General features: G+C 38.5%; 1 protein-coding gene across 2 annotated transcripts; it reads right to left on the minus strand.

Moving 5' to 3' along the window:
• Positions 1-11,212: 11,212 nt before the first annotated feature.
• TFPI (tissue factor pathway inhibitor) lies at positions 11,213-53,910 on the minus strand. Of its 2 annotated transcripts, XM_086615501.1 has the most exons (9): positions 40,780-40,894; positions 33,229-33,429; positions 25,768-25,827; positions 24,729-24,767; positions 21,035-21,238; positions 19,594-19,662; positions 19,016-19,108; positions 12,019-12,201; positions 11,213-11,458 (listed from the first exon to the last, which is right to left on the minus strand). In XM_086615501.1, the coding sequence occupies exons 1-9, from the start codon at positions 40,892-40,894 to the stop codon at positions 11,346-11,348; spliced, it is 1,077 nt and encodes a 358-aa protein (XP_086471627.1). In that variant the 3' UTR covers positions 11,213-11,345. The 2 variants fall into 2 exon arrangements, with proteins under 2 accessions (XP_086471627.1, XP_086471626.1); XM_086615500.1 differs by lacking the exons at positions 19,594-19,662; positions 25,768-25,827 and adding an exon at positions 53,716-53,910 and having other exon boundaries at positions 21,062-21,238; positions 40,780-40,899.
• Between the last annotated feature and the right edge of the window lie 18,179 nt (positions 53,911-72,089).

Here is a 72,089-nt window from a genome sequence, read left to right on the forward strand (position 1 = left end):
GCTCGCGGCGCGGCGCTGCCACCTGGCGCGCGGCGGCCGGGCTGCTGCTCCCGCGCTGCCCGTCTGGCTCCCGCCGCCGTTTGCACCTCGTCGTACCCCGCCCCGCCGGGGAACCGGGAATACGGGGAATGTTTTACCCGTACGTCGCGTGCCCCGCGGGGCAGGGTGCCCGACTCACGCACGGTCAGTGGCAAAACAGTCTTCTGAAAAGAAATCCTTGACAAGTGTCTTGCAGTGCGGTGTTGCTACAGGTGCAAAAGAGAGTACGGGATAAACAAAACCAAGGAGACGCCACACATGCATTGCCTACGAATAAAATATTAAGAGTTCATGTTTAAACACGTAGTGACCATAAACGTATATTCCACTTTACAGGAACCTGGTTCTTTCTCAGGAGAAGATACCGCTGAAAGCAGCCAGTCATGAAACATCATCCTTATGTCCACTTTAACATGTTAAAAAGGTAAAATCTAGAAAGGTGAAGACCTCACCAAAATGTAAATAAATCTATCAGCTTTGAAATAGTAGATGGCTTGGAGATGCAGGGAGAAAGAGTGGCTCAAATGCACTAAAACGAAAAGAGAAGCAGGCGATAGAAAGTGAAAAGGAGAAAAAGGAGGCCATATTGGTAAAATGTGAGGAAAAGAGAATTACTATAAAGACTTAAAATTATTTCTCAAAGACATTTTGCTTCATCATCTGTACGGACTAAGGGCACATACCAAGTTATTGTGGGTCAGATGATACATTGAAACTCATCAAACCCCTGTAAAATTGCTTTGGCTTATTGACTTCCATTAGAAAAAGTGGAAGAAATTTCACAACACCCTGCGTATTTCCTCCAACGCACCAGGGCAGATTCTGAAATGAAATGACTGGACTCTAGTTAATTTGAAACATACAGTTGCTGTAACACCTTAGCATAGCTTCATTTTCTGACCTCTTCACCATTCTGACATCTGATTCCCTATCTTTTCCCTGTATTGTGGCTCAGTAATCCCCTCTTCTACATTCACCCTTTAATTATCTTTGAGAATTGCATAGATCTTTTTTCTTATTCTTGCATTTGGTTGTTCTGCAGAAACTGAAGACACAGGAATGAAAAGAAGTAAATGAAGGAGAAGGGCACAAAAGGAAGTTCTTGTGGAGTTGATCAGATCACACTGCAGTTTAGACTTCGTATGGAAAAACTCATTCAATGCACTGTAGAGCTATACAAAAAAAAAGATAGGAAGACAGATGGATAACTGGTACGGTGGCCAAACCTAGTACACACACCAAGAAGAGTGTGCACTCTCAGATCGAGCCTCTGATTATGATCAGATCAATTTTTATACATTCTACAACATTCCAGTCTTCATGCTCATTGCACTAAGTCAGCAGCCTAAAAGACAAATCACTTAGTTCTGTCTCCTCAGTCAACTGAAATCCAGGTACTGTTGCAATGCTACTGTTGCGCATCTCTAAAGATTTTTTTCTGTCTCGACAATGACATAAGAGATCCATCAATGGATCACTTGTTTAATCACTGTTACTACAGAATGAATGCACAAGAAGTTCCTTTAGAGGAACTAAGGGAACTGAGTAAGAGGTGGGAGAGTACAGGGGGGTACCTGTTAGTCCTGTCATAGCTACAGCAGTTCTGGAAGCAGAGGAGACTGCACAGTCCTGGGGAGCAACTGAGCACACTCAGTGCGGAGACCCTGTTAGTTTGCAGGAGAGCTCAGCAAGCAGGAGACTTAGAAGAATGGGGAGCAGCCTCACAGCCAGGTTTCTGCAGGGACAGAAAGGACGATTTTTCCTAGACTTCCAGGGTGGGTTGCTGTAGGTACTGAATCCAGGCAGTCAGGGAGAAGTCGCTGGACCAAGAGGGAGCCTGAAGGAGAGATTGTCCTGGTTTTAGCTGGGACAGAGTTAGCTCTTTCTTTTTAGCAGCTAGAAGAGCTCCGTGTTTTGGTTTTACTCAGAGGCTCGCTCTGAGAAGAACGTTGATAGCAAGCTGATGTTTGTAGTTGGCCAAGGACTTTTCAGTGTGTCATGTCCTGGCCCGAGTGCAGAAGCACGGTGGGATAAGAGGGGAGCATAGCCGGGACAAGGGGGCCACGATTCCCCTTGTGATTTGTGGTGAAACTTAAGATTGAGGGCCAAACTGGCCAATTAGTATTCCATATCATGCAGCGTCATGCCCAGTATAAAAGTGAGGGTCAGCCGGAAAGAAGGGCTTTTGCGCTTTGGCTCTTTCGCCACTTCTGCTCTTTTGCGCTTGCTGCGCTTTTGCTCTATTGCCTTTTTTTTTTCTCTCTCTTCCAGTACTCCCACTCTCGGAGCACTATCTCTCTCTCTCTCCCCCCCCCCCCCCCTATTTTGGGCCCTTGCGTTCGTCTGGGATTGCAGCTTCGGGACAAGACGGGCTTCGCATAAGAGGGGGTGGTGAGCATCTACACTGTGTATTAAATCATCTGTATTAAATCATTCCTATCTCAACCCACGGGTTTCCCGTTTCTCCTTTAATTCTCTCCCTCATCCCTGAGGCTGGGGAAGGGTGAGTGAATGATTGGGGGGGGGTTGGTTGCCAGAGCGGCCTAACCCACGACAGTCTTAATTGGCGCTCAACGTGGGGCCCGAAAGGGTTGAGATAAGAAAGTAAATTGCTGTGATTTTCCATTGTGTTTTTTTTCCCGTGGATGTTGTTGGCCGTAATGTTGTTTGTTATGCTTTCATACATGTTACCAGACATGTATAATTTATTGCCTTATATACCTTATATGATATTAGGTGGAATGTTTATGCGGTTTTCTGGCTCTGGGTGTTGGAATGGTATGAAAAGTATGTTATTGTTAATTAAGGGTTTTGCTATACTGTACGGTGTAACTCTGATAAGATCATCGGTGCTGGGACCGGCTCAGTCTCTGTATTCGGCGGTGCAGAGAGGGATGGTGATGTGAAGCTCATTTATTAATTTTGAGCGTCACCTGGCAGATATCATTGCCAATTATACTGGTGACTTTTCATTTACAAAAGCTTATGTCGATTTTGATAAGGCTGAACGTCATTGGAATAATTTAACAGGTTTGATTTTGTTGCAAGGTCTCCTGAATATATGTTTAATTATATATATATTCAAAGTCAATCGACCATTTAGGGGTGCATACCAATTTATTTCTCGGGTTATTGTGCTTGCCATCTCGACTCCCATGACAAGCACTATAGCTACTCATACTACAATGGTATCAGTTGCCCCTGCAAGGAAAAGAAAATGTATACAAAAGTTAGAACATGAAGGAGAGCCAGGGCCATCACAACAACCAAATGAAGAAGAGCAATCAGGCCCATCAGAACAACCAGACAAAGAAGAACAACCAGAGCCATCACAACGATTGATGGAGGAAGAGCAACCGAGGAAATGTGTACGAAAGTCAGAACACAGAGGAGAGGATGATGATGATGAAGAGCAACCAGGACCATCACGAGAGATGAAGCGGGAATGTTCTGTTTCGCCCCAGAGAAAATCTCAGTGAAGGAGAAGTGACATCATAGATGAGACGATAACCACCCGATCTCTAAAAATGAGCGAGCTGCGAGATATTCGAAAAGATTATGGCTGTCTTAGAGGTGAGCCCATTGTCAGATCATTGGTTGCTCAGATGCTGGGACATGGGAGCCAATAGTCTGGAGTTAGATGGTAACGAAGCCAGGCAGCTAGGAGCCTTTGCTATGGATGGAGGCATTGATAAAGCAATTGGAAGACAGACACAAGTTTGCAGCCTCTGGAGACGGCTCCTGGCAGCTATAAAGGAAAGGTATCCCTACAAGGACAAGATGCCATGTAATGTAAGCAAGTGGACCAACGAGAGCTATTCAGTATCTGAGAGAACTGGCTGTGCAAGAGTTGATTTATTTTGACTCAAGAAGCGGACCAAGATGTGAAGATCCAGATGACGTCCGGTGCACACGACCAATGTGGCAAAAGATTCTGTGGAGTGCGCCAGCATATTCCACCTCATTGGCAATAATGGACTTTGGAGCCGATGATACACCACTGTCCATAGGTAATCTGGTCACTTACCTCCAACGATATGATGATAATACTTCTATACAAGCTTGTGTTACGTCTGTGGAAAAGCTGTCTGAGTAGGTCCAAGAATTAAGAGAAAAAGTAGACTTCCCACCACCTGAACATTATAGAATTTCAGCTATTAGAACCAGGTGTTACCCTCCTCGAGAGAGACAAGAGAGATGGTACAGATCACCGGGTGAGCTGTGGTTCTACCTGTGTGATCACGGAGAAGACATGAGGTGGTGGGATGGAAAACCCACCTCAGCCTTAGAGGCAAGGGTACGCCAGCTGGAAGGAAGAACCAACAGGAATAGAAATATTTCCAATTCCTCCAGGACAGCTGTTGCCCCGGTCTACAGTGAGCAGTCCACTTGTCAAAATGGGAGGGCTGATCCTCATAGCAACCCTGACTCTAATCCTGCTGATTCCTCTGATGAATATGATAACAGGCTTTAGAGGGGCCCTGCCTCCAGCCAGGTGGAGGAAAGGGACAATTGAGTTTACTGGACTGTGTGGATTCAGTGGCCTGGCACATCATACCCCAAAAAGTATAAAGCTCTAGTGGACACTGGTGCCCAATGCACCTTGATACCATCGAACTTTAGAGGGGCAGAATCCATCTGTATTTCTGGAGTGACAGGGGGTTCTCAACAACTGACTGTGATAGAGGCTGAAGTGAGCCTAACTGGAGAGCAGTGGCAAAAACACCCTATTGTAACTGGCCCAGAAGCGCCGTGCATCCTTGGCATAGATTATCTTAAGAGAGGGTATTACAAGGACCCAAAAGGGTGTCAGTGGGCTTTTGGCATAGGTGCAATAGAGACAGAAGAAGGCAAACAGCTATCTACTTTGCCTGGTCTCTCAATGGACCCTTCTGCTGTGGGGTTACTGAGAGTCGAAGAACAACAGGTGCCAATTGCTACTACAGCAGTGCACCGACAGCAATATCGTACCAACCGAGACTCTCTAATTCCTATCCATAAGTTGATTTGTCAACTGGAGAGTCAAGGAGTCATCACGAAGACCCGCTCACCTTTTAACAGCCCTATATGACCCGTACATAAGTCCAATGGCGAGTGGAGGCTGACAGTAGACTATCGTGGCTTGAATGAAGTTACACCACCATTGAGTGCTGCCGTGCCAGATATGCTGGAACTTCAGTATGAACTGGGGTCAAAGGCAGCCAGGTGGTACACTACGATTGATATCGCTAATGCATTTTTCTCAATTCCTTTGGCACCGGTATGCAGGCCACAGTTTACTTTCACTTGGTGACCAAATTACCTACGGACAGTGGTGTATCATCATCTCCGAAGTCCATTATTGCCAATGAGGTGGAATATGCTGGTGGCGCACGCCGTAGAATCTTTTGCCACATTGGTCGTGTGCACCGGACGTCATCTGGATCTTCACATCTTCGTCTGCTTCTTGAGTCAAAATAAATCAACTCTCGCACAGCCAGTTCTCTCAGATACTGAACAGCTTTTTCTATGTTGGTCCACTTGCTTACATTACATGACACCTCATCCTTGTAGGGATACCTTTCCTTTATAGCTGCCAGGAGCCGTCTCCAGAGGCTGCAAACTTATGTCTGTCTTCCAATTGCTTTATCAATGCCTCCATCCATGGCAAGGGCTCCTAGCTGCCTGGCTTCGTTACCATCTAACTCCAGACTATTGGCTCCCATGTCCCAGCATCTGAGCAACCAAGTGACAATGGGCTCACCTCTAAAACGACCATAATCTTTTCGAATATCTCGCAGCTCGCTCATTTTTAGAGATCGGGTGGTTATTGTCTCATCTATGATGTCACTTCTCCTCCATTGAGATTTTCTCTGGGGTGAAACAGAACGTTCCCGCTTCATCTCTCGTGATGGCCCTGGTTGCTCTTCATCATCATCATCCTCTCCTCTGTGTTCTGACTTTCGTACACATTTCCTCGGTTGCTCTTCCTCCATCAATCGTTGTGATGGCTCTGGTTGTTCTTCTTTGTCTGGTTGTTCTGATGGGCCTGATTGCTCTTCTTCATTTGGTTGTTGTGATGGCCCTGGCTCTCCTTCATGTTCTAACTTTTGTATACATTTTCTTTTCCTTGCAGGGGCAACTGATACCATTGTAGTATGAGTAGCTATAGTGCTTGTCATGGGAGTCGAGACGGCATCACAATAATGCAAGAAATAAACTGATATACACCCCTAAACCTTGTGATTTGTGGTGAAACTTAAGATTGAGGGCCAAACTGGCCAATTAGTATTCCATATCATGCAGCGTCATGCCCAGTATAAAAGTGAGAGACAGCTGGAAAGAAGGGCTTTTTGCACTTTGGCTCTTTCACCACTTCTGCTCTTTTGCGCTTGCTGCGCTTTTGCTCTATTGCCTTTTTTTTTTCTCTCTTCCAGTACTCCCACTCTCGGAGTACTATCTCTCTCTCTCCCCCTGTCGTGGTTTTTTTTTGGACTGAGGGTCGAGACAAGAACCGAGCGGGAGCACCCACCAACATGGTCTCGGGCAAAACATGACTCGGGCTTTCTTCTTAAAAACAAAACAATTTATTAACAGTTACTAAACAAAAGACAAAAGGGAACGAAACTGGTTACTTGAGAGGAGAAAGAGAAAACAAGGCCCGATCTTAAAACAACACCTCCCCACCCCCTATTTTCCTTTCGTTCCTGGCTCTGCCTTCCCCCCAGCGGCGCAGGGAGACAGGGAATGGGGGAGTACAGGTCAGTTCATCCATGTTGTTCACTGCCGCTCCTTTCTTAAAGGAGGAGGAGTCTTTACACCATTTTTCCCTTGCTTCGGTGGATCCCCTACTCACAAAGAAAAAGTCCCCAAACTTTTCCAAAGTAAGTCCTGCCCGCAGGATTGCAATCCTCCCCATGGATCGCACCAGTTCGGGCTTTACCAGTCTCGGCCTCTTAGGGAGCTGCTGCCACTCGCGTCGGCGTGGGTCGTCCCACGGTCTCCAGATGCCTCCACGACCTCGTCGTGCATTCCATGCCCCATTATCAACAGTACCTGGTCGCGCATCCCCTGCTCCACGACCTCTCCTGGGCTCAGGCATCTCCTTCCCGACGTGGGTTTCTCCACGGGCCACGAGTGGGTCGCTGCTCCGCCGAGTGCACCCTGGCTGCAGGGGGGCCGCCTGCCATCTCACACCGATTTGCAAGGGAAGCCTCAGCTCCAGCACACCTCCTCCTGCTCCATCTTTGCTGACCCGGTCGTTGTGGTTGTCTTCTCTTAGATATTAATCCTCTCTGGGGGAGCTCGGCCCGGCGGGCACCCCGGGAGCGGGGTGCTTACCGAGTCCCCCATGCGGCTCCCCGGCGCCATCTTGAGCACATGGCGCCGGCCCGGGCCCGGGCCCGAGCGGCCGCTCGGCCGGGAGCCGGGAGCGAGGGCCGCGCCCTCCTGCTCTCTCCTCGCTCCTGAGCAAAAAGCCCCTTTCCCGCCCCTTTGTCCCAACTTAAATAGGGCAATTCGCAGAGGCGCCGATTTGGCTCAACCTCCCCTGGGGGGGATGGGACTCAGATCTGGTGGCACAGGGAGCAAATCCCCTCCCCTGCCACCAGAACACCCCCCCCACATCAAACTATCACCCCCCCCCCCCCCCCCCCATTTCGGGGCCTCGCATTCGTCTGGGATTGCAGCTTCGGGACAAGACGGGCTTTGCATAAAGGGGGTGGTGAGCACCTACACTGTGTATTAAATCATCTGTATTAAATTGTTCTTATCTCAACTCACAGGTTTCCCATTTATCCTTTAATTTTCTCCCTCATCCCTGGTGCTGGGGGAGGGTGAGTGAATGACTGGGGGGGGGTTTGGTTGCTGGAGTGGCCTAACCCACGACAGAGATACTACCATGAAATGACACAGGAATCACAAGGCGATCTGTGTACAAACAAATGCATCTATTCTTTCCTATCTGTCTTTCAAATTTTTGCCCCATTCAGAATATTCTGCTTTAGGAAGTTCATCATTCAAGTTTATGATCTAATAAAACTTAAAACAGTTTACAAATCTTTGTTTGTGTTCTTGGTGGGACTGCTTTAAGAAACACCATTGGCAAACCCCCTCCCCTTCCTCCCAACCCCTGCAAGGGGTCAGAGTCCCATCACAACTGAAAACACTACCAGGTTTAGAGCTGCAGCCACAGCTGGGCGGAGAACACTGCCTCAGAAACAGCTCTGTCACCATCACCTGCATTTGGGCTTGATGCTGAGGGAAAACTCTCCTTAAAGAAACACTGCCACCAGTAACACAGATTCATATAAACACTAGAGTTACCTGAATGTTGCACTTCTGCTGCTAAAGAATGACTTTTGTAGTCTTTTATATGAAACTCTAGAAGATGTTTTAGTTTAATGGTCATGGTCATGGTCAATATCTCAGAATCATGCTAGGGAATGTGGCAGTTGAATGCACGGACTCTGTAGATGTGATACCAGAGACACCTTTATTATTATTTTACAAGCAGCTTTTATAGATCATCACTCCAGCCACGATGTGTCCACACACCCCTTACCCAGCTGTGATTGGTTACAAACAATAGTGCACGCGCCTATTTTAGCTTTACTATTGGCTATGCTTAAAAAAGCACTACTAAACTAAATATCAGTTTCTCACACACCTTATATCATCTTCCCATACTCCCTATGTCAGCTTCTCACACTCCCTGCGCTAGCTTCTCACACTCCCCAGGCCAGCTGCTCACACTCTCTTTTCTTTTCTATCTTCTTTATCGGTGGTTCCCAACTTCAGAAAGAACACAGGCTTAAATCATCAAGGTCAAACCCCAACTGTAACTGTGTGTATGAGTCCACAAGGGAATACCATGTTTCTTTGGAAAAGGATTTTAACACGGTGAATAGGATAGTACTGCCCATCTGTCAGACATCAGTGACAGAAGGCAGCTGTTGCAAATGTGTTACTTACCCAGCACTTGACACTTTCTTTTTTGCTTTAATCTGAAACCGTAGACTCAGAGTGTGCTTACTGACTCACTGAGCTGCCGGAGGAGCCAACTTGCACATACCTCAGCTCTGTCTCCACTCCAAGGTACATCACACCATCTAGCAATTATGTAAGTTTTAATACTGGCAGCCCATGGAAAATTATTATGACTTAAGAATGGAAGATAAGATAGATACTTTTTCCACCTTAATCATAAAATTTATAAAAGAAAAGACGCAGACATTTGTGCACTCACCTGCATTCCTAGCCAGGCTGACACAAGCCAGCGTCAGTGTAGAAGCAGGGTAACTGGGGCATTAGCGGGTCTTCAGCCCACTGGTTAGTCCTGCCTTTCCCATACCTCGTGCACCCAAAGCAACTTGTGCTTTAGGAGACTGTGTACACTGCTGTGCTAAGGCAGTTGCTATGCTACAAGTGAAGAGGCCTGTGAGCAGTTTAGATCATGAGCTCTCCGCTTGCCTGCAACGACGGCTGGTCCAAGCATTTAACCTACTGCTCTGCTCCTGTTCAGTGCAACTCACATCTACAGACTTGACTCCTAGTGTGTGGAGTACAGACAATACCTGGAGAACGAGGCCAACAAAAATGATGAACTAGAACAAGAAGATACCAAACTGGAATTCAAACTGGCAGGTAACAATGGGCCAAATAGTGCACCAGACACCTGACGGTACTAGTTTTCAGCAGTCTAAGGAGTTTACAGGTTTTCTGTCAGAATTGCACTTGTCCGATTTATACAGCTACTGCACTGTAAGTGCTCATACGTTTTATAAGATTCTACATAAATATTTTCTGGTGTACATTTCAGTTTCATGAGCATTTTTCAAACCATTAGTAGATCCTAGATTAAAAGAATCATGAAAGACTTAGGCACCAGAAAGGTCTATTTGGATAGAATTTCTGTATAAAAATCTGTGACTTTTACTTACCCCCTCACTCAGATATTTAGAATGCATAAATGCTTTCATTTTCAGCAGTAAAGTTTAGCCTCTTTGTGCAGTTAGTCCAAAGTTCATCAGGCATATAAAACGTAGGTTTTCTGAAATCATACATGCGAGTCATAGCACGAAGGCAGCTTAGTCCAACAGATCTTTTATTATTCTCACAATCATTTATTATTCTCACTGCTGTCCTTGCTCCTTGTTAGTGTCTGAGCCCCTCACATCTATTTCAGCTACTTATTTCCACACAATGTCTCACAGATGGCAGTGTAACCATCCTCAGTAGTTTTAAACATAAAAACAGGTGATACATTAAAAAAAATATTTACAACATCAAAGAAGATAGGAGAGAGCTTCAAAAATATCCTAGTATCTTTTGTTTCATAGGAAGCAAAGTGCTTCTAAAAACCTTAATAGGAATCCAACTAGCTTTTTCTTTCTTTCTTTCCTTCCTTTAAAAAAACTCATTATAAAAGATTTACTCAAAATCAGAGAGGTGCCTTGGAGAAGGGCAGGAACTGTACCACTGTTTCATGCCAGTCTTAAAAAACTTCACAAAAATGCAACAAAAAAAACCCTCAAAGTCAACTGGAGAGTAAAGCATAGTGTTATCTCTAAAGCAACTGTATTTATTTCTTTGAAAGGAATTTCTTCTGTTTTGTGTAAAAGCTTAGTATGTATTTCTAGAAATTATTAAGTTGCTGGGCATGAGACTAGTTCAGTCACAAGGATAAAAATCAATGATTCATATATCAATCAATATATTTCTAAATCTTTGCAAATCTCTGTCACACTGCTTCACACATTTACAACTTTAACACTCTCTTCATGGTTTTTGGTGGGTTAATTCTGATCTTACATTCATTTTACAATCGTGTAATTATATGCACTTTGACGGAGTTAAATCTAGTTTGCATAACCTAAAACAAATCTGATTAAAACAAACCCAGTGTCTATTTCCTCTTTATAGCGAGACCTATCTTTTAAACTATGATTGAAATAATCATTCTTGACAAGTGATTGACAAGCATTATGCTTTCTTTAGCACAAAAATAGATTTCAAAAAAGAATAATGAGGTAATAAAGTAAATTTGAATCTTGTCTACTTTTTCATCATTATGAGTTATACACCCATACAGTCTGTTCTGTCCTGTTCCAGCTCTGACAATTATATACAATCAAATTACAGTTTAAGAGCCTTTTTCAAAGTAAAAAGTAATCTTTATTAACATGAATGACGAATACACAATAAAAATATAAGCAGCTTAATAATACGTAATCAAAATAATCAGTACAGTAAATATATTTAAATGGTGTACACTAAAGGCTTTAATTCACAGGTGAATAGTAGTTTACTTCACATTTCCATAAAAATCAAAGCTGTATTCTTTCAGGGATGATTTCCTCGCCCAGAGCCTTTACTGACTGTTTCCTTCTTTTCTTCTTGATTTTTATTAATCTTCTTTCACCTTTTTTTTTATTGAATCCTAAAGGTAAAATGAAGAAAGATTAGATGCTGTATCACTAAAACATCCAAGATTACAAGAAATAAGAGACAAGAAAATAATTTCTCGTTTTCAAGAAATATTCTTGAAAAAAGAACATTGTCTTACCTAAAGTCTTCATATGCCTGACCAATGCCAAGTTGTCTTACTTCTGTTCTTGTGCACTGTATTTTACTGTCCATCTTTCTCTCTCTATCACTGTCTCTCTTCTGATTTCCATTTTCACTTTTCTAAGACTTTCAGCTATTACATTTTATCAGGCCAATACTGATAAAATCTTTACTCAAGATCAGAGGGGTGCCTTGGAGAAGGGCAGGAACTGTACCACTGTTTCATGTCAGTCTTAAAAAACTTCACAAAAACGCAACAAAAAAAACCCCCTCAAAGTCAACTGGAGAGTAAAGCATAGTGTTATCTCTAAAGCAACTGTATTTATTTCTATGAAAAAGTAATACATTTTATCAGGCCAATAATACCAAAAGTTGCAAGAATGTTTTAGCCTACCTCTTAACAATAGCCTGTGGCAGTAGCACTTCCCATACCTTTCTTGCAGATCCTCAAACATGACTTTCTGGAGGTGAAATTATTTTCATTCCCACCACAACCGCTGTAGCTAAATGGGAGACATCTTTCAGTTGAGTAGTTGTAGAAAAATCTTAACTCTTTGGCTCTACAAAGTCCTCTGTCCATAGGGGTCATGCACAAAGATGGGATAGGGGGTGGCTCTAGAAATAACAAGAAAAACCAGGTTAGAGACAACACTGCCATTTACCAGTTTTCTGTTATGTTGATATAATAATACGAATGTGAGATTTGAAGCTCACAGAACTTTGACATTTATATGAAAATTACTGGTAAATGTAATTCTGCCCTCTTGAAAATCCAGGATACTTTACATAAGCATCTGTCTTTTCATGATTACAGAAAATACCACAGGAAATGTTATTCTCTCTTTGAATACCAAAAGCCAGCAAAAGCTTACCTGAAAGCAAGTTTTGTTTCCTATATATTTATTTAGTGATAAAATTGCCATTTCCATGATAGGAGATAGTATTCAAGTACAATCAGAGAAGTTTCAAGTGAAGTGTTTGCAGAAAGTGAAGTGAAATAAATTTAACTTGGACAGCTTTAAAAATACAGTAAATATTTATGATAATTAATGAAGTGAATTTTCCTAGTTACTGTTAGACTTCTGAAATCAAGTAAAAGGTAAAAGTAACCATCATTTCCAATGTAAGATTCAATACTTTAATATTGGGTTTGTCATATGAATAAAAAAAGCTTGACCTGAATAATAGAAGTCAGTCTAATGGAAAACACTGAGCAATTACCAAGAAATAGCTTGTAACTTGCAGAATAACAAAGGATTAAATGTGAAGAGAAAGTGCACAAAGTGACTGAGGTGCTGGTGCTTTAGTGCTGCTGTTAGGTTTTTACCATTCGAAGGAGCAGACTGATGCTTTGTTTCTTCAGTGTTGCTGCAAAGTGAGAGTATGAGAACTGAAACGCTGGAAGATGAACCTGAGTTATCCGAAGTACATGGGCACTGAACAAGTTCAAGAAGCAAATCCATACCAGAATTCCCAAACCTGGAGAAACTTCATCATCTATCACCCTGGAGTGACTCATAGACAAAATCATAACTGACACAATTGCTGCACAGGATGCGTGAAACTGAATGGGAGCCATTATATCATCAGTTAAGAGGGACTTAAAGGAGTGCCATTTTCTTCCAAGAAGTAGCAGAATTGAGACAGCTGGGGTCTGAATGCATAAATGGAGATGTGAAGCTAGTCAGGTGGCTTTCTTGAAGTTACAAAGCCAGGTAGATGTGGTGCAGAGTTAAAAACAAGTGAAAATTCTAGGGAATAATTTGGGTTACAACAGAGCAGATGAGTTGCTGAAGGCAAGAATTTATGAATTAAGTTGGGCAATTCAAGAGGCTGATAAGAAAATATCCAAAAATAACATACTACATCTTACTTGTCTTGCACATATTGCACGTGCTGAGAAGGGTTCATCTGCCAAGTTTAATAGCTGAACTGGCATGGTGAAAAGTACGAAAAATTGCTAGGAAAGAAATAGAATGATGATTTATGGAAGGCTAAGACAGTAAAATGAAATTAATAATATATTTAAAGCTGTGTTAACAGCATCATACTATTCAAAAGGATCCTGAAATGCAAAAACTGAGTTATGAGTTGGTTTTTCAAGACAGACTAAGCTTATTTCAGATTATAAAATGAGCACTACTTAATTTTTTTTTATAACTGTGACATTATTGCAAAAGTAAGGTTCACTCTGGATCCAGAGTAAGAGCCCATTATGTGATGCAATTTGTATTAAATCTACTGTTTTACTTACAATGAAGATGGTAGTTAAATTAACTAGTGGAATGCTTTTGGTACTGCTCTAACTGAGAACTCTTGTGCCTAGAACTAATTTCATCTGTCTCTCGCTGGAAAGTATGTTAGCTTTCAAAGAACATGTCCAGCAACATGAAAAAAAATGCTTACCTATTTTAACCTGATAATTCTCAACCTGAAAAGAACAAAGCAGAAAGGCTTGCCAGTGATGAAAGAGCCAAACAGCATAGGTTTGTTAATTATGTAACAGATTTTAAATATATACTTTGTCATGTAAATCACTTATCTGGTATGCAGAATTTTCCAGAGGCACTCCAGAGTCCCCTCATGAAGGAGTTCTCACAACAACTGTAAGCTTTAGGGAAGTCACGGAGCCAGTGATATGGTTACTGGTGAATAAGGACTACCTATATACGTATAATGCAACTGGCAGAGCGGCATCCAAATGCTATTCTCTTGTACTCTTTCTAAAAATTATGTTTTTCTTTGTCTAGATCTTTGCTATATAAATTCCTCAGATCCAAAACACTATTCCTGTTCATCTTCAAAATACCTGCATATTCTCAACAATCCCAGAAGCAACCAGCCTATGAAGAAAACCTCTATGCTATATGTTGCCATATAGCAGCCATTTTTCGCAACAAAAAAAAAATGTTAAAATAAAAATGAAATTACTTATCATGATTTCCTGTCTGCTGAGGATTATAAAAATTCTGAATTGATTTTAATATACTGATCACTAAAAGCCCTGTTAATTTTAAGTTGCTGTAAACCTAAAATATGTACTGTGTCATGCTCAACTCAGCATCTCTATTGGCAGGACAAGCTATAAGACTGCGAGCCAGTATGTTAATATAGTCACTGAGAGCATTGGATCCAGGTAATTTGTCTCTATTCAGCCACAGCTTCTAACACAATACTTATGTATATGATGCTACAGTAAGTTTAGATATTATGCTGGTTCTTGAGTTTCTCTCTCAAATGTTTTAGTTTCACAATCTCATTTTTCTGAAAGTTGTTGAAATGTTTCATCTCCTGCTTTGTCTATGAATGGAAAACATAAAAGAAAACAGCAAACCCCAAAACCCACAAAACTACACAGAGAGGAAGGGGTACACACTGAAAAGAGTAAAAAAATTAGCAATGTATTATCAAAATTATTTTCCCCTAACCTAGTCTATACAGGTCTATGAACTACAAATGTCAACTTTATTGAGAGACTACTTGACATAGAAATGCTATTTTTAATTCTACTTTTTTTCACAATTTAGATTTCATTTTAGTAATTTTTTTCACAGGGCAAGTAGCATTACTTGTTACAATACATAACTCATTACATGCTAACATCAAATGGATAATATTAACCTAAAAATTAATGAATGTAATTAAATGCTTTCTAACTTCTTTATACATGGAACTACATGGCCCATCCTATTGCCTTTGATGCAACTTCTACAGAAATCGAAGTTATTTACATTGACAGCAACAGGCCTTGAGATTCTGACTTTACCCTTGAATACATGGTATTCTGTTTATCCAAAACACCTGGTTTAAACAGGTTTTAAATCTCCAAATAGCAAGCTCATAAACTTAAATTTGCTATGCATATTATTTGTCAAAAACGTATGACAAAAGTCAGCTCATGAGCAGGCATGGGAAAAAAGAATTTACAATTCATACAGGCAAAGGAAAAATGAAAGCTTCCAAACTGAGTTAGCCAAATATTTCCAGGTGTAAAGTCTTTTGGGAAATGCTGATATGATGAAATACGAAGTGTTCCTCAGAAGCATGCCAATTCCATCAAAAACTTTTGAAGGAAATTAGACCTTGGAACCCATCTCAAGTGGAGCCTGAGGAATGGAACTCCCACCACTAGCTCTGCAGGAGCTTCTCAGATGGGATTAAGGCTTTACAGCAGCAAAATACAGTGTAAATCTTTCTGTTATCTTTCTGTTACTTCTTTTTCTTGATGATGCAGATGTTTGGACTGATTTTTGTTTTGGTGAGAGAATAAGACCCAAAACTGCAATATTTGATATTTTGGTTATGATAAAATAGGTAAACTAATTATATGAAATAAGCAGTAGATAAAAAAGGCTATTGATCTTACCTATAAAGACTTGTATCTTACCCTTCACAGCTACCTAAACAATCTTTAAATATGTATAGTATGAGATTTAATTCTTATAATACAGCTTTTTCTTGAATCTCAGATAACTCTTTCTATGGTGTGAGCAGGTAACATGATCATACTTCAGACTCTCAGAAACATGCATTTTCAGATACAGACTCATATTTATCAAAAATAACCCCAACACTGCATTACAACAATAATAATTGTCCCTCAGGTTTAGCTGGGATTGTGTGACAATGAACAGTTAATTGACCACAGTACAAAAGAAGCGCGACATGATCTTGGTTAGCTAGATGAGAAACAATGCTTACTGCAATCTCTTTTGCTAGAGAAAGGTGTGTGACATTCATGAAGCTTCAGATTTATTGCCGGATTTTTGATATATGCAGACTTCAGTATCTCATTTCAGGTTGCAGCAAAGAGAAAATAAAGGAATCTTCAAGTAGACAAGCTATTACAAAAAGAATGAGTCATCAGCACTCGACAATACTCTGTAAGTACAAATTGGTGGTGAACCGTTATAGTGAATAGAACCGTATCAATTTATGTCGGCAAAAGATGTGGCCCTGACTGAGAAGTAATAACAGGAACTGCCTCTGTGTGCCATTCCGTATTTGCTGAGTTGAAAATTGACTTCTGATCTTGCATCCCACTTAGATCTCACAAACCAAATGTAGAGTATAGCACTCGTCATTTCCTAGCATAGATCACTTCATATAATCTAAAAATGAAAGGTTTGATTCTTGACTTCACTTCCTTTTAACTTCCCCAAGAAAAAAGTTATTTTAGATCTTGCAGCAGAGCAAGACTGCAACAATCTTCAATCTCTGCAGAAAGTCCATTACTGAAAGATAGCACTACAAGTTTCATGTTTATATGCAGAGAAAAAAAAGTAATCTGTTTTTTTTGGCCATAGATGATTTTCTGAAGATCAAGAACTTACTTGGAAATCTATTAATCTTATATTGTATACATATAATACATATAATACTGGTTATACACTCCACCAGTAATATATATTTTTTCTTGAAATCAAGATGAAATTGCAATTAAATTGTGAGGTAAAGTATTCTATATAAGACAACTCCATGCAATTTTTATTTTTTTAAATGGTGGCCATGTATTTAAAAAAGAAGATACATAGTCAGGCCAATATACACACAAAACAGATGTTACAGTGGCAGACCAGCTATCTTGCCTGTGCTTGAGAAGATGGGCATCAGCCACTCCACCCCAAACAGTCCATCCTGACCTCATACGTGCACGGACAGATTCTTGTCCCTCACTGAGGGCTATAGGGAGTCACAGTGCATGTTTGTGTGAGATGACTCTACCTTGCAACCTCAGTTTACACCTCTGTGTCTACTAACAGCAAGAGTGGAAGCTATGTTCTCCACATTTCTGTGGAGAAATTGGCTGTCAGTTTTGGCCCTACCCTTTCCTTGTCCTGTAGGGAGATTGCACAAAAGCACAGGATTTTAGGCTATCCTAGCAGCCTGAAAGGTACAGACTGATAAACAGAATGGCAGCAAGTGGCTGCATGTGGCAGGCTAGTGCAAGATGAACGAAGGTTATATAGCAGGGAAGAACCTGTGGGGTCTTCAGATTTTCCATTGGAACGCACTGGTCCTTCCAAGGTCGTATTTCTTACCTGGCCCATCCAGCTACACTGACTGTATCCACCCTTGTTCTGCAACACTTTCTTCCATCAACCTTCAAGTCTTCTTTTTCTCTTATCCTCACCTTTCTCTCCCAGGATCTGCTCTACTGGAAAATCCACTATTTCTGACACAACCAAGAACCCTTCTGTTTTCTCTGAGAAAACATAGTGAATCATGCCCCTTTGCTTGTATAGTTTAATTGTTTTGGGAGTTCATATTATGAGTGAAAACCTTCAGGGAACATGTATGCTCTTAGGTCTATAGACTTATTACCACGCCTTAAATCATAGACATATTTTTCATTAAAGTAAGCTGACAAGAGCTTTACAGTTTTATATTCAGGTATTTTAATAACAGAGTATATTGATGTTTTGTATGTGGTAAACAAACAATTCAACTATCACAGAAACTTACCTCAACCCAGCAGTATATGTGAATCACAGTGCGGGCAAAAAATCAGAATACAACACATGTTCAAGCTTTATTAGACATACCATTCTAAGCAAAGAGCACAGGAACATTACCCTACATGCCCATTATCTTACAGATCACATAAACCACAAAAACCTTAATGAGTCTGTAAGCCATCACTCAATCCCCAAAAGTACAAGTAAGTGTAAATGCAGAAAACCAACAGAAATACTTGGTAAGAACGGTCAGGCTTTTTCCAACTGTTCCTTGTTTCCTCTTGCATAACTGTGGATCATAAAAATGACATGCTTCAAATTCAGTCACCTTTTCCAGTGTGAGCAAGTACCAGCAATCTATAGTGGACTGCGTCCAGCTGCAGAAACTGTTAAAATCTAGCCCTCTACTGTAAAGGTTCAGATTAGCATCTGCATTATAATACATAGTGCAAAAATACCTTGAAGCAGAAACAAAATTAATTCATTAATTGCTTATACTCAAACCAAGAACTGAGTTTAAGATGGCTTTAGTGAAAATAAAAATTTATTATGATAAATATATTATGCCATATTCCAAAACCCAAATATGGTCCTTTTTTAACCAGTAAAAAAAGCTTTAAAGCAGCTGTCAATGAGATCCCCACAAAAGTACTAATTTTGACAAAAAGAACTCTGCATCACTGCTTTTGCTCTTGGCCTTTAACTTTTTGTATTTATCAGGCCTTCAGGAAGTGTACACTTTCAGAAAAGGACAAGTTCTGGTTAGTCTTCCACTTTCTGGTATTTATGGAAGATCTGTAAGTAGCAATATATTGCTTTGCTTTGACTTTCTCTGCTTATCAAAACATTTGACATAGATGAAAGCCCATTCTTTAGTCTCAGATACGTTGGAAAATGGGTGGAAATGGAAAAGCAATCCAGAACGCATATAAAAGACTGAGAGCTAAGAACTTCAGAAGTAAAACTCTTACCAAAAAAAATGGGAAACTGTTTGCGGTCCTGCTTTGAGGAGCTACTGTTCAGAGCATTAGATTTCTCATTCGGAGCAGTTGGCAGCAAATTTACTAAAAGGGAAAAAAAAAAAGGGATGAAACCGTAAGTGATGCGTTATATAGACAGAACAAAGTTCTGAAAACAAGCTCTGATTGGTACCCATTTGTCTTGCTCCTTGCCAGTATTAACACCACCAAAAGGCAGCATTCCTTTAAGCCCCAAATGCATAGCAAACTGATGTGCTAAGGCAACTTTGGGATGGATTCCTTTTTCTTCTTTAATTTTACTGATGTAAGATTTAAATCAAACATGGTTTGGTAAGGTTATTTTTGTATTACTAGCAGACATTCTAACCATTGCAATTTTAAGCCTTTCCACAATATGTATGACTTACAACAAAATGGCTGTGAAGCTAATTTTAATGTTACTGACTTCAATGTGCTTATGTATTTCAACTAACATACGTATCTTCGAATAAACATGAAAATGAGTGGACAAGCCAAGGAGTGTCTGCATTAAAAAAGGATAACTATAAATAGCAAAAGCGAATTCTTACCAAAAATCCCCAGAAACTGGTTGGGTTCTTCTGCTGAGGAACTACTGCTCACAGTGTTAGGATGCTGATCTATTTAAACCATGGTAATGGACCCTAATCCTCTCTTTCTTCTTGACTATTCGTACAAATTTACATGGAGGGGTTATTTGGAACTTTTAGTCTAGATGGTAAAAATGGAATCAGAGCTCAGGAAGGAATGCTTCAGCAAAGGAAAGGGAAAAACACATGGCTCTATAGGCATATCCTTTAAAAAAATCTTTATGAAAGTATCTGTATGGGTCTTTCTAAATGTGAATAAACTCAAGTTCCCCTTGCCAAAATGACAGACTATGAAACAGTTGTGGAAAAGGGCCACCAGAGACAAGCAAGACAAAAGGGTCTGGAGGCTCTGGGTGGGAAAAGGTATTCGCCCTATGTATAAAATGAAGTACTTTGTGAAAGGGAGAGGAGTTATGAAGGTTACTGTGTTCTGATATAGAACAGTTCATAGGAACTAGTAGAATGAGGAAGTAGATGAATGATCAACGGTCTTTCTAAATGGTTTCACAGCCTAAGCTGCAAAGCCAAATCATTCAGAAGCGAGGGATGGGTTTCCCACAATTCTTTGACAGAAAGCTAGCAACGCACAATAAGGAAACTGTAAAAAGAGAAATTCCTCTATTGGCACCTCTTCTCATTAGAAGACTTGGTTTGAAAAGAGTATATTCAGATGTGTGGATTAAAACATATATATTAACATTTTATGATCTAATAAAGCTGAGCAGCTGGTAGATTTTAGATCACAGAAACTATTTACGTCCATTTCTTCATTCCCTGTCATTATAATCTCTATTACTGTAATGTCTCTGCACCCTTCAATGTACGTACCAATATTTTTACAGTATCTTTGAAACCAAATTTTCTTAAACTTCTGTCCTAGAAAGTGTGTTTACAACATTTTTCCCCTAATGGCAAGTTTATTGGAGAAATGTGATGCTCTAATGTCAAGGTAAAGACAGGAAACAGTATTCATTGTGGACCAAATCCCCTCTTCAGCTGAAATTGATGTTATTTAATTACTTCTAACACTCTGTTTCAAATTATGTATCATGCACTATTTGTTTCATCTTAGATACATTAAACAGTATACAGATTTCTGAAAATTAATATAGTGTTCTTTCTTACACAAACAGGTTTAATATATATTTTGCAGGGGGTTGTAGAATTAACATATGCAGGCAATTAACTGTCACAAGAAAAGCAAACAAGTAGGAGTTCTGTAATATTCATTAAAATTAATAGTACCTACCAGGATTTTTAATTCACATTTTTCATTTTCGTATTTCTATTTAAATACATATATAACTAATGTTAATTTCAAATATGAATTATTACCACCTCAGGGTAAGATAAGTTGCCTTTTTTTCCATACAAGATACCTTCAAAACACAACATTGTTTACACAAATATAATGAGGACAACAACTTACAGTTGCCTTGACAGATAGTCTGGCATTCTTCCAAATTCTTGAAGTTGTTCTGGTTTCCTAGGCACCCACCATACTTGAATACTTCACATATCTTTGTCTCTTTGTTATAGAAATACCTGGAAAAATAGCCTCGGCAGATTCCAGGGTCTTTCTCATAAAAGCAGAAGTCGGGCTTTTCTACAAACAACGGTAAATGACGAACAGAGTGGGGGAAGAAAAAAAATCAACACACATTCCAAGACAACAATAGAACTGGAGGAAGTTTATAAAATAAACCTGTAACTTTGGACTAAAGACCAACTGTAAAATAACTGCTACTTTATTGTACTGCTTTTGTTCTATATATAACACTGTAATACTATGTTGGAGCATTAAAGGGGCATTTTTAATGCTTTTTTCCTCCTTCTCAAGTAGTCAGTAAATTATGTCTTGGAAAATGAGGACTAATGATTTCTTTAAGTGTCCTGCATTGGAGCTTTAAGACAAAAATTAGTTTTTACTTGGAATTAAAGCAAGACTTGAATCTCAGCTGGATCATTTTTATCTAAGTACACATTCTTGTCATTTATGTAGTTTTTTTAGTCAATGTTAGTGTGAATTTTACAGAAAATGATGTTGAAATACAAGGAAAAAGGAAATAGTTTTAAAAAAAGAACAGAAAAAAAAAAGTAAGAATGCATTTTGTCTGGGACAGTTTACTGCTATAAAAGGATACAGGAAACTGGGAGAGCAGCTATTATAACTACCATTTATTTTTCAGTCCCAGTTCCTAGTTTGCAATCAGTAACTAGAATATCAACCAAGAAAAAATTAACAAATGAATACTATTTAATTTGACTGAACATCAAGGCACGATATCATGGCTTTTGGCACAGAAGAAAAACACATAGCCATACAATAATCCCAAAATGTCAATTTCTCACCATATTCAATTTTTTCTCAAAATTATATTCTTAAAAGAAAATAATGGAAAAAATAGTGAAACCTATATGAGGTATTTTCAAATTCTTGCTAGTGGATACTTTGAACTATGATTCTTGACTGAGCTGACTTGCAGAGAAAAGTGTATTTAGCCATCATATAAGACAATCATATCTGATGTGACATATAAAGTCCTTCCTTACCTGTGAAACTTCATAGAATATTAAGACTAAAACACTAAAATAGTGTGCAGAGGGCTGCCATTTTAATAAAAATGACTATGGAACAACTACTTTGAAGTGCCCAACATTTTTGGAGTAGATTACAGAGTTTTAAAGGAGTTAATTCTATTACATCTATTTCAGCTAGGTTATCTATTAAAAATCCATTGCTAGAACAAGAATATTATTAAATTCAACTGATGCACATCATATATTTATATAAAATATTATGACAGCTCATAATTAGAGTTTTTCAAAGAATTAATCATCAATATCTTGTATTTCAATTGTTATAAAGCTTCATGAACAGCAAAATGTCATTTTCAGAGATCTCATGTAAAATTAAACCATTAAAATGTTCTTGCAAAAAGTAACAAAATCAACTATATTTTAAGCACTCCTGGACAGCTTAATTTTGATCGTTCATTACAAATTGCATTCTCTGCCAGTAACTGAATGTATTCTACAGTTCAGATATTTCACATTTCTTACTGTTCAAACGCAGCACCTATTGGTGTTCACAGATTTACAAAACTAAGTTCACATATCCCAATAGGTATGAAAAGTATGGGTAAAGCATATGATATGCTTTCAGCTGAGAATGGAAATGAGGCAGTTATGTAGACAGGCAGCAGGCAAGAATCTATCAAAGTGATATCTATTCCATATACCATCTATTAGGAGCTCGCAGGCAACAGGAGCTACAGAAACAACTCTTTCACCAAACATTGCATAATATTGTGAAATAACATAAAAAAATAATTAGATAGATATTAACTGAGAAAGGAAGGCAGCTAAGAAGGGTATGTAAAGTAGACTACAGGATTATGACTGATTCTTAAAGACAGCTGCTCTTCGTTTAGAAAATCCTTATATTAAAATAGTTCTTGCAGAAAAAGGAAATTAAGTCTGAATAAGTTGAGCTCACAGCTAACTTTTACAGCCACTTTTGAAGACAGAGGTCACGAGGCAGTATGTTTCTAACTATACAAACTAGTATTATACTTCTAAATGCCATGTCTTTCTCCAGAGACTTCAAGACTACATTACTGGAAACAATAGTAAACATGTAATTATGCTGATGATAACCACGAGCTGAATTTAACAGGATATGTTCTGTTTCGTCACTAAAAGCAGAGAACCAGGGTCAGACTTTAAAGGAAGTACTGCCAAACGTCTGCAGCATCTGTGGAAAATCAACTCTAGTAACTTACATAGCATAGAATCACAATTATTTTTTTATGCATTAAGAATGGAAAAGACAGCAGAAACAGGAAAAGAAAACCATCATCTCAATATGAAAATATTCCAGAATACTATTCTGCAAAGATAAATTAATTAATTACATTAGTGATGGGTGATAGGACAAGAGGAAATGGGTATAAGCTTAGTCAGAGGAGGTTCGGGTTGTATGTTAGAAAGAATTCCTTCTCTGAATGGGTTGTCAGCCACTGGAATAGGCTGCGCAGAGAGGTGGTTGAGTCCCCATCCCTGGATGTGTTTAAGAAAAGGGTGGATGAACTGCTTAGGGATACAGTTTAATGGGGGATTAGGGACGGTTGGACTGGATGATCTCTAAGGTCTTTTCCAACCTAGAAATTCTATGAAATTCTATGAAATAAATTAGTCTAGTTCAAAACATATGTGTAAATATTGGTATTTCTGTGAAGAGCTTAATGCACATCAATTCAAGAGGAAGCAAGTGAAAGGAGGGATAAGGGAAGGAGGGTAAGCAGAGAAAGAGGAGCTGACTTGCGAAGAAATTTACTCAAGCCTGTATTCAGGGAACTCTGGCTACAAGCATTGGACCCAATCCAGATAATCCTTAAAGGTGGAAAGAGGAGGGGTGAAATAAGTGTTCACAAGCTCTATTGAAAACGTCAAATTCAAGTATTCTTGTTAGGAACACAGGTTACCTCCATAGACCAAGAGTGTTTCAAGACAAGCAATTCATAGTGCTCAAGCATTGGCTATTTAGGAAGTCTGAGTATCAGGCATTTAAATTTCCGTAAACAGTCTGCCCCTTCAGGAGTGGGAAGCTTGCCCCTTTGATTACTACGTTATTAGAGAATCTGCCCTAACCTCTGTTAGCTCCTACACAGGCAATGCTTGAAAAGTCCTGTTTCAGAATGATTTTGTCCTATTTTTGCTAACAGTGGAGGAAGCATTTCGATTATTCTAAATAAGAATAGGAACTCTAATAAGAGTTCCGCATCATGACTATTTATATAATGCTTGCGTCTCTGCAAAGTCCTTCTTTTCCCTTTAATGAAGAAAGAGAAAAAAGTGTCATGACATGTTTATTTTGACAGGAAGAGATTGCAGCTACCATCTTCAGTGACCACAACTGTCCTCAAAGTCTTTGATGAATACGTAAGAAGATTAGGAGCAAGAACTCACTTTTGTCTAACATTGCTGGTTTTGTTAGGAGATAGGCTTGGAACAATACATAAAGAATTTATCAAAAGAAGCTAAATCTCTTACTGTTGTATAAGAGGCTTAGATTGCTATTTAAACATGATTACCTTCCGTAATTTTCGCTAGCATCATCTTCCAAGGCAAATCTGCAACATAAATAAAAAGTATTTAGCAAAAGCAGAAATATTAAGTCTCATCTGTGATTCTAGGATGCTTAGCAGTGACTATGAGCACTGAGGAGGAAGAATGCAGCATCTTTTCCCTTTCTTTCTTCACTTTATTAGAGAAGTAGCACAAAAGCTTATTCTGGAGGACTGAACTATCATTTCCTTTGTATGAGAAGATCTGCTATATTGGAAACTTGGCAATATGGAAAGTACTGGAATCAAATCATGCCAATATTGAATTGAACAGAGAAATTCATCTTCATGTTAGTGGAACCAGAATCCTGTATTATGTAATTTTACACCTCAAAATAGGAGTAACCAGCAGACTTACTTAACCCGACTGCTGTAGCTACTGATACTGCTAATAGCTTTGGCGCTGATCTAGTTAGCAATAAAGACCTCTCTCATGTGATCTAATTCCTTTTGCTATGCTAGATAGTGTCTGAGTAAAGCATTCATTACCCTGTTTATGATATTAAAGCCCATTCAGTCAGGTATCTACAATTATCTTTAATGCAGGATAGATGACAAACTTGTTTGCACTGTTCTTTCAGTGCATGAACAGTAGCAATGAAGTTGCTATTGTCATTTTTAATGGAGGAGCCTGGGTTTTATTGTACTTGCTCAAGAAGCTGGATATTGGAATTCAACCCCACATTCCTTTTCAGTGGGGTTCAAACAAACCTTCTTCTTCTAGGACACTGCTTAATCATAAAACTACAAAGAAGTCCAAGGAGAGACTGGCTCAGCTAATGTGCAATAAAGGCTGACAATTTTCAGCAGCTGAGAGAGAGTGGCCAAGGATAGCTTATACATTTTCTATTACAGAGATATTTTGCAAGGCACATGAAATAATAGCTTCTGGACTTCACCTAAATCATCTTTATTGCATTGCTTCCTAATTCTTGTGTTGTACTGTGCTTTTCTTAATGGCATTATAAAATGCTAGTTTCTCTAAAATTCTCCTTTGCCTACTGACCTCTTGCATCTGAGAGAAGGGATAGAGTAGTACAGCTAATGCTTTGCTTGAAGTTGTCTGTTGGAAAGCAAATGCGATTTTGCTTTGCATTTTGCTCTGTCAGGCAATCAAACATACTGTAATGAAGCAAAACATTTGTCTGACCCTGTACCACAGCCTCTCTTAAGAAGACACCAATTCCCTACAGTACATGCCAAGACTAGCAGTTCAGCAGCAGAAGCATATTACAACTACTTTCTACTGCAGATGGCTCTTCCTGCTTCAGTGGATACATCTTCCAGAGACCTGCTCATAAATCCTCAGTGTAACCCATAGTCTAGCCTTCTTTAAACATGAAATGAAAGGGAATTCAAAGGGAAGTACAGATTTTAATCTGAATTTAAATCACATGCAGTAGTCTCTCATGCCATGTCTCCCAGAAGGCCCCTAAATCATACACCTAAAGGACATCACTACAGTCTCTCTGTAACTTTGTATGCAAGATAACAGTTGCTCTGCCTAGCTGGCAAGAGTGGGGGATACAGGAGTGCTGTGCCCTATCTCAGCTTGGAAGTACCTACTTAGCAAGACCTCAGACTGAAAACAACTCCTGCTGGAAAGCAGAGTTGCTCCTGTGCCCTTCCTTCTTATGGAAACAGGAACAGAAGATACTTTAGCCATCTGTATTCTCACCTTTTCTGTAATTTGTAATTTTAACAAGGTCCCTCCACCACCACTGCTATTCGTAACAATCTCTTCAGAGTCCAAAAGTTTTAGTTTTAGCCGTTTATTCTCCACTCATATTCCAAAGCAAGCGTTTCTAACCATCCTTTATATAGTGATATACCTTTCATGGCTCCTATTTTAAGAGGAGCTGCTGATGACTAACAAGCTTTTAGCATCAGCTGTACTGCCCTTGTGTGCCATAATCCTACCACGGTTTTTTCTTTTTCTTCTGGAAACATGGCCTGTGTTATCTTTTTAAAGCAAATCTGTTGGGTAGAAATTCTGTCATGATACATTTTCCTTCCATCTATGGGACAATGCAGCTGGCATCCTTAAACAAATATTATTTAAAGACATGACATGCACTTTAGAGTAACATATTTTTTTGAACATATTTCCAGTGCTTCCTGTTAGTAGGAGGCTGTACCTTCAGCATTTAAACCCATGACCTAACCCCTGGACACTCACATCAATCTATTTCACTAATTTCACTCAGCTGTCCCCTTCAGGCCAAAACCAGCAATAATACTTTGGCATATGATCTCTACTCTTCTGGCACAGAAAAAGAAGAACTTATTGTGTGTTTATACAGGCCTAGAATATTTTAATCTTACTACCATGTCAACAGTGTCTTTTAGCTTCTGGTTTCAGTCAAAAAGCCAAATTCACAGCTGAGTAAATTTCTTCTTTGCAAACAAACTGTATTTCTGAGTAGATCTGCTGTGTAAATAACAGATATTAGAATTGCTGTCATGTCCAGAACCTTTTATCGGCAGGTATTTTCCCGTGTTACATGTTTAAATAGCCTAAGATATACGCTGCCTTGAAAATTAGGACCTTTGCACTAGTGATGACATTTGTGATTCTGTTCATATCCAGTAAACAATGAGGCATTATAGGCAAATCTCTCTAACAAGTAATATTTTCTTCCCTGAAATGATGAGTATTGGGTGCAAGAAACTGAAAATGCAGCTGATTTCTAGGAGACTTGAGTCAGAACTAGGCATCTTGAATCTCAACACTATCCTAGAGTCTTGGAGTAGTAGCCCTGTAGTTGGGCTCGTTGAACTCTATTTTAGTGACTTCAGTAAGTTCTGGGAATTACTCATTTCTGTCTTTGATGGCTTTTTCAATTCAAAATTTTTAAAAAGTTGTTCTGATTTAAGGAGCCTGGCAATTCACTCATGTTTGTTTATTCTTGTATTTGTGCTCAATAATGGAAAATCAAACACTTAGACCATTCACATTATTTCTTCTGAATTTGTATATAAATGTTGCATAACTTCCCTTTAGCTTACTTTTAGCAATCTTGACCTTCACATTCTTAACAGGGATAATTGTCTGAGTATCTCTCAGATTTTTCTTTATTTTAAAGCATTTTCATATCACTCATACTGTCTTTTCAATCTGATTTCTACAGTTACTAAATAGCAATTTTCCTGCAGTAATAAATACCGAAAACATTAAGTAAGATTAATATAACCATACACTACAAGGCTGCACTGCAGGGCTACATTTAACAAATAGAACTTATTGAATCATTTAATTTTTTTACAGAATTATGTTGGCAAAAGTAAGTCCAACTTTGGTTTATGGCTGATGGTCGACAGCATACTGTGTGTGCCACCAAACCATTTTATCTGCTGTTATTCATTGAGAGAATACAGAAATAATAAGCCTTTATAGCTTCATTTGCTCATAGCAGATTCAACACTTGCAGTCTTGGATCACTATTATGTATACACCAAATACTGCACTTGGGCTGAGTACCAAGATTTTGGACACTTCATTCCAAATTCTGTATCTATCAATCCTGTCTTTTTCAGTTTAGACCTCTGTCTTAGCCTTTAAACTGGACTTTAGGACAAACACTCTAAACCACCAAGAATTTGCATGTTTTGAATGAGATACTGACAGCTGCAGTTCTGCAAACAACCCTGCTCCGAGCATGGCAAAAATGTTGTGGGTCCAGCTGAAACCCAAAACCAGATACCAGATGTGGAGTACCAAAAGTCAATCTGGTGACACAAAAAGAAGAGATATCTTCACATCCTAGATCTCAGGTCTTTCTGACGCTGAATGCTAATCAAGAAAAATAATTTTCCATTTTTCATCTTGAAAGATTGTATTCATTAAACTTTGTGGAGCCATAACTACAAACAGATTAATCGCAATTTTCTAAACAAAACACTGTAGGAGTGAAGAAAATGCCTTTTAAGGAAGGTCATTCTCTTAGAATGACATTGCCAACATTTCATTTTTAAGCTTACATGTATGTATTAACTGTGGAGTTCAGCTGCAAGTTTTGTTAATTTCTGTGCTAAAAATTTAATAAATAGGGAAAGAAACTTTTTAGCTGGTTGTCCACAGGAAAAAAAAAAATAAAATCAGTTAAATTCATGACACAAACTTATAACTCATGGAAGTCACATGACAAAAGAAGAATTTTAAGTCTAGAAAGGTCATTTGTCAGATAGGCAGACAATACTATGCAAAATATTAAGACCATAATTTGAATAATTTTTAACTCCTTAAAATTATATGTCTGTATCGAATGCTCACGAAAACACCACCATTCACTTCTGAATAGAGATATATCTTCTGGATAACCATTTCAAATAAGTAATATTAATTAATACTCAAATACAAATACTTCAAATTAATATTAATTAATACTCAAAATGATGAAGGACATCAGATTTTTAGCAACAAACCTTTATGAGAGTGATGATTATCAAACACTAAATGTAAGTCTCTTACATCCAGTTCGGTGAGTGGCAACCTTCAGCCCAAATTGGAAGCTAGACCAACTTCTGCCTTTTAAGACTCAAGCATTACATCCCCACCTTCTCTACTAACAAGCACTAAAACTGGATACTCCTGTTGGAGAAAATGACCCACATATTATCACTTAGGCCTTGATACAAGAAATCTGAAAGCTGTTACTGATCAGAAGCTGTGCTACAACCAGCACAAGGCTTTTTGCTCTCCTTAAATACTGTAGGGTTCAGGTCTCAAACAGGATGAACAGCTAGAACTTTTGATAGGGTGATTTATAGAAACGTAAGAAAAAACATCAGAGGTAGAAAAGGAGCAAGATGCCATTTTGTGAGAGTTTTGCATACTGATTAAGCACAGCCCTGATCTTCCATTCCTCTGTAATGAATTTCTGCTTTGTTTGATTTTCTGCCAAGAACTGTCATCTGCTCCTATCCAGTAGTTTCTTATGAAGAAGCATAGAAACATACTGCTTGAATTCTGTCTTACTTCTGTATCTGTTTTTTTACTCAGGTAAGAAGAATCTAAGACAAGAAGAGTATACTCTGGAGAAAGAACACTATTGTAAACAGCTTTTGTCCTAATTGATTTCTAAAGAAACAAATACAGGTACATAAGCACCAAAATAGTAATCTATACTTCTAGTAGTATCTGAGACTTGAGTATGAAAAGAAACTGAATCACTGATGTGTAGGTCCTTTCCCTTCTCAGCCAGTTCAGTAACAGGTGGCTTAAGATCCAATTCAGATCCAAGTAGGACAGAGTTTAATTGACTTTATTTGTGCTTGCATTTAGGGCAAGATATTTGTCCCTGTTCACTGCAGGAGGGTTGGGCTGAATGACCTTTAAAGGTCCCTTCCAACTGGAACTATTCTATGATGATGATTCTATGATGATTCTATGTTTATATTCAGGAAGATTCTTTTCTCTATGCCACCTCCTTTTTGGCTTGAAATGCTAGATTATGTTATTTATTAACTAAAGAATTAGGATTTCCATATCGTTCTTCCTCGATGGGATGCCACTTCAAGATATACCTTATTGTAATATCATTAGCACTACATTTACCCATATATGACTCCCAAAAACAGAGCAAGACTGTGGCCAATTCTTGACACCTCTTGCTTGGAGCACATTCGGTCTCTGAGGCTCATTAGGAGATCTTGCCAGAAGCACTGAAAAACTGCCATTCACTTAAAGAATGGGGTGATCTGATATATTTCACTTCGACAAGTTGTTCAATAAGTGAAATTTTGTAATGCTTTTCCCATCCTGATAGAGATGGTTTTATAAGCATACAATTGTATGAAAGCAAAACATAGTTGATCAGAAAAGTAAACAAAATCTGCCTTCATTCTAAAATTAAAAATTCATATTTGTGTTTGGTTTTTTTGGTTTTTTTTTTTTTGCTTTTGAGTGGATTGCTTGCAGTGTCAGATACATTAACAGAAATGCATGGTGGAGCCAGCAGATCAGAAAATAGATGTAAATGATGCCTTGACTTAGTATTTAGTGAGTAAATAAAATGCATGCAGTCTCATTGGAAAGATCAAAGAGATCAAGATCAGGGATACCTGTTAGGAAGGATGGGTTTTCCTCTGTTAGCTGTTCTTCCAGTATTTTCTTAACAGTGAAACTTTGTGTTCATGTATAACACATCAGGTTAAATTTTGCTATTATTTATACATTGAGTCCCATTGAGGCCTTGTTCCACTCAGCTACACTATTCCGGCTCACTTTGTGTAGGTAAGAAAGCAACCTTGTTTTACTCTATAAATCATAAACATGATTGGAAATTGTCATACTAGAAATGTGAAACAAAAGTATATACTCACTTTTGCTTTCGCTTGTTGTGGCTAGACTAGATACAGAGGGAGAAAAGTCCGAGTCAAAGAAATGAACTACAGACTTGAGAAATTCACAAAGCCTATGCTGGACAATGACGTATTGCAATTACATTGGTTTGTATTCAAACAAATTGTTCTACGCAAGGAAACGTCAGCTACCTATACGAGTAGCTGAAAAGTAGTATAAGGAAACATAGAACCTGAAAAATCTTTTTAGTAATTTTTCCTCTCATTTTAAACACCTGTAACTATTTGAAAAACTTGATCAACCTTGTGGAAGTGTAAATAGGTATTAAGACTATATAATATAGTATCAAGACTACATAAGTCATATAGACAGAAGCCATGAGATTATACCTGCTAGTTAAGTAAACGCCAGACATATTGAGCGGTATTCCCTGCTCTGATTGCAACACAGTCTATGGGCCTCACTTATTTTTCTGTTACCTTACCATCTTTCTTTTTCTGTCAGTAAAAAGGGAAGACAATAAATTGCTTATTTACAATACTTGACTTATTGGTATGATCAGTTAATGATCATAGATTCTCAGAATTAGAAGCATTATAATTAACAGGCATTATTAAATATTACTTAGGGTAATGTATACATCAGCTCCAGCCATTACTCTGACACCTGGATAAGAGACAGAAAATTACTTTGGTGTCTAGAATAAATTTTAGTGGCACAAATCATAGTAATTTTTGTCAGAAATTACAGATGTGTTGTGAAACACACAATTTAACAGTTTTAAGGCCCGATCTAAATACTACGTAGATGTGAATTCTGGAAGGGATAGGAGATGGTTAATGGATACATTTACATTTATTACAGACAAAGCATAACACTATAAATCAGCTTGTCTTACATATATATAGTACCTTTGGGTCAAAACCCACAAAAATAAGCTTCTGAAATCAATTTTCTAACCAGACATTCTGGAAGTATGTTTTGTAACATATATAAACTAGCCGTGCTTGAAAGTGACCTATGCTGATCCTAGAAGGTACACTCCTGTGAAGAACAGGGGTTGATTACTTTCACCAGACCAAAAGTCTTAGCTAATTATAAGGATTATTCTTAGTGGTAAAATCAGCATCTCTAAGGCACTTTCTGTGTATTCTGCTATGCATCATATTTTGGATCTCATTTTCCTCTTTCTAACGATTAATTCATGAGGTTTCAGCAAAACAGATCTTTTATGATCAACAGTTATTACTGACATTTTTAATGAGAATTATTTACTACTTTAGTTCTAATTATGTTGAATCATAGAATCATAGAATGGTTTGGATTGGAAGGGACCTTAAAGATCATCTAGTTCCAAACGCCCTGCCATGGGCAGGGAAACTCTCCACTACAACAGGTTGCCCAAAGCCTCATCCAACCTGGCCTTGAACGCTTCCAGGGATGGGGCATCTACAACTTCTCTGGGCAATCTATTCCAGTGCCTCACCACTCTCTGAGTGAAAAATTTCTTCCTTATATCCAATCTAAATCTCCCCTCTTTCAGTTTAAATCCATTACCCCTTGTCCTATCACTACATGCCCTTGTAAAAAGTCCCTCTCCAGTTTTCCTGTAGGCCCCCTTTAAGTACTGTAAGGCTGGGATAAGATCACCCCGGAGCCTTCTCTTCTCCAGGTTGAACAGCCCCAACTGTCTCAGCCTGAATCATAGCAGATGTCCCAGATTTTGGACAGCTTCTATCAGCTTCTCAATTGGAGGAGAAACCTGGGGTCAAAAATTGGGTTAGATGCTCTTAAAGCAATAAAGAACATCTGTGCTGCCCAGCAGCTTAGCCCAGCCTCAAAGTCAATTTCACTTTAAGAACTCATTCAAAACACGGTTTTAAGTAGAAAATAAGCTTTCTTGCTTTGATTTCTCTATTCCACAGTCCCACTAAAAAATGTCACCCTTATCTTTCAAATCCTGATTGTTTGCTTACATAATGTGAAATAATTCAGATGACTACAACATAGTATAATACTTGGGAATTTAATTACAGGCATCACATTACTGTATTAAATAGGAGCTGAAGAGGGCCTCTACTTCCAAAATTCATATGGCTTGTGGATAAGAAATAACAGATGCAAAAGAAGAAATGATAGTAGTATAAGAGAATAGGTACTGGCCTGTTACCACACACTTCTTCTGACATTCTTCCAGCGTTAGAAAGTTGTTCTCATTGCCATGGCATCCACCATATTCAAATATTTCACACTCACGGCTTTGAATATTGAAGTGATAGCGCATGTGGATTGCTTTGCATGGACCTTCATCTGCTTTCATGGCACAGACTGAATGCCCTAGTTTCAGTGGTGGTAAAGCAGCGTCTGTAACAAAAAGGAGAAGTAGAATAACTTTTATTAAGTTAGATTGTTTCACTGCATGGCATAACTTCAAAGCGAGATTGCTTGCATCTTCTGCTAGAGGTGCTACATAACATCTGGCTGTAAAGCTCTGAACACTCTAAGCACAGATGTAAAAAGAAAATCGTCATCTGCATTAGAACACAAATTCTATTCAATCAAACCAAATGCGTGGTTTCAATTTTCCACCAAAACAGCTCATATCATAAACTTTAACTCTTCATTATAAATCTCTAAATAGCCATGGATAGTGGCTTAGTCATAGGAGTTAGACAACAAGTCTGAACAAAAAATACATTGAGAAAATCCCAGCAGCTCCCAAAGACACACTGGCTATCCCTGCATAAAAAAAAAAAAAGGCAGAAAAAGGGTTTCTGGTGCTCTCACCCACGCACTTTAGTGAACAGAGCTCATAAAGACATCTCATAGCAAACAGTGTGGGATGAACTAAACGAGACATCCCTGAAGAGGGCACCATTCCCCTATCAGATTACACCTCACTGGTACATAAACCCATCTGGTACAATTAAAAGATCATCATACTGTGTTATTTTCTTTGATCTCACTGTTTTTGGACTGGAGCTTTCAAGAGCTAGTAAGCACACACCTAGAAAGTTAAGGTGAAAAGAAACTGTATCTTTTCAAATTGTGTCATTTCTGTGTCTTTCAATATACATTATTAGGTCAGGGACTGTTTTGTAAAAATTGTCGTATATATTGTGAAGAAGAATACTATCAATGTTTTACACCGTCAATGTCTATATGGAAATTCTGACTGACGATCTCTTCTGTGATACGATTCCCTTATCAATATGTGGTTTAACATCTTGTCCTGTTTTGCTTTTCCAAGGAACTATTTTACCCTAGAGGATTTTGAACACTTTACAAAGTTTGTGTGCTTTCAACAGCAGCCAGAACAGATCTGAATTTTTTCATTCATTCTCCCAGAGCTAATGAGATCGTTGATGTCTCTTAACATGTATATGCAAAAGTATCTATCAATGCTCTTTGCAGCAGCCCAAGAAACAGGGTAAAAAAAAAAAAAAAAGGATGACAACAAGCGTTTATGTGATTATTACTAACCAGATTTTAATTTTTAAATTAAAAGAATTTTAATTAAAAGAATCCACAAAAAACAGGCTTCATGACATGGTAAAAAGAAAACTGCTAGAACTACTACCTACTTGGTCTGTGGATATCTAATTTTAACATGCAGAATTTGCCTTATATAATCTTTAAATGAAATGCATAGCTGAGAGAAATTCTCATAAATACTTAGGTCAATGGAAGTTTATTAATTTTATTCCATTTGAGACATTTATTACTAATTTTATTCCATTTGAGCCATTATTATACCTACAGGAAAGAAACAATTTTCACTTGTTGCACTAAAATCTTTTAACTGATAGCATTTATATCCTTGAAAAATTAACAACCTTTATTACACAATTATCATCAATGCAAAAATTGTAGCACACAATTAGATCTTCCGAAAATGGATAATTTGTTGTTAAAATACAGATTAAGAAGACTAATTTCAACATTCTCCTTAAACATTCAGTCCCCAAAGTATTTTGTGACTGTTTCCTCATTAGTGAAATTATACATACAGATTTTGAAGTTAGGAAAATAGATTTGAAAACATTATTGAAGACTGTCTAAGAGAAAATGTGGATGAATTAAAAGAAACATTTTTAAGAGACGTTAGATTCAGTAAACATTCTATGGAACTCAGCTTGTCAAACAGATTTCTGAATTTCATTTCTTGCCAGTTTCCTTATCCGTGTCTTCCTAAATTCATGAAGAATTAAGATTTAGAAGTCCACAAGAGATTCAAAGTTGGACCTCAAGGTCTAAAGCTCTCCAAGAGGTTTGGGAATCCTTTGGAAGGGACTTAAAAAGGCTCAACTTGAAAAGTTCAGAGGATATTGAGTTGCAAAATGAAACTTTGGAATTCCCCCACTCAGTAATAGAGAAAAAATGCCTTCAAAACATCAAAGTTTTCAATAACTTGTGGAATAACTCCTGAAATGTTAAAATCACACATTCAGAGCTCCTCAGAAACAGATCCAACTCAAATGTCGTTGGCACGAGGGCTGGCAGCTCATTTATAAGCATGTTATTTTCTTGGCACACAAGAAATGAGATCTCCTACATGACCTGCGTCAGTAACCCAGGTCTGTCTAGAAGAGATTGTGAAAACTTAATAGGTTTCCTAACTACTGGAATTTCAGACATGGGGTTATGTCAGCTCATTTTGCTTGCTACATTACGCCACACTAATGTTGTGGGCCATCAAAACAGAAACAGTGTGCAAGCATAGCTACAAAACTACACAAAGACGATGAACAAATGGCTTAGTAGAGTTTATCTTAGGAACCTTCTGGTCTCAACTCCCAGCCTATTTCCCATCAAACCCACAGAACTAAAACACTGTTTTGCTTACTGCCCAAGGCCTTTCTGTTCCTCTGCAGTCACAGTGACACTGCTACCACTGTCAGATGCACTAACATCTGCTGCAAACATAATGACTATGTGTGTCACGCTTTTTGGCAATCATCAGATTTATTTTCTTAGGAGTGCTAGCAAGTTACCATACTTTGTACCCTGTGAAACCCCCAGAGGCCAAACCCTCCAACTTTGAACAATAACCAAGTGATTCTGAAGAAAGACATCTCAAAGGGATTCATGGGAACTGAATAATTTTGAACAGTGAAAGAATTCTCCCGTTATTTTACATCTGGGAAAACTCATCTCACACAGATGATATAACATTAGTCTTCCGACATTAGAGCAGCAGATGAGAAGGCAAGCGTGTTTGGCCAGTAGATCTGCATGGATACAAATCTGCCTGCACTCATTTTGCATGTGGAACACACCTTGAGAGAACTAAGTAAAAGGCCTCTGCTCTTGAACATTGGAACAAATTGTTCCTACAACATTTTAGGTCCCGTGTGAAGACCACAGGATATGACATTTAGGAAAGCTGTCTGTCAGGAAGGTCAGTGAATATTTTTCAATAGAAACACGGGAAGTTAAAACTGGAGGGAATTTTAATGGAGTTTCTTATGCAAGTTTTGGCATATTTCTATGGGATAAATAACTTGAGACCTTTTCTGACAGAAGTCCAAATTGTTTTTAAAAAACTCCAGTGAAGTAAAATTTCCAGCAACCTGAAGCAGACAGTTCCAGGATTTCACTGCCCTGCTCACAAAACAGGCCTTTTTTTTTGGTAATATACAACTCAAATATTCTTTATTACATATTAAATCATTTTGTACTTCCTTCAGTGCACAGATAGAATAATTTAAAACCATCCAGTCTTTCTTTCTTTCAGAAGACTTTTGTCTCCTCTTAATTACCTCTATACTAAATAAACTCCCTTCTTCCAATCTTTTTATTGGCCTTGCTTTCTAACCCTCTTCCGAATCTCCTTTGTATCTTTTCCTGTTGGTCTGGATTACTGTTAAAGTGTGCTGCCCAGAGCTGAACATAATCCTCTATCTGAAGCATTACTGGTGCCAAATAGAGTGGAATAATTGTCTTTCGTGTTTTTCTTAATATATCACAGAATTGCTTGCCTTTTTTTATAAGAACATTGCATTATTTTTGTAATGCTCTGCAACTTCCCCTTACTTTCCAGCAAATATAACTTTGCTATACACTTGCTTCAATGGTTGTGTTCCACCTTATATTTATGAATGCATTAACTTTCTTTAAGTATAGCACATTGCATGTGTCATTTTAAAAAGCAAATGAGTGTAATCCTCCACATTGGATCTGTCCCTATAGGATATCTATTACTCACCCAGTTTAGGCATCTGGTCTAAATAAGCTCAGAAAATCTATATAATTATAGGACTGTACTGCTCTAGACCAAGAAAATCGAGTTTGTTTTCCTAGAAATAAATTAAGTAATGGTCACAGCTGATGCTCACTGTCACACAAAAGTGATTACCTGACATACTAAAAATGAAATAAAGCAAAGCAAAACCTCCTCTCCTCTCCCTCTCCTCAAATTTTTAATTCAGTAACTTTATTACATCAGCTACATGAGTTTTCATAACAGAAGGTACCAAATGTCCACTGCTCTGTCTTAATAATCTTTCCCCTCCATAGTATCTGGTAAGTGCGAAGTAACGGTGACGAAATGGCTCACAATGAGCTCGAGTTTAGTTTAGATATTTTATGTCACTACCTTCTTCCTCCATTCCTTCAGCCTTCCTACTTTGGCAACTGCCAGAAACAGGATACTGGCCAAGACTGTTCCTACATAGCAAAGCTATTCTCACATTTATTGTCATTCACATGGCGAATTTTGCAACTCAAGACATGGCTGTTTAACACATGAACAGCTACGTGCAGTAATTTCATTGTGAGAGCTCTAACAATCTGCAATTAGTCATGCTGTTGCCCTGCGCACATGGACCTTATATGAACAATGCAAAGCACTACTATCACTTTACTATGAACAGCATAATATTTTGTAATATTATGAAATCACAAGTGGTGAATAACGTCTTTAATCCTCTTACATGAATACAAGTAAAACCAATACTCTTTCTCCTGGCTGCAGGCATAATACAAGACTATAATTTGATTTTCAGACTCTTAAGGATAATCTGCAGGGCTGTTTCTTAAAAATACATCCTTTTAATTAGAAAGTGAGCTGATTTCTCTATTATACCTATGGCATAATAGACATGAAAGACAACAGTATTATTGCACATATGCTTTTCAGAACAGAACTATAGAAATTAAATTGGGAAAATAAAACTTGGTCAGGAGTATTTCTGACTTTTTATGTAAAATACTTTCTGGTTACGGGTTCTCAACCTTATAAGACTTTGTGTAGCTATCCTTAATTATGAAGATATGCTGTCACCTTTCCAGGCTTTCTTGTAAATGTCTCTTTTTGATAAATGATATCAATACTAAGCACCGTGTCATTAATGAATAGCTGTTTCTTCTCTCTCCATTTTTGTCACTTTGACAGCTTCCCACCCGCACACTGTTCAGTGCTCTTCCTACCCATGTGTTTCCTACCCTTTCTTTAAGCAGTCACATTTATTCTTGATAAGCTTTCACATATGAATAAAAAGCACATTCAACTTGTGAGTCATTTTCTTCAGGCTTTGGAATATTGACTAAAGTGCTCTCAACCACATAAGGTATTACTGAACAATGTACATAAGCTAGTTATTTTTATATCTTTTATTTTTGTTATCATCCTTATTTATTTGTGGAAAATGACAGGTTTTGCCAGAAGAGAACAAACTGATAATCATTTTTATCCCATTGGACTTGACTTGCAACCTTAATTATTACTATTATATAAATACTAAGAGAAAAAAAAGCCTCATAGATTCGCAAAGCACTTGTACCCAATGTGATCCAAAAGTATGACATTACGAATAATGGATGCACAAAACTTATTTTATCTTTTAATACCAGAAATTTATTGAATTCTAGGGTAAAATATGTCAATGTTTTATAACTATCTAACTCAAAAAATAAATGCTATCAGTGATATTGCAGTCTACAAAATTTCTACAGCTAAATTCACTGAGACCAGAATTTCAGACTTAAGAAACCACAAATATAATTTTAATTAGCAACAAATTAATCATTTTATAGAAACAGATTACTGCCAAAGTATTTTTTTGTAAACACTGCAATCGAGTCTTCAGTAGTCACAAAACCAGAGTCCTAGCTTAGTTTCTAAGCATCACATTTGACTGTTTTTTATTTTCAAATGTAAGTCCAAAAGTTCACAACTGTTCCTCATAGTAAACCAGTTACTGGTTGTATAATCTTAAATGACTGGTTGTAAAATAATCAATGATAAAATAACACACAATAAAAAGACTTTAATTTCCTTGAGATGATTTTCTTATTGACTTTTATTTAAAAAGTAAGCAAATAGAATAAAAAAAATCTAGCAAATTTCTTGTTCTGGTGATGAAGTGTGTTATTTTAACAAGCAAGACAATTTGACCTTCATGAACTGCAAGCTTAGGCTAAGGATTTTTATAAAACTAAGAATTACAGAGTAGAGCAAAGATAAATGTGACTTTGTCCTCCAACAAGAAAGGCATTTATGTACTTCAAGGTTAAAGAGAAACAAATTTATTCAATATGAAACAGCCTTAACTACACAACCATGCTAAGTATATGCGTAACGTGGAACGCCACAAATCTTAAATTTAGCGACTAACTGTGACACCATCCAAAAGCACTTGCTTCACTTGTAGTATAGCCATGATTGGGCGCGATTAACATTTTTTTGTCAAGGAACACTGCTGCAAAAGACTGATAGAAAGAAATAATCTGGATGGAAATCAGACAAGACATGGGCAGATTAAGTAGAGTGCCAACACAAAAAAGGGTTCCCCTTAGCTGCATTCCCATTTAGGCTTCAAAATCAGACCTGTCAAATGGGAGAAATATCCACTGCATAGTTCTCTTGAGCTTAAGAAAGAGATCACAACTTTAAATCATTTTCTCAAAGGAAAGAAGAATATTTTAGTATGGCCCAAAAAGTGTATTTTTCCCTCATGTGCTTTCCCAAAACTGTTTGGGAGGAAATTAAAATATCTTTCACAATGATATCCAGTATAGAATTTTGGTCTACCTTACTTAATTTCAATGAAGTGAAAGCAAACAATGATCTTACAATGGTAAGAATACAAGAATCTCCCCTGTCTAACAGTCACACTTGTGACATTATTTTTCTTAACAAAAATCTCTAACTGCAAGTTTTTATTTATCCAGCAGTATCAAATCAGTTGGGGCTATACTAAGAGCCTCTTCAAGGCTCAGAAAAACAACTAGGGCAGTCCATCTTTAGACCAAACTTTGCAAATTAAACGTGACTCAAGAGAGCTGTGCACAGGACAGAGTAACACCAGTCTACAATGTTATTCATAATGTTTCTGCTCCATTTGTGTGAGGAGATAAGACCGGAGTTTACCAGCTTTGTGTTCTTTTCCTTAAACATGGAACATTTCCATGGGTTTTAAAGCAGAGCTTTAAAGAAATAATCTTGATAGCTAAGAAAATGTTTGATTTGGATTAGAAGTTCCAAAAAGCAAGGGAAACGGAAGACTTTATAGAAGGCAATTTTCCTAGAGCTTAAAGCAAAATTCTGAGCAACATTTTGTTAGTTAGAAACAAGTGCATTTTTAACTTGGTTCCACTTTCAAAAGTTTCGCAGAAAAATTCTCAAGTGCAGAATTAAATCTACAGTGGATTTTAACATAGTGGGGTTTGTTATTTGAGACAGTTTTATGTGTCGGTTTTGTAATCTCTTACCCAGAACATCCTCTTCTTCGCCATCATCTAAGTCAGTAGCTGCATGCCCAGTCATACAGATGAACAGCAAGATAAAGGTTAAAGGTAAGGAACGTCCCTTCTTTCTTCCTTTCATCTTTCCTGTAACATATAAATGACAATATACACTTCAACCAAATTCCTTGAGTGATCTGCAAAAGTCATTAACAGGGTAGTGCATAGCTATATGGGTAGATACACAAACTGGGAGCTTTGGAAACAATGATGTGAGTCATGTTAGTATAATTATATTGTAAGCACAATGGAAAACAAGACAAGATTTATAGTTGTGCTCAGCTGATTGCAAGTCTCCTATTCCATCTCCAGTACAGATTAGAGATACTGCTATTATTTTTATATTGAATCTCCATTACAGTGAAAAACACTGAAAGATGTCTTCTTTTTTTTTTTTTCTTTTTTTTTTTTTTTTTTGTAAAGGAACAGAATTTTGGGATCAAAGGAATTTCTATTTTAGCTGGACAACATGACAGCATTAATTTTTTTATCATAATGCTTTCCTGCCAAAATAAACCAAAGAATGTATTTGTCTTTCCTTTTAAGCTCAATTTTTAAGCTTAATTTCTACATTGACATATAAAATCCTTTGTTAACATAAAGTCTGGCAAAATGATTGGCAAAATAAATCATATATCATTTTGTGCTATTAATCACAATTTTTAAACAAACTTTCTTCAAATATTATTTTTTTATTTCTATGAGCAAATTCAGAAATTGTTGCTTTCTACTACAGACATAAGAACTACTCTTGGAATAGAAATAAACTTGTTGCAAATTCTGAACCATCATGGAAACTGAGAAAATACACAAGAGCCACAAGAGCTCATTTTCACATATTTTTCAAACAAATAGAAGTATTATCCTTATTCACGTTTCTAACTAGAACTCTGGTTTTACATTGCTATACTATTTTACATACTAAAACTTAACCTAATGAGGTATTATTTTTCCCCAGCAACAAATTTCTAGAGATCTGTTTGCTCCATTCAGAGTGAATAATCCATAAATAATTTTTGCCCAACCTCTTTACTGGAGGAATTACTTATGGGCTGCTTGGCTGATCACGGGATATCCCTACAATATCGCTAAAACACAGGGAAAAAAACCATGGCATTGTGCTGTGGATTTATCAGTTGTCAGTTCACTCTAACATGCCAGATGCGTAAACTTAATTACATTCATTAATGCTACTGTCTACATTTACTTGTGTACTCCATCTGCTTTCATTTGCCTTACTTTTTTGTCACTTTAGAAGTCCCTTGTTTATATGTGGTAATTATGTGCTAGTTAATTTCCATTTTCTAATACCATCATCCACCCAGCTGTTGTCCCAGTGTTATCTCACCATTGACTTTTTAAAATATTATGTGATCAAAGGAAAGGAAGAGTCTTTACTGAAATGCTCAGTACTATCCACTGAATACTTTTGAGTTACAGCATCCGACAGTAGCATTTGTATGCTCTCTGTTTGGGATATTCTCAGCATTTCTTGTCATTATTCAGATAATTTTCAGTTTTCCAGTCAAAGAACAGATATTCCCTCTCCATTTTTTTTCTGAGTACAGTACATACTATAACTTAAATTGAAAGCAAAGTAACTGTTCCAGACCAAGGGCAATGACCAACTTTGACATTACTGTCACAGCCTCAGGAATTTCGCCCTGAATTTGAACTGCTTCTGTGAAAGTGGATGAAGTTTAACGCCGAAAGATCCACAGATATAGATCTCTTTATACACTATCTGGCAAAAATAGTGTCTTAGACTTCAGATGCTAGAAATAAATCACCTGTGTAATAAGCAAATCTTTTAACATATCGAAATAATATCATGTAAGAGTGTAACACAAATCCAGAATAAACTGAGAACACATCTTTAAAAGGAGTCTATTGACTACATTTATGTACAAAGTGAACAGAGGTAACAAAGTTTCTTTTCTGCTTTCATAGTCCATTCTATGATTTCCAGAAACAGATTACCTCTTAAAACGCATTTGGCCCAAGATTTTCTTCCATGCAAAGCTTTGTAGCACATAGCCTTGAAAGAATTTTACTTTTTATCCAAGGGTTAGAGAAATAGTTACAGCAAATCTTTTTTTGACCCTGATAAAAAGTCCAGTTCTGCTTTAAAAAGGGAATAAGTAACTCTGTGCAAGGTACCCTGAAGTTGTTTAAGATTGTCTTTATGATTTGAGAGACTTCTGAGTTATGATGTTAGTTTGACATTATCTAAAATTAAAATAAATCTAAAGAGAAAATTTAAGAAGATAAAAAAAAAATTGTATGGGGAGAAACATTAAGTAAAAAATCTCAAACAACAGCACAAGAGTAAGTCCTTAACATTACAATGTAAATAAAGGTGGTGATAGTTTGAAATCTAGGCTGAATAAAAGCAAAAATATCATCAAATATTCAGATTTGATATTTAGATAGATAATCATAACAGATCCTAATTTTTCACACTTTGCCTGGCTGATGTGAGTTCATGGGAATAAAAAATTAAAAAATAAAACTTCAATTTTAGCTTTTGAAATGATGTGGGAAAGGGTAATTTTCTAAGTCAATTGTTTTCCTTAGAAGTTTTTATTTGTAACCACTGGCACAGTTGTGACCCTTCATGAAGGAACTTGCAAATTATCCCTGACCTCAATTGTCCATAGATTAATTCCAAATTTGCCCCTGTGCCCTCATTTTCTATATTTGAGTTTTTCCAAACATGATGATAAAACTCTCAGTAGCTCAGGAAAATTTTATTTGAATTTGCTTTTGGATCACTCAAGTTGAGGCCTTGGTTCCTTCTTCCAGGAATCTGCAGAGCATAGATTTAGATTACAAAATTTATACTTAGTCACGCAATATTTCCAAAAACCTGTTACCAAATAGAAGAAAAATATGAGAAACAATCAGCCAGAAATGGAATCCTCAATATGTTTCTATTTCTCATTTGAAGGTGACTCTTTAAAATAGAATTTTGTATATCATGAGCTACTGTATACAACTGTCACTGTGTGATTATGAGGATAAACTAGAGCATTTATACAGAAAACAAAAATCTTACCAGGCCATAGTATTTCTTTTCTTCCACTCAACTGCCACATTTTGCTGAAACACATATCATGTGAAAAGCAGGGCTTCCTGATGCTTGGGAAATTCCCCAAGAGGAAAAATTTAGGCTGTATAACTGCGTATCTGTCTTACTGCAAAGTCTACTGACCAAAGACAATCTCCTTTATCTTCTTGCTAACCTTCCCCCAAGGTCACACATTCTCAGAACATTGTGTCAGGTATGAGTGGAGGTGGGATGTAGGGGGTGAAGGTTTTAGTACTGAAATACTTAAATCCTTCTGTAGCTTAATTAATTCTTATAATTCCTAAAAGAAGAGTGAAATCCAAGATCAAAGTGAACTTGGCACTGCTTTTTCAATTAAAGAACCCGAACCCTCTAGAAAAGTCTGTTTTCTGATTTAATGTGCAGCTGCCCAGTAACAGAGATTTAAAGCTGTAAGCCTCTTATGATATTGATTTTATTTCCTTTTTTAATGCAGTCTGTTTATTTTTTATTGTATTTACATGGAAAGCACGTTTCAAAATACTTCATCTATGATGTTTGGCTCAGTAAAATAACAAATGCATACATTTGTGAAGGACTGTCTGTCATGGGAAAGGTAGGTATTGTTAAGAGTTTAAATAATCCATGTTAAACAGTTTGATTATTTAGGGTAAACTCTGAAAATCTCTAGGGGTAAATGTAGCCCCTTACTCCAGAAGGGCTCTAATTTAGGACAGCCAGGAATCAGTCCAACGTTAATTCCAGCTTTTCTCTACATCAAAGTGTCATTAATGCAATTTTCACAAAATTTCTAAGACATTTCCTTAGGAAGTGGCACTCTGTTGCTTGCGAAGTAACTTCATTTCGAATGAGGCATTTTTATATCTATAACAGACAATGACCAAGTTACCTGACGAAGAGGATCGAAGATCTATGGGTAATAATTGATGCTGATTTATTTACTGGTTTATTTAAATGCTTTCATTTGTGAATAATGCCATTAGCTTCCCTCAAGCTGGAATATAGGTAGACAAAGCAGACCACAAGCAATCAAGGAAGTTCCTGGTAACGGATCCTTATTATCCGGTCTTATAACCAGGCCACCTAAACACAGAAATATGAGAAAGCTCTCAAAACTTCTTTTGCTAAAGACAGACAGGCATAAAACTCGGTGTGCTTTCTGTGCAGTTTGCACACTCTGGAGTCAGATCTTTTATGTGTGTGTGCATTTGCTTAGCAGTCTCTTCAACACCAATTTCTATAGTTACCAGAAGGTTTAGAGGCAAACTTTTCTTCAGCATGGTGTTCATCTCTAACTAGCTACCTGGAAAAGCCAAAATAAAAGCTTGCATTTCTGGTAGCAGCCATAGCCAGACAGCTTTAGAAAAATGGCACAAAGTGACATTGTAATGACTGTAAAAGTGACTCATTCACACTGACAGCCCAGGAAATGGAAGCGCATACACACACCAAAAAAAAAAAAAAAAGAAAAAGGAAAAGGATGTAAGTAAATAGAGGAATGAATAGCAGGAGATTGGACACGCATAGTCAGAAGCTGAATTTAGCACAGCCTAAAACTACATAAAAAAAGGACTAATTAGTCAGAATTAGAGCACCTCTGTTATAAAAGCAGATCTTTTTCTGTTCACTACACTTTAGAGGCATTATATTTGTCCTATAATATCTTGTACTACCTACTAGGACTCGTATGACAGAGATTTAACTAGACCGTACCTGTAGCATTGTCTCCCAGCCTGGAGAGTCAGTGAGTTCCCTTAAAAAGTATTTTATTACACGTGCTATTTTGCAGCTGTTTGAAGCATCATGTTTTCTTATTTACTTTGGAGTAAGTATGAAGAATGAAATAAGTATGAATTCTACCACCTCTGCTCTGATGTAAACTGAACAAAGAATGATGATATATGCCCTAGTTTTGCAAGTCCCAGAGTCAGTGCTGATTTCTCATTCCGCAGAGCAAAGCCTTGCAGCGTCACAGTAACTTAAAAAGGGAGGCAGTCTACTGTGAATCAGCAGCATGCAAACATTACTGATTGAAAGCACGAGCTAGGGCAATTACCCCTCCTCGATTTATCTCCCTCCTGTCCTGTGCAGTAGCAGCCCTAACTTTCAACCAGTCCTGAGACCAGAGACTCCATTAGATTCCTCCAGGAATTTCAAAATTCCTTCTTGTTATGAAAGAGGATTTTGGTTAGTTACCTACCTTTCATCATGTTGACTTGCTGCTGTATTATTCCAGCCTCTTAAATTCCCCCGTGAAAATTGCGAAGTGAAAATTTAGAAAAACAAACCCACTTTGGTTCTGTTTGCATTAAGGTTGTAAACGCTGCTCTGCAAACACAATTGATAAACTAATTGAGAAGAAAACCTTGATATGTTTTGAAACTGAAACAAAAAAACCCCAAATTAATAAGCATACCACAAGAACACCCTTCTTATTTTACAGAACTATAGACCTCTCTTGCCTTTTCATGTTCCTTTGTCAACTACATTCACTTGTGCTTTAAAATTGTTTTCCATTTTCCCAACTTAGTTGCAGGACCTATTTACTCCCTTTTCCTAGTGAGCTCACACCTGACACTGAGTACTTTTGTCATCCTGTCTCCACTCAACTTCTCTTGTGACATAGCTCTGGACCTTAATTTCCTCCTCCATTGAGAAGTTCTCACCTGGCTCAGTCTGGGTTTCATATCCATGATAACCATCACCTGGGAACTGGATATATTCTGGAAGGCAGTGAGATGATAAGAGTGTGCCTTGGGAGAAGTAGCATGCAAGAAATTCTCCTAGCTCCCTGATCATGCAGTGCAGAGCACCTGATGCAACCGTCTAAGTGAATTACAAACTCTGAAATTAAGAGTGATTTTTAAAAATAGCTGCACTTTTCACAGGAACACTGAATTTGCCTACATCAAATCACATGACCACTAGCGATGCCTGTATGGACAACGACAAATGATTTTGTAGCTATTTCTACTAGTCATACAGAAAAAAATCCAAAATAAAACACATGGCACAGGACCCAACACTACAAGCTTATCATAAAGGACATTATGAGAACATCATTTGAATTTCAGTTTCCACCTCACAGAAGACTGATTCAAACAGAAATAAAGATATAAGCCAGTTATTTATTTAGATGTGGCAACGGCATCTGACATGCCACATCCCAGCCTGAGGTAAATCTCTACTCCACATATACAGCCTGATTTCATTGGGATGTAGTTTTCAATAGGGAAAGAAAATACTATTTTGCTCCTACCAAAATATTTTATAATGGACTAAACCAAGCTGGTAGTTTACGTAATTTTGTAAATCTTAAAAAACAAAACACTAAACTCACCACACTCAAACCTGTTCTATTTGGACAGAAATTACCTGTTTGTAGCAAAAATATGTCATGTAATCCTATTTTCAGACAGGGAACGCCTTCAGCATCCTAATATTAGCTACCCTCAGAGCACAAAAGCCATTAGCAAAACAGACAAGCGGCAATTTTAGGAACACAGCATGGCAGTCCCAACATTAGCATTATAAAGCTTCTAGCCTTTTTCTTTTCCTAGCAGTTTGGACTGGAAAAGTATAGTGCACATTTTCAAATCTCAGCTGTGCTTATTGATAAATAGTCATGTATTCAGAGGCCAGGTAACTTACCACAACCTTTTCTAATGGAGAGAGTAATTTCAGTGCTGAATATTTGTTATCAGCCCAGTTGGGCGTAATTTCACATTGTACAGACTACAGAAACACAACTACTCAATTTCACCATGGTGAAGCTGTCAGCTACTCGAAATATAACAGGCAGGCATAGGAGGAAACTACCTGCCACACTAATACCTCTCGTGACTGATTTTGATCATATCTCACTATTAAACTTTTGTAACCTCATCATCACATAGATTATTACATTTTGCACGTATACCGAAAAACACAAGTTTCCTTGCTTTGTCAAGCAAGTTTAGCTCACCCTGTGTATCTTCCCAGCTGGAGACACCACATAAATTTTTACTGCAATGGATGTATGAGCTTTGGATCATCACATATGTCAGAAATGCTGTAACTATCATCAGTGGGAATAGCCCCAGACTCAGACTGCTTCAGATTATCATCCTACAAATACTTAAAACCAACATAAACGAACAATGCCATAGAAAACAAAAGGTCACATTCCCTTCATCTTTCACCATAGTATATAGGTAGTGCTGCTAATTCTGGTGGCCGTGCCAGCTTCTGTGGACCTAGAACATTGATCAGGTAAGTCTCAGAGCACAGAAAACTTCAGCCTCATCTTTCTACACTACTTTTTCACTTACTGATGAAAGCATAAATCATTGTCTAGGATCTCATTATGCTAAAGACTGTACAAATATAGAGGATAAAGATTGCTTCTTGGCCAAAGTAGAAAATGTTTACAGAAAATGCTAATACACTTTTACAGACCTTTCTGTGATGTTCATGAAAACGATACCAGCTAGGTATTTCCTTCATATAATATTTGTATTTCTAATTTACTTGCTGCAATTGATTTTGTCAGTTAAATTGTTTTAAAATCAGTTCTTTTAGAATGCTCTATTTTCTGGAAGAAGGTTGAACTTTCTTGTATTCAGACCATATCCGAGGTCAACATGTTCAAATGCCTGGTTTTATTTTTTCACTACACAATAAATCACATTAACTAGTGAACTTCACAGGTAAAATCAGTTATGAATGGCACATATCAGGGAAGATGGCAATGTTACTAAGGATGGAAAATGAACAGCTATATTAACAGCAACAGGAAATAATTCAGGAAACTGAACAAAGGACTAAAAATAAGCCTATTTTGCTGTGAAATAACTGTGAGAGGAAAGGAATTATACAATTCTCCATATGGTTTTGCTTCATTCTGTCCTTAGGGACATGCTGTCCCTTTTGTAAAGTAAAAACAGTTTCATAAGAGAAATTCAAAGAAGGCAGTAATTTGTCTCTGTTTTAAAGGCAGTTCTCCCTGGTTTCATTGTGAAGAAGAGCTTTAAATACGAAGACCTCATCTTCATTCCTTACCAAAATATCTATCCAGTTTTTGTTTCTTTAGGAACTGTCAGCTTCTCCTAGTTTTTAGAGAGAAAATATGACTGTTCAGAATGTAGCCCAAACAAAGAGCAATAATAAGTACTGGAATTAGACAGATTTTAAACAGTTTGCTCCAGAATTGTGCCATATTAGTGTCATGTAAATCTTGAGGCTCCTAAGTTCTACTGATATTCTATTTTTTGATTTTAAAATTTCTTTTCTTGTTCCTGGACACATGCTCTGACTCCTTCTGGAAGGCATTCTCAGAACATACTGAATGCACACCAACAAAATCATGATAAAATCAAAGCACTTCAAGCAGCTATCACTTTATTTTAAAACACATAAGAGAGTTATTGCCAGAATCATCTTTTTAAATTAAACATAGGTGCTAAAGCAGCTTCCCAGAACGTGAAAGACAGTTTCAATGTCTCTTTTTTTTCCAGAGGAGACTTAATATTCATGTTTCCAGAAACTATCCTAATCCCATTGATATATCCATGACAGCAATCTGTGTTCTGCCTCTTAAAAGTAACTCAACATCCACAGAGTCAGAAGAGTAGCAAAAAGGACATCAGTGCCTCTGTACGAGAGGGCAGACAATCTGAACGTTAGTATCTGCTCCTGCTTATGTATTTAAATGGGAATGGTTATTGGAGAAACATGTAACAGACCTTGAAGCTAGATCTGGAATCCAATAACTCTCCTTCTCTAACTGTGGCTCTAGTCTAGCTAGAGGCGAGATTTCAAACTAACGAAAGGCTCTGGACATGTTCTCTGAAAGCTTGTTAGGAAGATTGTTCTTTTACACCTCTGCTTTGTTTCCTAGACACACTGTATCTTGGACCACTTCTCCCCTAATCTCTTAAAATTTCCTCTCTGACAGAAACTCTGCCTCTTTTTTGTACACCCTGGAAGGACTGGGAGCCCAAGATTGCTGGTTGACTTTCAAGTATCATCTCCTCCAAGTTCAAAGGCATTGCATCCCTAAAAGGAAGAAATCAGGCAAAACCACCAGGAGACCTATATGGACAAACAACTCCTGGCTAAAATCAAATATAAAAGAGGATTACACAAAGCATGGAAGCAGGGACTGGTAACCTGGGATGAGTACAAGGAAGTTGCTCGTGTACTCAGAGACCAGGTTAGAAAAGCTAAGGCCCTGACAGAGTCAAATCTGGCCAGCGATATTAGAAATAACAGAAAAGGATTTTATAGGTATGTGAGAGAAAAAAGAAAAACGAGAGAGAATGTGGGGCCTCTCCAGAATGATACGGGTGACCTGGTTGCTGAGGACATGGAGAAGGCTGAAATTTTCAACAACTTTTTTGCCTCAGTCTTCACTGGCAACCACTCGGATCACACCACCCAAATCACAGAGGATGTTGGCTGGGTCTGGGAGAGTGAAGAACCACCCAGGGTAGGAGTAGATCAGGTCTGGGAACACCTAGAGAACCTGAAGGTGCACAAGTCCATAGGACCTGATGACATACATCCACGAGTCCTGAAGGAACTGGTGGCTGAAGTTGCTAGGCCACTAGCCATCGTATTTGAGAGGTCCTGGAAGTCTGGTGAGGTTCCTACAGATTGGAAAAGGGTAAATGTAACCCCCATCTTTAAAAAAGGGACCAAGGACAACCCGGGAAACTACAGACCAGTTAGCCTTACCTCTGTGCCAGGTAAAATCATGGAACAGATTCTCCTGGAAGCTGTACTAAGGCACATAAAAAGTAACCAAGTGGTTGGTGACAGCCAACATGGCTTCCCTAGGGGCAAGTTGTGCCTGACTAATTTAGTGGCCTTCTAAGACAAAGCTACAGTGCTGGTTGACATGGGTAAAGCAACGGATGCCATTTTCCTGGACTTATGCAAGGCGTTTGACACTGTCCCACATGACATCCTTGTCTCTAAAATGGAGAGACACGGATTTGACCGAAGGACCACTCGGTGGATAAAGAACTGGCCGGATGGTCACACTCAAAGAGTTGTGGTCAATGGTGTGATGTCTACATGGAGACCAGTGTCAAGCAGTGTCTCTCAGGGATCTGTTCTAGGTCCAGTGCTATTCAACATCTTTGTCAGCGACATGGATGATGGCATTGAGTGCACCCTCAGTAAGTTTGCCGATGACACCAAGTTGTGTGGTGCCGTGGACTCACTTGAGGGAAGAGATGCCATCCAGAGGGACCTTGATAGACTTGAGAACTGGGCCAGTGCAAACCGCATGAGCTTCAACAAGTCAAAATGCAAGGTCCTTCACCTGGGTCGGGCCAATCCTAGGCATAAATACAAACTGGGCACAGAGTGGGTTGAGAGTAGCCCTGAAGAGAAGGATTTGGAAGTGTTTATAGATGAGAAGCTCAACATGAGCCAGCAGTGCGCTCACGTGGCCCAGAAGGCCAACCGCATCCTGGGATGTATCAAGAGAAGCGTGGTCAGCAGGTCAAGAGAGGTGATTCTCCCCCTTTACTCTGCTCTTGTGAGACCTCACCTCGAATACTGCGTCCAGTTCTGGTGTCCCCACCATAAGAGAGACATAGATTTGTTGGAGTGTGTTCAGAGGAGGGCCACAAAGATGATCCAGGGGCTGGAGCACCTCTGCTACGAGGACAGGTTGCAGGAGCTGGGATTGTTCAGCCTTGAAAAGAGAAGACTTTGGGGGGACCTAATAGCTGCCTTCCAATACCTGAAGGGAACCTACAGGAAGGCTGGGGAGGGACTTTTTACAAGAGTGTCCACTGACAGGACAAGGGGAAATGGGTTTAAGTTGAAGGAGAACAGATTTAGATTAGATCTTAGGAAGAAATTCTTCAGTACGAGGGTGGTAAGATGTTGGAATAAATTGCCCAGAGAAGTTGTGGATGTCCCCTCCCTGGAGGTGTTCAAGGCCAGGTTGGACGGAGCCTTGAGTATCCTGGTCTAGTTGAGATGTGTCCCTGCCCATGAGAGGGAGGTTGGATTAGATGGTCTCTGAGGTCCCTTCCAGCCTATGCCATTCTATGATTCTATGAAGTATTCATCAACAATTTATAATTTTTTACCATTAGACTTTCAGAATTAACTCTCTGGTTAGATTAAGGATAGATAAATTCAATGCCATTAATTGTTCTCTCTCTCCTGAGACAAGATCATAAAACTTTAATTTACAGTTATTCTGCATTAGGAATATTGAGTTTTCATTAGCAATATTGGTAAATGTGGGCATGGCATTAAAAGGCTAAATGCACTTTAAAGGTCATATAACTACACCAGACAGCTGAAACACATTAAATCTCCAAATTGTGAACTGTGCAATGTAAGGATAAACATAAACACTACTGAAAGTCAATTCAAAGCACACTCGGAGATTCTCCAGAATGAAAGTTATAAAAATATCAAAGAAATGGATTTGTCAAGCAATTGCCCCACATGACTACTTTTTAATGAACCCTTTCACATGGGACATATTTAACAGGAGAAAAGGCCAAAGCAGAATGTGTTTTAATCATCTTTACCTCCTCAGTATTGCTTTGTGTGTATTACACATGAAATAAACTCAATTACAATTCTCAAATTCAGCTTAAACAATAATCCAGATTAATTGCTGTGGCTATAGATATTTGCTGCCTTCACAATCACAAGCTCTCTCCTAGCAGAATTAAAGAATGAGCAGAATATTATGAAGGGTAAAGGCTGACAATTTTTCCCAAGTAGGTGCCTAGCATTTCCTAAAGCATGCCTTTGCTGTTCATATCTATACTGACAGCTGGACTTCCTGTCTTTGCGTCTGTCCATCAGACATTCAGGAAGGAAGGTTTATATCTTTACGTGTTTTCCATGCAGTACTTTGGTGACTAATTACTAGAATACTGAGTCACATCGACCTTTCACATACTCCCCCATCCAAATTGTCACTGTTCTCCCTCTTCCACTTTTCCCAGTGTTACATGCCTTTTCCACATTTAAATGGTATTTAGATTTTATAAAACACAATTATTTATTATTTAGCTAACTTTTTTTTTAATATAGGCTAGCATCACTGTTTTTCATTACACAGTTACTGAAAATGAAGTTTATGTCAATTCCTTCAAGTAAAAGATTACAAAAATCACCAATAATATTCTGGATCTTCAGAGGAAGGCGCAGGGGGGAGGGGAGAAGCGGTGATGTGTGTTTGTTACATTGGCAGCACCGTAAGCCTCATTTACTACCCTCCTCATTATTCAGTTTTTTTTAGTTTCTTGAGAATGTCAACATACATTGTGAGTGAAATCGGCTTGTAGTAGCATCAGCCTAATTTCTTTCTCCTAAAATGTTCTTTTACTTCTCAAAATACTAACTGCTTCAAATGCTACATGCCTTAGAAGGATTTGAAAAAGCCTGTCAGACCACTCTGCCTGAATCCAGCTCCCCTTGTAGCTACTGTAGTGGAGAAATTGCTTTAAAAACCAAGAGCTTTTTCTCAAACTCCAGCTATTGATCAAAATTAAAACATTCACCTTTAGGACAACTTTCTTTCAAAGAACTGTCTTGGAGCTCAAAGTACCTCACTCTGACATTCTGATGACCAAAGATTAATTATATTTGTAATCACAAAAGTATATGCATTGTCCTACTGTTTCAAATTTACAGAGAAAAAAAGACTCCCTTTTCCAGCACTCATTGCTGGACTTTGAATCTAAACAGCTGACTACTGCATCTACCACATTCTAAAGAAAACATAACAGTAGATACTCCTTTCTGCCAGCTAAAGAAAAAAAAGACACCTGTCATGTAAAACGGAAAGTCTGTTACACAGTACTCACCAAACTCCTAGCAACAGTTCTTGAAGAAAGAAAGAATTCCTTAATCAGTGCTGCATATGATCCTCCCCTACTCCTTCACGCTGAAGGGGTGTGCTGTAAAGCTACAAAGGCAGGATTGCAACCTGATCTGAGAGCAGGCTCTTGCTTGCGGATTAATCAGCTACTCGTTGTTCTTGCTTTTGTGGAGCACATGGGTTCACTCCGGGTGGAAGTCAGAGATCTGCAGCAGTGGCAGGGACGCTTCCTGTTTAAAGTTTTCAGATCTGCCTGCAGTTTTGAGCAACTATTTTCTAAACAGCACTAGCTGAAATGAAATGCACTTTTAAAAAATGAGAGAGTCTGCAGGATATTCTGTTCATTGTACCTCACAGGTTTTGGTATAGCTCGTGAGGATGCCATATTCACTGCCTGTTTAAGAGAGATATGTTACCGTTTACTGTTGGCTTTTGTTTGTCTGTTTTTAAATAACGCCCACGCTGGTTGCTCTACATCTGGGCTGCATTCATCACAGTATCTGGAGCTGTACTACAAAGGCTATTCTGCCTTCAACTAGAACATATCGTCTATTTACAAATCATGCTGATACATGCTAAAACTAGAGTTAAGCATCACTAGGAGTACCATTGCTGAAGACAGGGATGGGGACTCTAGTTGTTAAGACTGAGACCTTGTAATGTGGATGTAGAGATAGACGATCGGAATAGTAGTCCTAGACATGCAGCATAAGAATTTCCCAGATAATGAATTAAACAGCAACAGAGACAGAAGTAACAGCTGAAGAATGGTAACTTACACAGTTAATAGCTGTAACTAACTGAAATTATTTCAGGGGAAAGACAAATAGCTGAGTTAAATAATTTTCATTGAAGATTTATATTCATTTGTTCATCACCGTCCTGAAACAGAGTGGAAGTTTTCCATAGTCAGTTAACAGGCGAACTCTGACATAAAACAGAAGTGCTCTTGGCAACTTCTTAGATCTCCTGCCTGTTGTTTCTGACTGTAAGAATGTCTGTAATACTTTTCAAGGCAAAGTCAGTAGTCAGCTGAGTCTACTGACTATTAACTGGGTCAGTAATCAAAAGGATTAACTGTCCTGAAATGGTCTAGAAGCACTTATGAAGTAAAAGGTCAGTTTGCATGCTGGGGGTGGGAGTCTACAATACAGTTACTAATTACCAACTCCTAGCTCACACAAAGCAAGGAGCAACCCAGTTCAGGAGAAGTCAGTTAAATGAAAACGGTCATACTGTCATTTGTGTGATACTAAGCCACTGAAAAACATATTTCGGGGGCCCATGCGCTAAGAATTGGTATCTGACAGTGCTATCTATAAACCTCTTTAAGGATCACAGGGAAGACAGGCCCAAACAGATGTACTAAAATGACATAATGATTTAAAAAAAAAAATATCTCAGTTTGTGCATTTATAATACAAACAAACTCAACTAGATTTCCAAAAAATGAAATGCTTCCTCATTTTGCTTTTCCTAAAATGTATCTATGTGGATGAACAGAGATCATTTCAAATTTGTTCCACTCTATAAGGCATTTAGAGGAGCTGCTTTATTTTCAGTCATACCAAATATTGAATAGTCTGAATTTACTAGTCCATGAAAACATATTCCTAATCTAGGGCCTTGACCTGAAAAAATCTTCAAGTGGGCTTTTTTGGTGTTAATGAGAAACTTAATATATTTTAAAATGAACATGCAAAAAAGAATTTTCAAAGTTTGTGTCATAATGTTTGTGGCTGTTCAGCCTGGAGAAGAGAAGACTCCAAGCTGATCTTATAGCAGCTTTCCAGTGCCTAAAGGGGGCCTACAGGAAAGCTGGAGAGGGACTTTTTACAAGGGCATGTAGTGATAAGACAAGGGGTGATGGATTTAAATGGAAAGAGTGTAGATTTAGATCAGATGTATGAAAAAAATTCTTCAGTCAGAGGGTGGTGAGGCACTGGAATAGGTTGCCCAGAGAAGTTGTAGATGCCCCATCCCTGGAAGTGTTCAAGGCTAGGTTGGGTGAGGCTTTGGGCAACCTGTTGTAGTGGAGGTTTTCCCTGCCCATGGCAGGGGGTTGGAACTAGATGATCTTTGAGGTCCTTTCCAACCCTAACCATTCTATGATTCTATGTGTTAACATCATTCCTTCTTTTCATGCAAAATGTCACTCAGATTAGATGTGCAAAACAATTAATTCTAAAAGAAATAGTCCACCCAGACATGAAAAACAAGAAAATGCTACAGTCTTAAAACACATTTTGTCTTCTTATGGTCAAATAAGTTGAGAATCACACATAAAGATTATTCTGGCGGACAAATAAGAGAATGAAACCCCTTATTTAGATTAAAAGCTAGATTAAGAAATCTTTGGTAAATAATAAAACAGAATGAGAGTAAAAATATCAGCATGTGTATGAAGAGTACACACCCAAAAGAAAAATTCAAAGGAAGCAGCATTTAATTTTAAGATTAATAATTTTTCTTTCTATCCTGTTAACGTCTCTCCAGTTTCCATGTGCATTCCTCCTAATTTAGTTGTTAGGAGGGTCTCTGGATTCCTTTGCATTGTAACTATAACATAAAAAGCTTCAGATGAAAATGAAATCAGACTTTGAAGATGGAAACAAAACTGTTTTGAACCTTTAGTGGGATCAAAGAATTCCATTCAGCTATGACCTGGCCTAGACAATCACACTAACCTCTGAAACCTGCTGATAGCTTAAGACAGTTGTCAACAGTTAAAGGTCCACAGAGGAAAATGTCCTTAAAATTCTAAAAAACATTTTTTGATCCTTTTTAGAAGTAGCTTTTGAGATCAGCAAGATTAAATCTGTGATCTCTAAAACTAGACACTAAAAAGCACTTTTCTGTGCACTCCTACGGGAGTCTAGAAATTTCTCAAACAGAAAAACTTGCAAAGCGCAGAACTCGCTGACCTAGCTTCTCCTTAAGAGATCACTTAACAGTGGTTACTTTTATTAAGCTTTGTTGCTGTTCTGAAGAACCCAAGAATCCTTACTTAGGGAATTTCTAACCTTTGAGTATGTGACATTGTCATTATGTTCTCTCTTCATGTTTACTTACAGTATGTGCTACTTGAACCAATTGCCAAAGATTACAATTCGGAAGATAACCATTTCATTTGACTTCTGAGGTCAACCCATAGAGTTATGCTCTGGCCAGTTAGGCAATAGTAGGAACCGCACACGTTATTGAATCAGTGTGAGAAAAGACCATTTACAGTACATACATCAGCAAGCTAGCTACCAAATTCTGCTTGTTTTTCACAGATTACACCAGCATGCAACAGGGCCAGTACAAGCCTAATACTCCAGCCCCCTTCACAGTCTCCTTTCTGCTGGCTTATTTTGAGATTACTTAGGTCTGACAGTCAAAGGAAAGACTAGAGAGCATTTATATTTTTGTTCTATAACCAGGATAGATTTACTTGGGGATTACGACCCCAGAACATCTCAGATTGGAGAGGGGCAGAGAGGGCCTTGCAAGAAGGTCTGAAGGATTTTTTCACAAGCACAGTTTATGCTGTATTTTAGTTAAAAAAAAATTGACTTACACCTGCAATTTTCACAACCTCTGTGGTTCAATATGTATCAAGAAAGAGATATATGCAAAAGTATAGCTAAAGTAAACCAAAACAGAAAGGCCATAAAAAATGCCTCATATAAATTCTTGGAATACTCAAAGTTAGTTTGGCTCTGGAGAGTTCAAAGCTGAGATGATTAGATTTTAGCCTTCTGACAGTGCATAGGATTGCTACCCATAAATTGGGATATCAGGGAATGAAAAAAAAAAAAAGAATGGAGGAAGCTTTATGTGAGACATCAGCATCATTATAAATATATCTGATGAACAGACACTGCTTGAAAAGGCACACTGGCGACCATCTGAACACAGAAAAAATCTTTCAATTTCAGGTTCTCAACTGGTAACTCTCACTACGGACCTCTTTCTGGTGATAGATCCACTTTTTTCCAACAGCAAAAACAGAACACAAAGTCCATCCCAGAACATCTCCTAGCTTGGAGCTCTGTCTGGACTACTGGTCTGCAGAAGGTAGGCAAGGATAAAAATCCTAATGGTAAAAGTCTTAGTATTTGAAAAATGTTTATAACCCATAGGTCAAGAACAAGTGACTCTTCAGTCACACCAATGGCTTCAGGTCAGATACTCCACCCTCCTCTCTCTATCATCTGCTTTGGTACTACCACAGCCTATGTTTCCATCGTAGTGTGGCAAGTTATTACTGAGAGTATTGTTAGTGCCAGCAAGACATCAGGAAAATGGAAGACAAGGGCTAAAAACTAACCTAATAGCTTCAGAGGACTGGGGCAGTGTCACCGTCTTATGGAATGTCTGTCATCAGTTTGGGCTGGTGGTTATGCTGAGTCTGAAAGGAATAGAGGCGAAGACAGTGAATTTCAAATTCAAATTCTCCTACATGGTGCATCTTTATCTGTACAAAGTGGATGGGCTTTAGCAGACTACATTATACTTAACCACAGTGCTAAATACATGGTATTCAGAAATGAAAATGATGTGCAAATGTTCAATCTTGTTATTGTTTTACTGTACCAGAACAGAGATAAAGCAGCACAAAACTATATGAAAAGTTTTGTGTGTGCATATATAACATGTATGATGGGTTTTTTTTTAGCTCTATCATCCTTGAAGCAAGATTTACTGTGCAACACAGCTGGAAAAACACAAAAGCATTTGCTTACACAAGCTGTTCCTCAGGTCATAACACAGATGCCTGCCTCAGTGAGAGTGTGACATTGCTTGATCTTTAACATCATAGCTGTTTGCAATGTTTTGTTGCCCTCTAGTGATGTCACTTCATTTTTCCACTGCATAGTTCTTTAAAAAATTTCACAGAGACAAGAGCTTCCTGTCTCCTGCCTTCAACAAACTACATCATGACTTGGTATTTGAGTTGGACGAAAAAGTGTGAGTATTTCTGGATCCTCATAAGGAACTAGATGGCAAATTTACAGGAAAAATGCCACTAGCATAGCTGGCTTGCCTCAATGAGTTTGAAGTAATAGCTAAGATGTAGCAGTCACTGCCGCCAGCCAAGGCAAAAGCTCCCAAGGGCCTATTCCTCAGCGCAGACACTAATCATCTTACAGTACAAGGCTGTTGCTCTTGCAGAATTTCTGACAGCGCTGAAAGTTGCTTTTTCCTATGTACAATGTCATGCCACAGCAAACGCAGGAGGGGACAGTCAGCTACTTATTACAGACCCCACATTTGCACTTTTAGTATTCCATTTGGTAGTAAAGTGTTACATTATCTTAGAATTAGCTGAGCTTTTTGAGGTCACTGAACTCCAGCCAGGTTCTAAAAGAGGTACTTAAGATAAGTCCCTTTTAGTGAGAGTTTTGCAAATGGCTCTATTACTATTTTATATTATATCTGTTGTATTATTTTTTATTGTGGTCTTTATAGCATTTAAAACCTACATAAAAATACATGAAAGAAAGTGAAAGTGAAGGACATTCTCCAGTGAAAGGAATATCAGAATCCAGCAGCTGGCCCTTGAAAACCTGTCTCTATAATTGTTATGGTTTGAAGTGGGGTGGGGGGGGGAGGTCCGAGTGGCAGAAGCTGCCCATCACACTGGACTCCCATCCCCCTCGGGGCTTGAGCCAATCGACGCCTCTGCGAATTGCCCTATTTACCTCAGGACAAAGGAACCAGAAAGGTGTGCTTTTGCCCAGAAGCAAGGAGAAGGGAGGGGGGCACGGCCCCCGCTCCCGGCGGCCTGGGCAGGGCCGGTGCCCGCCCCGGATGGCCCCGACGGAGCCGCTTGGGGAACTCGGGGAAAGCCCTGCTCCCGGGGTGCCCACCGGGCCGAGTTCACCCAGAAAAGACTGAGATCTGAGAGAAACGGCCACACAGATAAGAGGTCAGTGAAGATGGAACGGAACAACGTGTGCCGCAGCTGAGTCCCCCTTGCGAGCAGCCCCTTTGCAGCCAGTCCTCGGTGGAGCAAGCAGAGACCCACTCACAGCCCGTGGAGGATCCACGTCGAGAAGAGATGCCAGAGCCTGAGTACGGTACGCATCTAGAGTCCGTGGGATGACCCCCTCCGATGGGGAGGTGTTTCGTTAAAGGAGATGCCTGAGCCTGAAACTATTGTGAATCATGGGCACAGGTCGAGGCGCATTTACGCATTTTAAGTCTGTATGGAAACGTATTTAAGGTCGATAAGGTCGACCCACGCCGGAGCACATTTAAAGTTTGTTGATGACCCACGCCAGAGCGAGTGGCTACGGCTCCTTAAAAGCCCAGGACTGGTAAAGCCCGCACTTGGGGCAAATCCGATGGGGTAAGGATTTGCCCCGCAGCGGGCAGGATTCACGCTTTCGCCGTGAGTAGGGGATCCACTGGAGCAAGGGACAATGGTGTAAGGACTCCTTCTCCTTTAAGAGAAGCGGCAGTAACAACTTGGAATGAACTGACCTGCACTCCCCCATTCCCTGCCCCCTGCGCCGCTGGGGGGAGGAGGTAGAGCAGGGAAGAAAAGGCAAAGGGGGGGAGTGGTGTTGATTTTAAGACCTGGCCTTGTTTTCTTGTTATCCTCTCAAGTAACCGTTTTTGTGTGCATTTTTTTTTTTTTTTTTTTTTTTCTCTTTCTAGGTAGCTGTTAATAAATAGTTTTGCTTTAAGAAAACAGCCTCTTTTGCCCGGGACCATGGTTGGTGGGTGTTCCTCTGTTCCTGTCTCGACCCTCAGCTCTTTTATTACATTTTTCTCCTCTCCATTTTACTGGAGTGGGAGAGCTGCGTGGGATTTAGTTGCCGGATCGGCCTAACCCACCACAATAATACACTTCTCTTTTCCTCCTTATTATTCTTTCCTGTAACTTCCTGTTCTTATATAAAAACCATGGCTATCATCTCAAGTGTTTTCTAAAGACTGAAATTAGAATGAACAGAGAGGGTGACTGTTGTTGCTGACAGCAGAATATTGAAAAAGTACAATGAGGAAACTAAAAACACAGACTTTGTTTCTGTCCTCACTTTGAAGGTAAAAGGTATAGTATTACTGATGTTGACTGATGGAAATGTAGAAATGATTTTAAAAGGGAGAGAATCTTCGAGTTTCTCAGGCTTTAAACCCAAATTTATTTTATCACAAATGTCTCAGGGTTTTCCACTTTGAAAGTCAAACATTTAACAAGGCTAATAAGGGTAAGTTGGATCAGTGGATTATCCTAATTTTTATTATTTTTTTTCAGGGGTAAGAAGGACAATATTGAAACAAAAAGCTTTCCCCTGGAAAACTTGAGCTAAATTAGAGCTCTTGTTCAACTAACACTTCATTAGAATCCATGTTATTATAAACTACCTGTACTTACGCAGTGCATTGCCTCATGGGTGTTGGTCCCTCGGTCTGTTTAGTGAGCTGAGTTTGCTTGTGGACCACCCTTCTGATCAATGCAGTATGTGTCCCATTGTTTGGAGCTGAAAGGTGTATCATGGTAAATTTACTTCCACACTGCTCTAGAAATGCGCATGTATATCCTTTTAATACATTTTTTCAATTTCCCCATTCTTTTAGTTCATATCACTTAAAAAAAATTGAGACTAAAAGTCTGATGTTATATTTAACTTCACTGTAATTTCAGGCAGAGGCCTAGAACAAATGGTTCTATGAAATACCACATTTAGACCAAGTGAACACATCATGATGTCCATTTTGTGAACTTTTAAGTTTGTTCTTAAAACTGTGCTTTTAGTTTTTAATCAATTTTTCTGTGCATTTCTTTTTGCTTATGAGCATACATAACTCATATACTTATTTCTTCATTCATCGATTTTTTAACAGTAAAAAAAAATTGGACAACTTGAAGCATGCTTTGAAGTTGAAATCCTAAAGAATTAGTTCCTTTTTGAAAAGCTCAGATATAAGCTACTTCTATAGTACAATTACAAAAATGAGAAAGTACAGAACATATCATGTAACACTGTGAATAATGTGGAGATTTCAAGACTCAGTTCAATCAAAAACCTTTTGGATAACTGAGGAAGCAGATGATCAGACCAGTACCAGATGTCACTAATTTTTAGAGCCAAGAAATATATGAGGTTTTAATTTCATCATAACACGCACAATTACTTCAACCAAAACAGAATAAGGGACATCTCTTGTGAAAGGGCGGTAAGCATTTTGTCACCTTCCCTACACAAGGAAGGTTTCTTAATTCTTTTTAGTCTTGTTATTTCATTAATTCGATACAAATTGAAAGAACTTTCCTTCATATAGCTACATTCAGATCTGAGGTAGATCATATCTGAAGCAAAATATAATAGAAGTACTACCTCCTAAATTCTGTTATTAATGTTAAATAATAGAAAAGAGTATGAAATGCTGCACAGTCTTGTTAAGCAAATTGCCTCACTGGACAAAGCACTTGTTTTAGAGTAATTTATTTCCTACTTCGCTCAGCAAATGTCTAATTCTGAAACAGCTATGGGTTAATTAAACATTCATATAATTTTTCTAGATAGCTATTTATCACGTTTTACATTCTCATGCAGTGTTTGTTTATCCTCTCAATGAGTCTAGTGCTTCACTAAGGATCTTAGTAAAAAAGACTCCCTTACCATCCATGTCCTTCAGCATTCATTCCAAATGTAGGTAAATTTAGAACTAACTGGTTTAGTCACTGGATGTCACTGTTGCAGCACTAAGCTTAGGTGTTTTATCTGGAAACAGGAGGCAAGCGCACTTGTATGTGTTTTATTCCTTTGTTAAAGGATTGCATTTCTGCTCAGGTAGAAGTCAGTGTAAGTTTTATTATAGGTCAAATATTTAGAATTGTTCAGGCCTGAGGATAATTTATGCTTTAAAGAGAGGCTATTCTATCAGTGGCTTTTCATTTAATATTTAAAACTGTTTCTATTTCAATTTTAAAATGTGTCCTTTCTTAGTTGTTTATTTCTGCTGCTCTGAGAAGAGTTTTATTTCTGAATATGTTTTTATATATATAGTGTACATAATTCTGGTACTACATATATACACATATATACACACACATCTCGGTACCAGAATTATATACATATTTATATACATGCATGCACATATAACATCAACCTAGATTTCTAGAAACATTCCAAAATAATTTTCTTGGTAGGCTTATCTAAGCAATAAATCTAAAGGATTAATTACTGCAAAAATAGAACACCTACCCTTTGACTTAACAAGCCTGAGGGAAAGCTGAACAGCAAGAGAAACGTCAATCTACATGTTCATAATTTTGAAAATCGAGTAATTTATGCATGTGCATAAGTAGCTTACAAAGTCAGTCTTATTTCTTACAGGGGCTTTTCCAAAAACCCTTGAAATGTATTACATCAGTACCAAAGTTATCAACTATAAATATACTATCACAGTATTATTTAACTGTTTCTAACTCTCATCTAAATGAAACAAAATGAAACTAATTGGAACCTGGTTTTAGACAGACAACCACAAAACAGGCAGAATTCCTATTTGTTGAACTTTCTACTGATTTCTCAGGTTGTTCCTTTGTCTTGACAAAGGATGAACAGAAGTGAAACTTTTTTCTGTGGTGAATTTGACTGGAAGACACTACTTAGAGATGTTCCTGTGAACAGAACTCAGGTCACCTTCTGTGTCATTTTGTTATTTTTAGTATGCCAGCTTCTAACAGGTTGAATCCTCCTCTATGGTACAGCTGGGAAATAAATAAAGAAGGCACAGAAGATGCTCAAACCACGACATAAGGAACAACATCAGGAGTTTCACAATATGCTTTTGGAAAAGCATTTTGAGTGTATGAGTACATGATGGCAAGTGAGGACATTACCATACACTGACCGTTCTGCAAAGTCTGAGCAGCTAGTAATGAAGCATTTACCAGCAGATGTGTCAAATGTGTCCTCGGGCCCTGCTACTGCAGCATCAGACCTGCTTCCTTCTGTTCACCCCATCTCAACACTGTGCCATACCCTCTTGTCCCAGCATCCTTGTCCCAGTCGTCATTTCTGTTCTATCACCTGCTGACTCCTAATGTCTAAACCAGACATAAAAAGGCAATCCAAGCACATAGGCAGGAAAACTGTTTCCCAATCCTACTGGGCTGCTAAAAAAAACCCCTAAAGCATTTCCAACAACTACTGGAATAGAGACCCGCACTCCCTGGGGCTTCCTGCTTCCTCACCAACTGACTGGCTTGCAGCCTGCCAGGTGTTTATTTGAAGAGGAAAAGGCTTCTCTGGGAGATACAGAGAGGGCAAAAGTTGTTTGAGAAATGCTACATAAGCTTTGGCTGTCTTCAGCTGCTATCCAGTATCTATGATGATGTCTCTAAGCTCAACAAGCTCTTAAAGCATTGTCGTGAGAAGTCATTAGATAACTAAAACCAGCCAACTGTCCCTGTGTGACAGTTATTGCAGTGCACATGCTTACCAGAGAATGAAGGGCAATTATTTACACAGTGTTCATAACTCCTAGAAGGCATGGAACAATTGTCTGCCCTTTGCCATGCTCCTGCTCTCTAAGAAGCTGGGGACAATTCATGCTTCTTTCCCAGGTGACAGAACACTAATCCATTTTCAGCAAAGCACATGGTGTCTTCCAGCATTATTACTGTTTTTTCCAGTAACAAAGAAGATTAGACACAGGTAGGAAGCCTAAATATCAGTCTGTACTTCAAGAAATGGGGAAGTACTGGGTTCAAACTGTAAAAAACAAAGCATGTTCAGAGTTCACTATTACTGTTTCAAAGCTAATCAGTCAAGAGAAGACTATGTGGAACATGGAATATTTTGTACAGTGTAATACTGATATTCACGATGTGTGATACTAACGAGTTGCGAATCATAGAATGGTTAGGGTTGGAAGGGACCTCAAAGACCATCTAGTTCCAGCCATCACAGGTCCTGTGAGACTACTCTAGGTGGGAGATCCCTTTCAGACTCATTAGGTAAGAGCTACCTTAAATGACTGCTATACATCAAATTCTTTACTGGGTAATATCATTTGTTCCTTTCTTTAGCCGCAAAATGACTTCAACTACTACACAGGACTCAAAACATCTCTTATGTGCAACAGTTTTATGGCACACACACAAAGCCACAAAAAAACAAACTAGATCCTTTGCAAGATTGCCTGTCTCAGGAGATAGGAAATGGAACACGAGAGTTTTTCATTTAGGCTTGATCTTTTCAAAATGAAGATTAAACATCTGGGATCCTGACCAGCCAAAACCACTTAAGCGTGTGCCTAACTCTAAAGATGTAACTAATAACACTGGAATAAGAAAGTATTTTTTAAAGGAGAAAAACATGTAACGGTTGCTGCATAAAATTATACTTACTCCTGCATTCTTGTCTCATCTAACAAGTTCAGACATGTTGGTCTGGTCAGTAAATGGATGAATGAATTAACTGAAATTGTATCCATAATAGTTCTTGAAGAAAAATGAATTAAATTAATGACAGTTCATGTGAAAGATTTACTAATAGTACTACCAGATAACAAGTCAGACAAGAAACTGTCAATGGAAGACTAACAACAATGCAATGATCCTGTTTTGCTCATCAGAAAAAACAGTATTTATAGGTGCTTCACTGAGACTAATTACATCCTTAGTACAGCATAGTTCAGAACACAATTGTTCAGAACACTCACAAAAGTTGTATTTACAACATATGGAAATTTGTGTGGCTTTTATGGAAAAATCCAAATTTAATTTCTGTAAAATTCGAGTTTGCTGAGTGACAAATTTTTAAATGGTAGGTATCTCCTACTGCAATATTCTGATGGTATAAACAGTTTTTCATAATCATTATGAAAGACAATATAAACTCAAAAACCATTATCACACTTTTGGATGCTTCTCTGAACCAAACCTACAAGAGGTATGTTTTTTTACAGGTGAGATTTCCTTCTGATGTTGGTTTTGTGAGGCTTTTTAATAATGCATCTTTTTCATTAAACATCATTGTAAACCTGGTTCAAGGGTTGTCGTGTCTCTCTATCATCCCTGAATTAGCCCATTTTAATAAGAAAACATGTGGAGAAGCAGGATTTTTCATAAAGCTCATGTGCTGTTGGTAAAAGAAGATGAAGAATTATTTTATATTTTTCTTTGATCATCTGCAATCTCTTTCCAGCACCATACAAATCTCCTCTAGATTCTGGCAGAAACCTGACAGCTTATTTGATTTCTTTACAGCATGTGGGGTAGCAGGGGTGATATTTTTTGCTTTCTTACACTACAGGGTAACAAAATCTGCCCAGAGCCAAGGCACTATAATACACACATCCTGCTCTAATACACCAGATAACTACTCTAATAGAAGGATATAAATTTCTTTCATAGAATAACCCTCATACAAACAAGTTGTAATTGCTTACACCTATGTTTCAAGAAAGCTCTTAATACAAACTACTTGCAATAATTCAAACACTGAAAGTTTCCTTTCAATAATTGAATGCAAACTGAACGAAAGCTTCTTACAGTCACCAGAGTGCTCTGCTGGGCCATATTTAATTAAAGATATTTAAATATTTCCTCAACAGATTCTTTTCCTCCAATACTCTTTTTCATTTTTTTTACTTGTTGGAGAAATAGCTGATATATAGATACAAAATATCTGTTCATGTGGTTTTTCATCATATCTAGAAAGTCAGATAAAATTCAAACAAATTAATTTTTCCTTCAAATCATATGAAAATAAAAACCACCATGAAACCACTTACAAAAAATACTACAATTATTTAAACAGAATAAGCTCACTTGGAAGCTATATGCAAAAGAAAGTATGTTACTATTTGACTGATGGAAAGCTTTCCAGTTTCAGATCTTTTTGATGGAAAGTCAGATTTTTGCTATATACTGCCTTCACTCCCACCCCCTGCTCCGAAATTCTGGAATACACTGACATGCATAGATTTCAGCTAGAAATTAAAATTAAGAGAAAAGTTATATATTCAGAGATATAGGTTCTGAATATCGACTTTCTTTAAGAAGGCTCTGTTTATTCTGTTGTTTCTTCCAGTTTGATTTTGTAATATCTTGTCCATTGTGCAGATGGGAGAGAATCTAAATTGGGTTAATGAAATAACCATCCAGTCTGTGTGATTGTCAAAGTGGAATATCTCATGTTAATCTTTCTTAGCCACTGTTTGCACCACAACCAGGCTCATGCTGGTAAAATTAAACTCAATGGGACACACTGACTGAATGTGGAAGATTGGTACTCGTCTCAGCAGGTCAGTTCAGCAAAGGGAATGTCGATGAAGGAAGCCTAACAAATAGTTGAGCAAGTCAATTGAGAAAAGCGGCAAAATAAACAAAAACATGAAATTGGAAGCTAACTGGCACCACTTCTGGCTGCAAAGTAAAGGTTACCACCTCCAGCTATGAGAGGTTGGTTATATTCTAATGCATCTGTCTTTACAAACTGAGATGCAACCTTGATCTTCTTGGCAGAAATGCAGCAGTCCACTAGTACATGTGTTTCACATCATGGTTCTCTTTATGCACATCAACCTTTGCATATATGCATGGCTGGATTAATGTTCATTAAAAAACAAAAGGGTACATCAGACACAAAATGGGAATTCTTTCAAGTTTGAATGACTTTTGTTGACTATCTTTTCTTGTTAAATGCCTATTTCTGTACATGCAGCTCTGTGCTTCTGGCTTCTCGTACAGACTAGAAGTGCCAGGTAAGTACCAGGAAGAGCATTGTTGTAAGACATTGAATGTGATGAAGAATTCAACACACTGTCCTCTGGGACACTGGAGATTGCAGTATCATTTGGTACTTAGAAAGATGTCACAGGTCTGTAGCATATGAAGCATTGTAAAGATAGAGCTATAATAGTATGCAGTGTATTTCCTACTTGGTCAAGACAGAAGAACTTCAAGTTTTGAGGGTGATTGATTCTCAAAAGCTCTTTAAGTTAATTTTGCAGACTAAGTTGGCATAAATATTTCAGTTATCCTTTAAAGAAATAACTTCTCCTTTTGTGTCCTACAGAAGGGAATTGTACAGATAGAGATCACCTAAGTACAGAAATCTTGTAACTGTGCTGTTTTACCATTTCATATACCAGGTCCACAAAGTATGACTCTGATCATTTAATCAGCAGTGACAAATGACAAACTTCCCTCCTATTTTTGCTCCCTTACTGCTGAACTGAAAAAAATAGTTACAAGTGTGGATCCTTTCTAAATAAAAGAGGCCTGAATAGGTTACAGACACAGAATAGGGTTAGAATTGTTCATACACTGAAACACAAGAAGAAAATGAAGTTTTTCAGGACTTATTCCAGAAGTGTAAAAGGATGTGTAAATAGACAAAAGCATTTTTACAACTCGATTTTTTTCTTTATTTCTGGTAGTGTGGTGCAGGGAATGGAGGCTGAGGTCAAATTTAACAAGAAAGCAAATCAGAGTTTTCTTCAGAGTAAACAGTTGTTCATGAGAAAAAAAAATACTTTGTAACATATGCACAGGAACATATAATAATTTAATTAATAATTTTCAACCTAGGCATTTTTGACTGTATTATACAATTTTGGTTTTAGCACAAAAAAATCAAGTTCAATCAGTGCTATTGATCAGGATGTGATTTTTTTTATTTTTGGCAGGTTATGTCAAAATTTTTGAAATAATGAAGAACACAAGCATTATTATGACTGTTTTGTTCCATTTTAAAAAGAAAATTCTTATTGTTTTTTTAACTGTGCTTCTTGGATACAAACTGTAAGCAGGTGGACAGGCCAGCTGGAAAGCAGAAGGAAATAAAATAACCCAGAGAAAAGTTACAAATGCCCAAAGCAAGAGACACATTTATTTGAAGATGAACCTCTAGGGAGGTTTTTAAAGTATTTTTGGAAATAAAAATATTCATGCTAAATTAGGTCCCTCCTCAGCAAACAGCATTTTGCTCTGAAACTAAATTGCTTTTGCTAAACATAGCTGATTTGCATCATCAAAAGAAGGTTCTTTGATTTTTATAGAGAATATTCACTTTTCTTCTCAAAAAAACCCCAACAAACTCAATCTCAACTATCAATGCTTTGCTCACTATAGACAGCAGAAAAATGATTAAACCAAATGTCAGTGTGAATAATAGGCTACCAGTTCTTCTTGTTTATGGAATTAAGGGAGCACTGAATAATCAATTAAGTAATCTATTGAGCAAACACCTTGTCTGGGCATAAGGCATATCAAGGGGCACGTGCTCAAAACACCAAATGTTGAAAACAGTTTCATGGTGATTGATTACTGCTCTTTGGTAAAAAGAAAGAAACTTCAGTGTTTAATTTGATTATTTGCTTACGATTTTTCAGAAGCATTTGTGACTTAGGTGGTAGCTTTTACTACCATTAAAGTGGGAAAAAGATATTTCTTCCTTCATTGTTGCAAATTGGCCTACTCATTGTGTCTTTGAAATCAAAGAAAGTAACTGCAGCTCTGTAATAATAAGCATGGTTGTACAAAGTCCAGCAAGCCTGGGGCTTCCCTCCTAGCTTGCAGATGGACCTTTATGCTATTGCCTGCAAAGTGTCTAGAAAGAACCAATACACCTTTTATTTCAAAATGGACTTGAAAACACACAGTCTACTCAGTGTAACTTTATCATTACATAAAAAAAAAAAAACTAAACTAAACTGTTCTACTAGAATATACCTACAGGAAAGCTGGAGAGGGGCTTTTTACAAGGGTGTGTAGTGATAGGACAAGGGGCAATGGCTTTAAACTGAAAGAGGGCAGATTTAGATTAGATGTAAGGAAGAAATTTTTCACTCTGAGGGTGGTGAGGCACTGGAACGGGTTGCCCAGAGAAGTTGTAGATGCCCCATCCCTGGAAGTGTTCAAGGCCAGGTTGGATGAGGCTTTGGGCAACCTGTTGTAGTGGAGGGTGTCCCTGCCTATGGCAGGGGGGTTGGAACTAGGTGATCTTTGAGGTCCCTTCCAATCCTAACCATTCTATGATTCGATGATTCTATACACGTCTAACAGTGGAGTATGTTACTGGATGAAAACAAGCTTTGTGTGCTCACTGTCTGATACATGCAGATTTTCTGTTTATGTACTTTGATTTTCAAAAAGATTTTAAAAAAAAACCAAAAAAAAACCCCAACTGTTTTTCCAAATTTACTTTAAAACATTGTCCACTTGTAAGTGACACAGCAAACATTCTCTATGTGTGGTATTAAGCAATGGCTATGGAAAAAAAAATAGTTACTTCTCCACCAAGTATATTTTTGTAAAGTATACATAATATGAAAGAACCACACTAGTACTCTGGTATTACAGTGGCTATTCGTGAGAGCATCTTTCTTCCTCCAAAACAAGCAGAGTTTAAATAAAGTGGAATGCTGAACATTTACCACCTCACAGGGATGGAGATGCTCCATCATCTTCTGGTAAACCCCTGTAGGTGTTCAGCTCTGGCTTTAAAGCTGACTGTCATGGTTTTAGGCTGATCCAGCAACTAAAACTCATACAGTCTCTCCTTCTCCAGTAAAGTGGAGAGGAGAAAAATATAATAAAGGGACTGAGGGTCGAGACAAGAACAGAGGGAGCACCCACCAACCATGGTCCCAGGCAAAACAGACTTGGCTTTCTTAAAAGCAAAACAATTTATTGATGGTTACTTAAAAGGACAAAGGGAAACAAAACCGGTTACATGAGAGGATAAAAAGAAACAAAACCAGATCTTAAAACTGACACCTTCGTTCCTCCCCCAGCTCCCCTCTTTCCTTTTCCTCCTGGCTCTACCTCCTCCCCCCAGCGACGCAGGGAGGAGGGACTGGGCGAGTGCAGGTCAGTTCATTCCATGCTGTTACTGCTGCTTCTTTCTTAAAGGAGGAGGAGTCCGTACACCCTTTTCCCCTGCTCCAGTGGATCCTCTACTCACAGGGAAAAATCCACAAACTTCTCCAGCGCGAGTCCAGCCCACAGGAAACAATCCTTCCCCATGGATTGCCCCAGTGTGGGCTTTACCACAGTCTCGGATTCTTAGGGGAGTTGTAGCCACTCGCTCCAGCGTGGGTCATCACGCAGACTCCAGATGCTTCTTTGCCTTGTCGTGCGTCCCAACATGACCATCCTCAGGCTCAGGCATCTCCTCTCCACGGGCTGCGAGTGGGTCTCTGCTCCACCGAGGCCGTCCTGGTTGCAGGGGGGCCGCCTGCCGTCTCACCACCAGCTGCAGGGGAAACTCGGCTCCGGCACACCTCCTCCCGCTCCATCCTCACTGACCTGGTGTCGATGCAGCTGTTTCTCTCAGATCTCAGTCCTCTCCAGGTGAACTCAGCCCAGTGGGCACCCCGCGAGTGGGGCGCTCCCCGAGTTCCCCAGCTGGCTCCGCCGCCGCCATCCTCAGCGGGCGGTGCCGGCCCGATGCAGGCAGCCGCCCATCTGGGAGCCAGGGAGCGGGGGCAGTGCCCTCCTCCCTTCTCTGCTTGATCCTGGGCAAAGCACCTTTTCCGGTTCCTTTGTCCGAACTTAAATAGGGCAATTCGCGGAGGCGCTGATTGGCTCAACCCCGAGGGGGATGGCAGTCTGATGTGGTGGCCAGAACCAAGTCTAACCCAGTTCCAAAACTGGGGAGGTCACAGGGAGCAAAGCCCCTCTCCTGCCACCAGAACCCCCACCCCCCTCCACATCAAACCATGACATCCACTGCTCAGAAAAGCAGCACAACCTCTAGATGGTGGGGAGGTGTTCCAAACGGTTGGGCTGTGCCAGTGCATGGTCAGTATTTTATGCAAGCCATTAACATCACGATTTTTGTAGCATTTGCTCAATACTTTAAAATTTTTCATTTGCATATCCTATACCTTCTTGGAATTAAACATATTAATCAAATTACACAAGTGTTTCAGTAAACTGGAGCATATAGAAGCCTGTGAGATACAACAACTCGCTAGATATGGAGGTTACTATTAATCCTAAAGTCTAAAGTATGCAGAATCTCTAGCCATTATTTGCAGCATAATCATTTTTTTCTGGAATGACACAAATAATATAACCTGATAAGGAACTATGTTTTAATTACTGCCATTTAATTACCGCCTTAGAGCAAGGGCTGCAGCTTCGGCCGCGAGGTCTGCACCGGCTCCCCCTGCGGTAGTCGATGCCTCCGTGCAGACAGAACAGCCAAGGGGAGAGGCTGCGGTGCAGACCCTGGGCTACAGGCAGTGCCTGGATCCCACTTCTGGGGCAGGAACAGGCTCTGACTGTAGAAGGTGTATCCAGGTAGAGGAGCTCCTGCGGCAGGTAGCTGAGCTGCAGGAGGCTGTCAGGAGGCTGAGGGACATCAGGGAGGCTGAGAGGGAGCTAGATACTTG

The sequence above is a fragment of the Tauraco erythrolophus genome, chromosome 8, assembly GCF_009769465.1.
Source record: "Tauraco erythrolophus isolate bTauEry1 chromosome 8, bTauEry1.pri, whole genome shotgun sequence".
In the NCBI taxonomy this organism is placed as follows: domain Eukaryota; kingdom Metazoa; phylum Chordata; class Aves; order Musophagiformes; family Musophagidae; genus Tauraco; species Tauraco erythrolophus.

What these genes read in the sequence shown, in the direction of transcription:
- TFPI (XM_086615501.1), bottom strand. Translation starts at nt 40,894, where the DNA reads ATGAAAGGAAGAAAGAAGGGACGTTCCTTACCTTTAACCTTTATCTTG. An exon ending in GCTAGCGAAAATTACGGAAG is followed by an intron (nt 21,239 to 24,728) that starts GTAATCATGTTT and finishes CGTTGTTTGTAG; the next exon opens with AAAAGCCCGACTTCTGCTTT. An exon ending in ACAGTTTCCCATTTTTTTTG is followed by an intron (nt 12,202 to 19,015) that starts GTAAGAGTTTTA and finishes TGTTATTTCTAG; the next exon opens with AGCCACCCCCTATCCCATCT.